We start from the raw sequence: 72,089 nt of genomic DNA, 5'->3' as shown, positions 1-72,089 counted from the left end.
CGTAAAATCGAACGAGGGAATTTATTTAGAAAAGAGAAATGATTTTCTTTTTAAATGTTTATGAATGTTACTTTTTTGCAGCATTTAGATATAAAATATAATTTATTATTAACTTTTGCAACATAAAAAAATAATAGATAAGTCGGATATATTATATTGTTATATTTTATGATATCCACGAAATATTTCTGATTAATTAATCAGTTGGTAAATGTCAGTTCACTCAACTCTAATAATATTAGAGTATTATTATCAGAATAGTTATCCCAATTGACTCAAAAGATTATTAAGGCTAGGAAACCTCAAATACCTTTAATATAATTCCTATCACATTTCATCATCTCCCCCTATCGTGGAGAGGTAAAGTATTATAGTATCATAGATAAAGTAACGACCACGCCATTTGATCGATAATGTGTGAAACAAGTGAAAAGTATAAAAATATTTCAATAATTATAGACGTCAGCCTTAACGCTAAGAAATTATATCGTAATAAAAAATCATTTTTAATATTTTGCTACTACAAAGTCCGGTTATAAATTTACAGTTTACAATTTATTACATGACCTACTTTAATATATAAACAACATTTGCAAATTATGTATTTCAAAGAGACACATATTTTGCATATGTCTCTAAAATAAAACAGATAAAATATGTTGTCATATAGTTTCAGTAGCAATATTAATTCATATTCAATGAGATATTGGAATATCATTTATCGAGATACTTTAATTAGCTTAAAGAATTGTTACAATCAGAGAATTTTAATCCTTTTATAATACTATTTCTATTATACATATTTGTTTATATATTACAAAAAGATCGTTGACTGTATTTAATTGATTTATTGCTAGATGACAACATAATTTAATTAGAAATTCTAAAAAAAAAAAGAGAAATACAAAGAAAGTTGAAATACTTTTCCGCTCGAGAAATTAATTAAATTAATAAAATTTATTATTAAAATTTGAATCATATATAATATATTATCTTTTTACATAATAAGAACACGTTGTAGGTATACCGTGTTTCCTGTTTATCGCGCACAAAGATATGATCATCCAAGCGTCATGTTCGTTTTTGTAAAGAGCGAGTCGTAAAAGGTTCGCGACGTTAACGATGGCTTACATACCTTATGAACATGTATATGCCCGTGGGCTCCAGTGCCCTGGAGACTGCTTTCCAGCTGGCGATAACCGTAAATTTTTGCCTGGCTGTGAGCGGAAGTCGCGGATCAGTGGCGGCCGGCGGCGGTGGCGAAGAGCCATCGTTTCCGGCCTGATTTCGCGATTTCGTGGTGGCCAGTTTGCTCAGTTCGCAACCCATGTTGTGGCTACAAGTTCCAAACGCGACTCCTTGTGTCGCGAGAGACACTACCTGACCCGGCCAATCCGTAACGTAGAGAACGATCACCACTTTGCGTCGCGAAACCCGTAGATTGCGCGACGGCACTTCGATTCCGCTTCCGCTTCCTGCCACTTTCGTCCAAGTTTACACTGCATCGGCGGATCCAGGAAATCGCACTGCACTACGTTGAGACCAATGATATGAAATATCATCGACGACGAAAAAACTGCTTTTGTCGAATCGGCAGTAAAAAGACGCTTTAGATAAAGAACGTGTTATAGTATTAATTTCTTAAGTCCTTTGCAATGTACGCGTAATCTTTACAATGCTCTCTATTCTTGAACACAATGCACGTGGTCAAATTTGAAGAATCCGCGTGTCTTTGCTAGAGTCTATAGTTTCTTTTTCTATTAAATTGTCGACTCTTACGACGCAACCTCTAAAAGCGAATGATCGAAGGAACTTGCCGCTTCACTTCGAACACTTCGTGGCCAATGAGGAAGATTCACATCCATGTATTATTTTAGTGTGTACACGATCTTGGCGAGGAGCACGTGCGCTTTTTAGAGCGAGCCGGCCGCTTCTAAACTGATCATCCGTGAACGATCGCTCGCCATCGCTGACAGCGCGAAGATAAGCAAAGTAAACTTCGTAAAAGCTTTCCCTCTTCGTACGGATCTTATTATGTACCCGGTATATTCTTGACAAGCGCGTACATTTATCCTTTTTTGTAATTAAAGACGTACGATTCCAAATACACATTAATCCACCGCCAACACTATTATTCATTTCTCATTCGAACATCTCCCATCTCGCGCTTATCTGTCACTTAAATCTCGTTGCTGCTTTTCCTCTTCACACCAAATTTTCCGTTCTGTGAGTTCATCTATCTAACCTCGCCTTTCCCCAATTCTCCTTCAGCATCAATTCTCACCACTCCACGTGCCAAATCTTCCTTTTTCTTCTTTTCACCAAGGTCTCTGCACTTTATCGTGCGTTTTTGGTCCTAAATCTTTCACTATCGATTTCTTCACTTTTATCAGAGCTTTATATATTAGTTCATGGTCTTATTTTCTCCGAGAATATACCTGTAATTGCTTTCCTCCAGCAATTTTATCCAATTTTCTTTATCCACGTCTTCTTTTTTCCTTTCTTTTGAACGTTTTGTTTTCAATATACAAACTCATTTTCTTGTTTCACTAAAATCTATATGTTTCCCAGTTATTAAATCTTTTTTATAATTTGTTTCGTATTTATCAGGCTTTTATCTCACATATTTTATTCATTATTTCGTTCTTTTTCCCTTTTTTCTTTTCTGCTTCTTCCTTTCATCCGTTTTTCTTTTAATAATCAGACCTATATATTCTTATTAAGTGTACAAATTACATTCTTTCATTGTTTTATAACAACAGATTCACTTTTCCTTCTCAAAATTTCATTAGACTTTTTATTAACTCTTTAGAAAGCTTCAATACGACGATCTTCACGTACTTGGCATTTATTTCCATCACTGATTGTCCCTTGATTTAGTCGAGATTTTCATCAATAAGTGTACAGTTCGCTTTATTTGCTTTACTGGTCCAGTTAGTGAGTATGCGAACAATCATAGTCTCCCTAAGCATCTTCATGTTCCTCGATTTCCGGAATATTAACTGGAAGCATATGCAGACGTGATAATATCTTTCATATTCACGGAACGGAAGGGTTGATCGATCTCATTTGCGACGAACACACTAACACGACAGCGAGTGGCAGATCGAGAGGAAATCGAAGACATGCCAGGTGATCTAGGATGTTGAAAGGATTGACATTTCATATGTAAAATGACAAATGAAGCTCTTGAGACGCTTTGTTGATACAAACGAATCTATTAATAATATATCTATTAATCTATTAATAATTGAAAAGCACAAGTAATGCATTGATATTATCGCTCTATTAATATTTCAAATCTGAAATATTTATTATTGAACATTGTCGCAAAATTTTTTGCAATTATAATAAAACTTTAGAAAATTAGTATAAACATAGAATGAGAAATATATAATATATAATAAATCTTATAGTTTGACTTTACTTATTCTTTTAATATATCATAGAATAGCTGTAATAATAGAGTTTTCTTTAAAAATTTTAGTAATAGTAAACAGCTAAATAACAATATATCATATTTTTTTAAAATGATTAATTAAATGCTAAACTTTCATATTTCTTTAAAATTTTTAATCGAGAAAAGTTGCATATTTAAACGTCTGCATTAAATTTTAATATTTTAATATTAAATATTTTAATATTTTATTTATAAAATAATATCTGATGCTGGCGTTTTATCTTCCTTGTACAAGAAATTAACGGTTTCTCATTATCCGACATCAGTCCAGTCCAGTCACAAAGGCCTCCGAAGTTTCGCTGCTAGTTCGACAACACAGAACGACGTGACGCTTCAATTAGCGTAATGGCGGTATCAGATTGGATCAGTTCGGAGCTAAGAGATGAGAAGGAGAAATCTTAGCCGACAAATCTTAGCCAAGTTGGACGTGAAATGCCGTCTTGCGGAAGAAACGAAAGAATCGGGAGCGTTGAGGCGGAATTCCGGCGACATTGATGGAGGAGTTTCGAGAGACGTAGAGGGTGGTAACCAAACTCATCTGTATGTCATTGCTCTCCGCTCGATTCTCGTTAGATTTGAAAAGCACGTCAAAGAAACGTGCCACACGCGGACGACTGTAGAGGGAAGCGTACAAGACGAGAGCTCGACGATAAGTAGATGAAAGCGTTATAAGGCAGCCGAGTGTAAAGGGAAGACTCTCTCCTGTATTCTGTTCCCTTGAGAAACAACTGTATATCGCTAACTTTATGTTCGAGTTGTCCGTCTCTGTAGGAAACGCTGGACGTATCTCAACGTTGATAAGCATCGCCGCTAAAAGTTGAGCGGAAGTACGTAAGAAGCGTACCGGGTGTAACGCGGATAACTTAGATGGCTTTTGAAGTTTCCGATGCAAAAAGTGTAAATGCATCTCGCTAAAGCGAAAGTCCGTCGCGGGAGTGAAGGGGGATGTTGTAACATTGAGCATTTAATATTTGACTTTTACAGCCGTATCTCATTTAAAAGCTATTGAGTACTTAATGCAGCGTAATACATTTGCATAGGAAAATTTTGATTATTTATGTGGCTGCTGCAGTATTAAGTATATATGTAAATATTCATGATCTAATTTTGTTGATCGGCGAAGAAAAATTCTCATCTTCTTATCTCTCTCTCTCATTGAGGATTTAGTAAATCTGTATTGTATTTGATTCCGAATTTTATTTGCCCTTTTTAATACCGTTTTTATCTTAAACCAATATAAAATATCAAGATTAAAAAACCAATAAATGCATTTTGCTTATTTAATTCTTATAAATATTTTTAAATATTTTTATATGCTATTCAAATATTTCTTTAAATTAATTATTATGTAAACTCGTATATTTTATCATTTAAAAAAATATTCGCGTTTATACATTTTCTACCAGAAACTCTTTATGACGTCAAATTTGATTCAATTTTGATAGAATGTACTAAAAATATGAATCTTCACATTTATCGTCGTGCTTAAAAAAATTGGAATAATTGAATTAAACTGAATAATATGCAATTTATCGATTAACAAACGTTATATCATCGTTGCTTTGAGAAAAGCGATAGAAAGCGATAAAGAGACTGACATGTTGGCGCGATAAACCGAACATTATCACTGAACTTTAGAACCGATGCATCATCGAGTTAGACCCGCGGAAATTATAACTTTCGTACAAATCAAACAGTTATAAATTCGAATTGACGCTCAATAATGCTTCGCCGCAAGTTAATTCAGCATTTTAAAATGTATTTTCAATCAGTTTTCTTCACACATTTTGAAAAATCTGCAAAACGTTCTTTAATATTTTATAAATTTATAAAATTTGGTTTATTTCAAAAATTATTAACCATGTGATCTAAAAAATATTTAGATCACATGTAAGTCAAACTATATATATATATATATATATATATATATATATATATATAACTATATATATGTAACTATATATATATATATATACTTTCTTAAATACTGTATTTTAAAGAGATTATATAAGTTTAAAGAGCACAGCATCACTTTTAAACATCTAGCGCCCTAGTTTCCTGATCTCTTTATCTGTGGATTCTTTGATAATTGGAATCGATTTCCTTTTGATTAATGGGAAACCGGTATTACTTTACTGAACATCATCTTTTTTGGGGGATTTTTTAATATTCAAGTTATTAAATGAAAGAGAAATTTTCACTTTTATTATCGTTATGTAAGTGGATCCTTGTATATCATTTTATGAAAGCTTTTTATGACTTGCAAATTAAAAATGTATTTAAAATTTTGACATGATGAAAATGTATTCCAAATTATAATCCATAGACAAAAACAATAAGTACATAAAAACTTTACGATACACTATATCTATTATATTTTGTTCTACTAGTACAAGATAGCACAAGATGAATATAATAGTAATTCCATGTGTGCTTTTACAATAAATTTAATGTAATATATAAATTAAATTTAATTTCAACATTCAATCTCTCTATCATGTATCCTGATTGGTATCAGTATTGAATATATATATTTGTCGAAAGTTAATTAATCGGAATAAATTCGGGAAAAATAAATCGTTGCTCCAATTTCGCAAATGATGCATGATCGCTTGCATTAGTTAACGTGAAAAATAACGGTTGATCTCGGTCTGGAAGGCATTTATGGGAACTCGAGAGAAGAACAAACAAACGCGCCAGTATCGAAAGATAAACAGCTTAGAGAGCGAAATCCACTTCGCCCGCGTGTTGCAAATTTCCGTCACGCATGTTTCCATAGAGATGCGACACACGTTGTCGGAATGTATATCACTGAACTCGCGTCTCTATCAATTTTCCCTCACCGTTGGGAAAATTATCTACATATGACATTCGAATTCCGTCCCGGCGAGCAAATCAGCCGAAGCAATTTGCGGGACAGCCGGGTGAAAAGAGAGAAAGAGAGGATTCGCTTTTAATCCCCAAATCGCCTAATCTAATCGCGAACTTATGACGATTCCTACATGAATCAGCGAGCATCTAAAATCGAGCGGCGGATCGAGTGAGTCGTTCGTTTCCTCGTCGCTTCCGCTCCACTCGCGTGTCACGACGGATCGATTCGCGCGTCTCATCCACGTTTTCTCGCGACGTTCACGCCGCTTTCGAGATCCTCGGATACTCTCGACGTGGAAGCGGAAAAGTCTTTCTTCCTTAGCGCCGCGCGTCCTCGATTCCCACGGTCGATCGTCCGCCTCGATACCGCCGCGTCACGCGACTCATCGCCGTCGCTCGCGCGAAAACGCGCGCGTACGGGATGTACGCGCTCCTCGACGCGTTCCTCGCGACGTGATCGTGCGACGCGCGTTTTCTATCTTTAGAATATCTCCCGGGGCTCCCCGGCCGGATACTTGACGCGGTGCTTCGGCGTCGGCCGTGTTGCCTACTGCCCAGGCGAGCCGAAACTGAGGCATCCATAACAAGCACTCGGCGAGGAGGCTGCGCATGCGCGCTCGCATCCCGCGCGCACCGCGCGACCGTACTCTCTTCCGTTCTCTTGTGTCCTCTTTTTACCCGCGGTTCCCGCTCGTCCCTCGTGCGAACAATTAATCGGCCACTTTTCATTTTTTTTTTCTTCTCACGCTTTACATACCTTGGAGGTGAGTAGAGACTTTTTAGAAATCTCGAGTTAATAAACTGCTCAAAACAATTACTTGGGGTCACTTTGTTAAAAATATTTATTTCGCTCACAGTGGGTAGTTTAAAAATGTGTTTAGCGTAACGTGTTGATTAGTAAACGTAATATTTTCACTTTTTCCATTGAGTCTAATCTGTAAAACTTTTTAAAGAAATATTTTCTTAATTGTAATTGATATAATCTTGAACGATTTTAGCCGAAACATAAGCGCGGTAGAGGAGTAAAAGAAATATGCTCGAAAATATTTTCTCGATATAACTTTAATTTTGAACAAAATTATTCTATAGACATATACCTTTAAAGTTTACTGACCTAAAGTTTAAATTTTATTAGCTTGCATATAGATCCACTTCTGTCACTGTAGGTCGTTCAAATATTATTGCAGAAATTAAGAATTGAAAATATCTGTAGTGCTTGACTTAAATTCATAAGCTTATTTGCAGACTCACGAAAGAATAAGCATAGAAATTATTGTTATATATTTGCAGCTTTCAACATTGAATTTGCTAAACCTAAATTTAAACCTTGCTATATAAATGTAACTGGAAGTTTTTTTACATATAATATGTAATCTTTTATTTAAAAGTACTCGCGCATAAGTTTCAGAAAAGAGTATGAATTTTATTTACTGCGTCAATTTAAAAAATGTAACACGGTATATTTCGACTGTAATATTTAGAGTGGTGAGTGAATTAATCTCTTTTTGAAACAAATGTACGGTGGGTGAGAGAGCTGGAGCATGAATAAATGTTGCCGCTTTTAAGCATTCTAAGTACCTATTCTCAGTTCAACAATTTTATTGTTGAATGTCTCTGATTCTCTCTAAGCTTACTATATATAATTTACTCGTATCTAATATTCGTGTATTTTCACGAAATCGCATAAGTTTAAACTCAACTCAGACTTTAGCGTTACACTGCGTGTATATTCATCTCTTCCTTTCTGCTCCTCTTTCTCTTTTTGCCTTTCATCTACATATGCAAATATTAATTAGTTGCGCGTCATATATGTACATTTCTATAGAAGTGTCAGAAAACAACTTGCATATATTAAACGCAAGCATTAACGTAACAATTACATTTTGATCAGGCTGGTTTAGGAATGTTCGAACTTTATAATCTTGCTTTATACATGTATGACAGGATTGTGTCATGGAAGTTGCCGCAAGTTTCTAATAGATATGTCATAATCGCAGACCGCTATCCTAGATCAACATGACGGATCAGTTGACGTAAACTAATATTCAGGATAACATGTTCTGTAACTGACAATTCATGTTCCATCCTTTACATTGTCTTGTTTAGAAATTAGAGTGATTTAACTTTAATTAATCTCGCATCCCTACTTGTCTTACAATATATTATCAGTCGAAATGTTTCTCTTTTTAAGAGAAAATAATATTTTTTTGTCTCAAGAATAAAAATTATTGTCATATAATATTTTTACTCTGATTTCAGAAATATCAGTTTTCAAATCGATACAAGACCTTAGAGGATTTTCTTGTCTCATCAAAAGGAAGCTTACAAAATCTGAGCAAAATTGCAACTTGGTTGCCTTAGTAATACAGTCAAGCTTGACCTTTTGAAAAGCGTTTGGGAATCACGAGAGCCGCACGAAGAGCAAATTTTCCTCTGACACGTTCTCGCTAGTAGCTCATCATCGGTAAGTACAAACTTTCGTCCGCCTGCAAATTACTTGCTAGAAAAAAAGAGTTACACTACCTGCCGGATACTGCAAATGAACCTCGAATTATAAACCGGCACACAAAGTTGTTCGAAATTTCAAGCCTGTCGAGATCATTTACAAGGTAACCTCATCGACCTGAATCCATCAGTTTGAATGAAACTTTGCTGGTATAGAAAGTGATTTCAGATATGAATAACATTTCGTTTTGCTTGTGACCTATTAGAAGGAAATTTACATACATATGAGTTAGACAAGTTATAATTTTTCATTACTAGGTGCCTCAAGCTATTAAAAAAACTATTTGTGTATTTGTTATTATTTGATAAAGAAAGAACCGTTATATTTACTTATCATTATGCCTAATCATTCATTAAACATATGATATATAATCTCAGTTCTAAAAAAGAATATTTTTAATTTTTTTCTTTGATATAATTTTCAAATGAATTATATCAAGGAGAAACTTATATTTAAATTGACTATTATAAATTATACTAACAATAAGAGATAAAAAAATAGATAATAATTTTAAAATAAGTAGAGAAAGAATTTCGTAATTTTATATTGATTTTTCATATTATTTTATATTATTTTTCATGCCTTTTATATTATATTTAGGCATATTCACATTCTAATTTCTATAAAATTTAATTAAATAAATCTGCATTTATGTACTTTTATGGGCAAATATTTTAAGTAAAGGAAGATGAATTATTAAATATATGTCGTATGGATATGTCGTATCTTTCAACGTTTAGCTTCTGTAACGTTACCGGGGATTACTGTTGAGCCCTTGAAGTTAATCTCAAGCCAGAAGGGTCAAACAAAGAAGGGAAGGAACTTATGCGTGAGGCAGACTTCCAATCAGGGACTCGCGTTAACCCATCCAAAAGCCGCAAGGTTCCGTTGCCCCCACACGCTTCCTCTTAAAGTCAGTTTGTCACGAAGTACGCGTTTGAATCGACGTGTCTCGATAGTCTTTTCGGCTTCATACACACAACAAAATATTTATAACGTCAATGAATTTATAACGAATATAAGAACGAAAATTAAATATTTATAACGTCAAAAATAAAAGAAAATAGTTTAGATACAACATCGACTATCTATGAATATGTTGTTATGCATATAGTAATTGGCATTATTATTTTTCATAATATTTTGCATAATTTCGTACAATTTGTTTTACATTACAAATATTTGTCCATTAATTTTCTTGGCGCGATAATACAAATTTTTTGCGTTGATTTAAAGTTTGTAACATACAAACGACTTGTGTGCAAAATATACGAGCTATATTTCCGTGAAGAGCGTGGGCAAGCTATATTTTGTGTTAGAATAATCGAATGTGAGAGTCCCTGAATGTTGTGTAGTAGTACACGTTGTGGAAAATTCCTCGAGTGTTGGTGAGTTTATTTTTCATAATAAATTTTTTTCTCTCGAAAAATAAAAAATAATCCTATTTTATTATAAGGAATAATAAAACGAGATAACATTAATTCAGCGTAATACATTTTTCATTACTTGTTTTTACGAAATTTGTTTTCACATGCCATTGGGTATAATTTATTCTAAAAAATTTTATTAAAAATTTTTATCGATACGTGTGTTATGTGCACTTTTACATTAATATGAATTCTATCTCTCCATTCTGTATATCATTTATTTTTACAGTTTGTCGTTACGATGTGTGAACAAATTTTTAATATTTTTATACTCTAATTGAATTCATAATTTTGACACTTGTCATGGAATACATTTTTCCGCTCGTATATCTGTAGTGTCAAAAATTGAAATTATAAAATAAAATGGTTTGAATTTAATATTTCATTTATAAGATACATTTTTATATTATTATATATTTCAATTTTAATGTAAACAATTTCATGACAAAGAATTATTTTTTATAGTTATTTTATAGTATTTTAAAGTACTAAAAAAATCATAGTATATATTAAGTAATACAGTAAATATATACATAAGAAAAATTAAATTAATTAGATAATTATTAATACAATTTTATATTTATATTAATTATTTTGGTTTTATAATATTTATTTCATAATTTTCTTACTTTCATGTCAATGATTTTCATTCCTCATTAATAATGAAATTATATTCGTTTGATATTTATACACCGTAAATATCGATCGAATACTGCAACAAGCAGTTTTGACGCAAATTTGAATGCACTCCGTTTCACCACGGAAACGGGGCGCATCCTGCAAGAAGATGAATATCTAGATAAATTATCTCTCGGAATATTTCCAGTTTTTCCTTTTTCCACTGCGAGCTTGCGCTATTCCGTATTTCTCTGTTCGATAAAAGAACGAAAAATAGCTGGTTTTCATAATTGACTGCGACACTTTGCTGAAGTATAACAGCGCATAAATTTTTTATTTTAGAAATTTACAACAAATGGGATCATAATACTTTTGCTTTTATAACGCAATTTTATTGGGATGTTGTAACGTTTAAACTAAATTTTTTAAACTAAAGTTTTAAAATGCAAATTGTTATATAGAAATTACCTTGAAATATTAAAACAAAGTTATAGTATTGAAACAAATTAATTTGAAAATATTAAATTAAATATTTCTGCATCTTTGTTGCAATGGATTGTAAGCGAAAGTTATTAATTAAAATAGTAATGTATGTATAGGAATTCTATTAAAAGATTGAAATAAGAGATTTTTAATTGAATAGAGATCAAATTAATTGATATCCATTTTTTCTTTGTAGTAAATGATATAATATAACATTTATTTATATTATATAGTTAAAAAAATAGATTGCATAGCATTTAAAAATTATTTCTTTTGAAATTATTCTTAAATTTAGAAAAACATTTATCGAGAGTACTACAGTATCTTTTACAGTATTACATAACATTAAAGTAGTCTGTTAACCCATTTTGTAATGATTACTGCAAAGAGATTCTAAGAACCAGAAAGATAGTTCTGTTTTTTGAGGACATTCGTTAAGAACATTAAGAAAATGCATGTTATAAAATTACACGATCTCTCTGTTTTACTTAATAATGGCTGAAAGTTTCTTTTTTATTGAACAATAGCACATAAAAAAAGCACATTTAAAACATTTATTGCCAGAACATCAAAACAATAAATGTAGCAATTTAAAACGTAGAAAATATTAAATATTAAATTCAAAATTTTTTCTTTAAAGATTATCTCCTCGTTATACAATGTTTTTTTCCTCGTGTAAAATAACATTTTATTTTTTTAAGAATTTTTGCATGGACACATATAATCAATTCTGTTTGGAATATTATTATTTTTCATTTTTATCTCTATGCTTGTTTATTTCAGTATATTTAAAGCAAAAATTATCTTGTTGCTCGGTATGTTGTTGCGATCAAAATTATTTTTGCACTTAATATCCTGTCTGAAGAATTTCATTCCACTGGAAATTTTTACGCATTCTAATTGCTGAAGCATCCATCAATGATTATACCATAATTAGTTGCTGCACGCAACGGCGTTTCTAATTTCTACTTATTGCATGCGAGCAACCAGGGTGGCGTTACGCATCGTTCAACGGTGAGAATTCACCGTTAATCAAAATATTCCCAACTATCGGATTTATATATAAGGTACACATAAGTATTGACGTCGATAATGGTAAAATTTAGTACGCGCATATGTCAATAGATTGGAGAATCAAGTGAAATTTCAAAACAGTCGCTGGACTAACCATTGTATTACAAACGTTTGAAATTCAAGAGAAACTGTGATATCTTTTTGATAATTCAATCGCTATATTTGATCCGGTGATCGCAATTTAATCCGCAATATCTGTCACGAACGTTTTCGTTCATAATCATGTTACATATTTCAGCTCTTCAATTTTTTTTTTAGTTTTGATCCATTTTTTGGGGAACATGTCATTAAGTGCTATAAGTTGCTCATATGTAGGTACTACTTTTTTTTATACATATATGGTATTGAACAGAATCTCTTTTATTAATTAATGTTTTGAAAATAACGTTAGATATAATGTGTTTATTTTAATACAGTTAGTTTTAATTCTGTGGCTTGCGTATTTTCTAGAATATATGGTGATGCACAAAAGTAATTAAATAACGTGGTTGCCTCTTACTTCTATTTAAAGTTGAGAAAATTAAATGTTAAAGTTATAATTTCAAATACATAGTATTGCCAACTAACAGACACAACTTATTGTGTTATTCAACAATAAAAAGAATTTATCTTTGTTCGCTGGTTTATTTTAATTAATATGAAATAGTTATTTATTTATTTTAAAACAAATAAATATTTTAGCTACGCGAGTTAAATGTTTACAAATGAAAGAAATTAAAAATTTCTAATTTATGCAAAACTAATGTTTTACTTTTTTTTTATAATTAGAATAAAAAGTAATAAAAAAGCGTCGAACATAAAAATAAAAATATATTTATAACTTTAACTTGTAATTTACTTATAATTTATTTATAATTTTATTCGTATTTTTTTAGTTATCAGAATAGGTGTGTTATGTGTATGCACATTCATAAGAAACTTCACAAATAAAATTTAACCATATTTAAATATGAATTCTACATAATAGTAACAGAGTTATAATTATATATATAATTAATTGTAATTAATTCGTAAAGCATTTTACTACGAGTTAGAAAGTTTAATTATTTGTAGAAATTGCTTTAATCTATTTTGCCAGCATCTATCACGAATGTGGCTCACGATGAAACGGGCATGTTTTGAATGTTTTTTTTGATCGAAAAATCGGCGCCAACGGTCAATATGCAATTTTTATTACGCAAACTCGATTAACAATTCAAACACGTATGTATGGGCGATGGTACCGCGAAGAACAAATATCCAATCCGGTGCTATTTGTCCTTGCTGTTTACCTCGAAGTAGTCAAAGTCATGATGCGCGAGGAGGAGCGATTTACAATTGTAACGGGTCGGTTACTTCCGACGAGTATCACGCTTCGCGGTGCGTGCCTCGCATTGACCATACCGAGATCCTTTAAGCTGTCGGGGAAAAAAAACAGTCTTACTCCGTAATGCATCGCACATATGCTATTGTACTACGGTTTAAAACGCATGGCTGGCTGCTGATGCATCAGTATATATTCACGGGCGTAACGCATACATGTATCTGTGAATATAATCGAGATCGTTAATTAAAATTAATGCAAAAGTATAGACAATCTCGATGTCACGCTATCAAGTTTCTTGATTGCCTAACAGTCATAAATTTTCGCAACATTTTCATGTAATATTTCTATAAATATAATATAATATAATTGTATCAAGATTGATTTGCATACAATATATTATGAATTAAAAAATAACAATTTTTGCATATCGTTTTGATAATAAAAAAACACTTATTAATATAAAAGTTTTATTGCACTGTCGTGAACGTTGTAAAAATAATTATAACGATTGTTATAAAAATAAGATGCATACGTATTTATTTTTTTATGCACAGTCTTGAAAATAAATGCAAAAGTAATTATTTTATTAGTTACTTTACGCATGCTTTGTCTTCTGACAGATTGTATAAAAATTTAAATATAATATATGTGACATTGTATCATTTACACAATAAAAAATTATTAATATAATACGTTGTATGTAAAAAACTTTGTTTTTTTTTAGAAAAATTATAAACATATATACTGTTTAATTCTAATAACGTAAAATTTTTTTAGATATCTTTTTTAGATTTCTTTGACAAAAAAGAATGAAAAATTAAATCGCAATTTAAGAAAAGACATCTTTAATAAATCAAATAATCACAAGAAGCTCGCATGACATAAGAAAGAAAGAATATTTTTTTACAAAGGTCTTTGCCCGACGTGAAAGCAATTTCTAGTAAATTCAAGTCTGTGCTTCCTTATCATAGATCGTATTGTACATCCTCGATTGACGGCAGTATGGAATGCCTGCGGGATTCTTCCAAGAATCTTCATTCCCAATAAAATTATAATTCTAGACACAAGCGCGGCCTCCAGAGGTCGAAACTCGAATGGCGACACTTCAGTGGCGACACTTTTATATTAATAAGAAAAAAAGAATTGTTAAATTAATTTTATTTTCAATACAGTACATTAGCTTCATGATTTAATTTCTGTTAAAAATTTGATTTTTGCAGTTTTCAGCCGAAAATCATAATAATTAAAAGAGATTAAACAATTACTAACGAGTATATTTTTGGAGAAATCTTTATAATTGATTTTTCTTATAATAAACATTTGTCATATATAAAAAATAAAATTTATATGCTTTAGTATGTTAATTTAATATATGTATAAACAAAAAGTGGTAGACTGATTAAATAATAAAATTAAATAAGCAAAACTTTTCGTTTTTAACTGGCAATAAATTGCAAATAATAAAATAAACAAGTATATTATAATAACAAAAAGAGCTTACAGAGCGTAAATATTAAAATTTCTTTTGATCAATCATCTATTACATACACATGATGAGTTAATTATGTTAATGTAAGCGTAAATATTGAACTTGTGCTTAGTACTTGTGCTCTTGTATCATAGTAACATTCGAAAGATGTGAGAATTGGCTGTTGCTCGACAAATAAATTAATTGAATGCGCATGCGACCGACAGGTGACACAGAGTTTCATTAACGTAGAAAATATTCGCGTCTGAGTAGTCGAGCTTTATCGTACGACCTGTGTAGCCTATTAAACTTTTGATATTCAAAGCAAGAGTAAACTCACACGATACAGAGATAGTCGCGATTCGAGTTTGAAATTAACCAGTTCTACTGCTCGCCCACAAACAACGTTGTATACTAATAACATGCAGGAAATCTGAAAGAGAAATGCTTCTCAAGTGTGAATTAGCCTCTCAAAATATATTATACTTAAATTATTACATTATACATCCAATAAATATTGTATATAAGCACTGAGAAAACATGCAAGTTTGCGTTTATTTTGCTTGTTAATAGTTTCATCCTGCCATTTGTTAAGATTTGCATAATTCGATCATCTTTATTGATTGACTATTAATGTTATCGACTATTAATTAATAATATACTATCTACTAATATTATCTTTATGGATTTAATTATGTTTATATATGTTATATTATTATCTATACTCATCTGAAAAATAAAAATATTTTCTTGCAAAGAGATATAGTAACTATCGAAGAATATTTTTTAATTTATAAAAATTTACGAAATTAAGTAACTAAAAAAATTGTAATTTTGTTTCAAAATTCTTTTGTTATTAAAAAAAAATAGAAAATGGAAATTCGGAAAAAGTTCGCCATAATTCATAACTATACTATCACTTTACAAGAAAATATTTTTATTTTTCAGATTAAACTAACCTACAGTGCTAAAACTAATGCAAACATTAGAACTATGCACTGATGCATACAATTTGCTACAAAAGTTCTAATTTTTTATAAAACTTAATTATTTTTTATATAAATACATTCAAATACATAATGAAGAAAATAAAAATTGATATTTACTTATTAATTATTGAGAAAAACACTGATGTTTACTATGTTAATTATTGAGAAAAACAACTCTCGAAAATAAATTATTTTTTCGCGCGTGAAATGAGTGCTCCCTTGAGTGCATTATAAATCTCACATATTATTGTCTTAATCGAAAAATAAAATTACAATTTTGTAATCAACAAAACAATATTATTTACAAAATTTTTAAATTTTAATTTACTTTTAGATTTTTTAATTTTGATATTTAATTTATATATTCATAAATTATGTAATTTTTTGAAATTTTGCAAGAATACGATCAGATGTTGAAATATAAAATATTGAAAATAATTAAGTTGTATTAGTTATGTTATCATTAATTATTATTATTATTTGATTACAATTATTATTAAATATTGCGTACAATTATGATAATATTTTTAATTCAAAACGCTTGACAATGTTTTCATCAGTCATCAAAGATGAAGATATTCTACGTACGATGAGTTTTTCATTTTTAAATTTTCGATCAAACAGCTTAAATTTGACGAGATCATTCGGGTAGGCCAATCGAAATTATTGAGGCGAGTTTTGGGAAAGAGCGGATATGTAGCACCAGATTTTTTTTCCACGAAAAAAAGCATCCTAACTGAGGCTGATGGAGGATATCCTGTCAGATACAGCGCACGATTCCACCAATTCGGGTGATTATCGGGTGTGTAGCAATATACATATGCATATATGCTGGATATACACGCACACATGTACATACGCTTATGCAAACGCATACTCATTATTGGAAACAGTAGTACTTCAGTTTTTTGTTGGAGTTATAAACAAGCGCATTCGTTCTCTTCGATTCTTTTATGAGCCAGTATTCGAGTTTTTTATTCGTTATATCACGTATTTTATGTCTGACAGAATTGGCTTTTGCTTGGCTTACGAGAGTCGAACAAACATACTCGATCCTCATTCAAAATCGGAGTCACCAATATATAAATGTTACGGTTTATCTCTTCCGCTTATATACATGTGACTTGTTTATATACATGTTTATATACAGATCGACTTAAAATATATCACACATTTTCCAGATCCAGGGTGATTCTAAATAAGTGCGAATAACCTTAGGAGACGATTCTGTGTCGAAAATTAAAGGGATATTTCATATAAACAAATACTTCTACATCTTTCCTTGAGAAGTTACATTCCTCTAAAAAAGGAAATAAAAATTAGGTTTTTATTTTTTATCTAAAATTTTGTACAAGTTAAAAAATTGAAATTTAGTAAACATATATATTCCACTAGTAGGACATTTATTAATTTTTTTTAAATCTTCTCACATTGTTACAAGAAGCTGAAAATTAGCAATCCTTATTTAATTTTTTATTAAAATTTTTTAACGGGTCGGAATATTAATGTCATTTGAAAATATGCGTTAGAGATTACCTTTTTTTTTTGTAAAGTTAATAATTTTTTAGTAAAAAAATACATTATCATGTACAACCCGGTGCTAAATGTAGGTTACGGGAAGATTAGAAAAATATTAAGTATCTTTGTTATTACTAGAAAATGTCCATTAAATTTAATTTTTTTAACTTATTTAAAATTTGAGGAAAAAATAAAAACCAAATTTTTATCTTTCCATTGGAAAAGTGTAATTCTTCAGGGGGAGAGATATAAGAGTAAATGAAGTAATAATAAATAGTAAATAAATATAAATTTTAGAGGACAATATAATCTATTTATATTATTATTATTATATAATATTTACCACACAAACTAAAATGAATGCATATAATTAACGTGTTACACTCTATTGATACAAGTATATATTATTTCGTCAATGATATTTAAATATGTATTGCCAATCTAGAGCTGTGATTAAATAGTTTAATTATAAACAAATAATACCGAATCCATTATATTCAGTCATTTATTAATCTCGGTACAACGCTTCGAATATTATTCAAATATCATTCAAATACGGGTCTTTTGCCGAAATGCTTTTGGAGCGCGCTACTGCAACTGCGCTGACAAAAGGGTTAATTACGTGAAAACGCTTTTGGGGGTCTCTTCAAACGAGGAACAGTCGACGCTCCCGCTCGTTGGCGCGCCCGCGTTTACGATGTCACGGCCGTCAGAGATTATGCGATTAACCCCAAGATTATACCGCGCGCGTATGTCGAGATTCTCTCTGGAGTCGCAGCCCGAACGCAACCATTGGTCCCGCGAAACTTGGGGTCCCTAAGTACGGTGGAACACGAAGTAGGAATTAGATTTTTTCTCGGACCCAGTTCTCGTAGCGCGAGCATATTTAGCAATAAAGCCGTAGATTTCAGGAGCAGAGGCTAGACATATAATTAGAGCAGAGTATCTTCGTGAGAAAATGCTGCGCCGCATAATGGCTGCGGGTCACGGAACCGAAGGGCACTCTTCTTCTCTCTGGAGTCTTGCCCGCAGGCCCTTGTTTACACGTTAGTCCGTGTCGGATGCGGATTCGATTCATAAAGGCATACTATACCGTGTGGCAGCCAGTCGCGATACTGTTTTGGTCATCACTGTAGAAACCAGAATCGTTTGTTGTTGCTGTTGTTGTTTGTGCGAGTTTTACGACGGCCTATATTTTTAGGATTCTCATTTTTATGGCTATGATCAATGGTATATATTTTATATTGATATTTTATACATGTACGCGCAGAAAAATTTTGACAATATCTAGCTGCAAGATACGTTAATCGATGCAGAACATTTCCTTTGTTTACTGTTTCAAATTTATGGTGTAAAGAGGCGTGTATTTTTGATTCATAAAAAAAGAAATTAAGAAAAATATTTTATAAACTATTTTAGATTTTAATTTAGGCAAATGTTATAAGAGATAATATTGATTAAGTTTCTCTTTTTATGAGATAAAAGAAACGCATAGATTTTAAATTAATCTAAGTAAATATTACAAATAAGAATTTTTAGAATTTTAATTATAATTGTTTGTCCTGTTTTTATAGAAAATGCAGACAAAGAACGTGAATCTACCAACGTGTGATTATGAGGTGAGTGCGTTTGATAATTATTATTGATAAACCAAGCAAATTGTATTATGATCATATTTATGTCAACTTCCGATAAAAACATTTTACGAACGTGTTAGTACAATTTATTTATACAATACTTTTTTAATTTTACGCCTTAATTATTATTATCTCTTATGAGATTTTATCGTTAAGTTCGCGCTAAACGTAATTATTCGACCATTGTAGAGTAATTGTAATTCAATGAATAAATTTTCATCCAGATTTTAATTTACGTGCGTTCTATGTATGTTGCAGAAACGTCAGCTTGACTACCCGACTGGAAGTAAGTACGTTTTTAGTCAGTAAACTATTCTCTTCCTAAGCGGAAAGAAAGGTAAATTTTTCTGTCGATTTTGCTCTTTGAAAGTTACATTTGCAAATGAAATGTAACTTGATTCATTCGCGCTGTGTGTGCAGTTACAAATAATAAAGAAAAATTCCGTTTTTTACTTTTATATGGTTTTATATTTTTTCAAATCTATAAAGAAATATTTTGCGAATACATTTTTTGATACATTTTAATTTTTTTTTCCATAATAATATTTATTTTAAAAATTAATATAAAGAGACGATTATTTTTATCTTATTAATCAATAAGTGAGCTCAAAAATAATTAATCGATTATTAATGAATCACCGGTAAGGTAGAAAATTTGTAGAAAAAATTGTATTCGCGATTCACAAAAAGATTATAAAAGTCATTAGACGCATCTGTAACTTGAATATGCAAATGTGAGAGATTTGTATTATAATTATATATTTTATATCACATTAAGGAAATTCCGTAAATTAACTGTAACAATATTCGATTCGTCTAATGATATCATTAGCATTTGAGTGTAATTAATTTACGCTCGTCATTTCTTGCTAGAGAGCGCATACGCTCAACATAATTTTTTATTAGAACTTTTGTTAGAGCGTGGCTTGGATAAACCTCGATATCATAATCGATAAGGCAGAGATCTCGGAGGCTTCCGCGCGTAAAGATCATCGAACTCAGTAGAGGCCCCTTCGTATCTGATGCATACAAGAATGAACCGAGATACCTCCTTATTCTCGCCATAAACCGTGGCGATAATTTTTAGCTGGAACTATAATTCTGATTGCAAACTGATTAATTATGGAAATGGTGTGAGCCGACTTCCTTACGCAATGACCGATTTAACTTGAAGAGAGCCTGCATAATCGGAATGAGTTTCTCCTAAAATAAAAAAAAAATGTTGTTCAAGCTTTCAATGGATAAAGTCAATTTATTTTTCGCAGATCATCGTGATTGCGATGTAATATAGACAGATTAATATCGGATTAATTGCAACGTCAGAATCCGTATTGACGTCATATCATTAGTGCTAATATCGAATGTGAGATATTCATATGCGACGTCTGCATTATTCTCGCGATAATGATTAATTACGACGAGCGACTTACGTGCAGCTAAATTAACAATCAACATCACGCAATCGCTCCTCGAAGTATTAGACCGTTCCGTGTTCCCGATTCTTTATTCGTTTCGCGGTCGAACCCACAGTTCTATTTTTTTATACATACTTTAATATATTCGGATAACTTACAGCTCGAGGGAATAACAATTGACAATAGGTGTTAGGTTAACAATTTATATGCTGATTTTCTCAGTAATTACATCTGCATACAAAGCAATAAAAGTTATTATATCTACGCTTCTATTAAAATCATCACAAGCTCCAAGATCTTGTAATTTAATTTGAATTTCTAATCATTTTATTCAATAAAAATTTATTGCTTCATTATTAGTTCCGGCGCAAATAATTTGAGATGAAATTTAGACAGAATAACTTTAATTAATGGCTCAACTTGAATAAACTTTTTTGATATTTTATTTATGTATTTTTATTAATTTTGCTTGAGTTAAAATAAATTTTGAATCTTATTTGACTTATTTCAAATATTATATAAGAAAACATATATAAATCATGCAAAATAAATTTAAATATTTTACAGTCTTACAATGGTACAGTCTACCTTAAATCAACAATACGTGATACGTCAAATTGATGAAACTAAAACGAAAGCTTCTCCTTTATTGTTATATTTATATAAACAATTTTTCCTAAAGAGCATCACTTTAAATAATATTTTTTATTTATGAATACCGGTTTTTCTTTATCACCGGTAAAGTAGGGAACTTTGACGGGGCCCGGGCCCCGTGAATATCGTCGGATCTAGCATAGAGGCGCCTCCGCCCTTCTCCAAGAGAGAGAACCCAACTTAACGCAGAGGAAAACGCTTGTATTCCACCTGGCTCTCCATAAACCTTGCTCGTGGCTTGCCGGGTGCGGTGGGGCCGGTCAAGACAAGGAGAGGAGAAGGCCCCGCTTCTCTCCCGACACCCACCTGGCGTCTCACCTGAGGCACCTTCGGGCCTCAAGTGCCGCGTCGGTCCGCGAGCGCGTAGCGTGTCCTCTCCTCGAGATTTCTCACGAGCGTCGTCTTGAGAAAACTTCGCGGCGAGATTTCGTCTCTTATCAGACTCGGTGGACTTCTGGTGTTGAAAGAACAAGCTATTTGCTTTTTAATTTTCGCGGATTCTCGGAAGGACTACTAGTATATATAATAATTTCGCTCGGTGCGAACGGTGAGCCGTCGTAAAACCGATTTCTTCGAGGTATCGGAATGGTGGCGATATACGCACGAAAAACAGAGAAAAGAGTGAAAGGTCGTTAGAGAACTCAACGTAAGGGTCGAAAGAATTTCCTCGCCCGGCGAAATATCGCGCGCGCGCAAATTCGCGTGAGTGACGCGAACGGTGCTAATAAAGGTGCTGCGCTCGTTAAGACAACAGGTATTCGCGCGTGTATCGAAGAGAGATACTCTTTGCCTCTCGGAAAGCCGGATTTTTACGTACGAAGCGTGCTCGTCTCTTAAGAAGGGACAGGAGAAGGAGAAGGCGCCTATTCGCCGGCTACTGGAAAATCCTGCTTGCCTATCTATACTTGCGTTCAAGGACGACCGAGAGGTAAGACGTAAAATTGCAGTCGCTCTGGAATTACCATTGCGAGTCAATGGCTTCTTTCCAGAAGCAAAAAAGTACGCTTTATCTTGCCATGCGAATTATAAATGCAGGAAATATTAAAATACTAGATTCCTTGACTTATATACAATACCTTCTAATTAATTTTAATAAGTAAATTCTTGGCGGAATTAAAGTTAAGTTTCATTGGAATGTATATTTCGAGAAGGATTATTATTTTTGTGCTAGTTTTTTTAATATTTAAAATTAGCTTAATTTTAATAAGTAAAGTTGATAGTAAATAAATCTTTAATTAAAAGGAAATCTGTGAAAATATAAAGTGTAACATTTTGTTCGCTAATTAAAATTATGAAATATAGTTTGCACAAAAGGATTTTAAACTTTAACTTTTTTCTGGCTTCTAAAACGACTACATCGACATTTTAGTTGAAGAAAATTTAACTCTGTGTTGGTCAAAAACCTTATTAAAATTGAAGTTCGGTTTGTCATGTCGTGCATATTTTAATGTAATTTAGTCTTATTATATAGTTGAACTTTCTATAAATGGAGAGATAAGAAAGAATTGATACCATGGAAAAACTATGATAAGATGAATTTTTTTACCATCAGATTTGCATGAAAAATTAGCCATGACCACACATAACTCCAAAAAATGTAAATCTGCAAACAATGATATTCAAACTTTCTTTTTAGTAAAAGTTTATTTTATTTTAATTCTCTCGCTCTAATTTAATTCTTCCTTATTCTATATAATTTATTACTTTAAACCGATGAAAGTATGAAATATACATAATATATTTTATTTAAAAAAGAAATGTGTGAATAATTATTAAAAAAAAACATACTTATGTGAGAGAAAAATGAATTAATAAATTTATTATTTTTAATTAAGTTAATAAGCATCATTTAGAGATGAATAAAATGTTATATTCATTGTGATATTTCTATTAATATTGCTATTATAGTGGAAAATAATTCAAAATAAATTAAATTTATATTACTATTTATATAACAGCTAAATGCAAAGAAAAATACTGCGAGTAAGAAAATATTATAAGAATATAAATATATAAAATTATTTCGAATAATTTAAGGATTATATATAAATTAAAATGTTTTCTTACAATACATTTGCTCTTGTGTACATGATGTAAACTATGAAGAAAAAATCCGTTAAATTTTTTAAACTATTAACGCGAAAGAAACGCAATACTAGGCTGGCCAAAACTTTCGCTATTATCCTTTTGCAAATTATGCATAACGAAAAAAAAAATTGGACAATATGCATAAATATATATCACGTCCGTCACGGCTGCTGGCAGAGTATTTTCGACTCTCCCGCGGCGATTATCCATAATCTACTGGCACGAATTCCGAATAGCGATCGAATGCCGGCCGCGATTCGATCGACCACTTATAAATCCCGTTCCAAAGACGTATTCGGATTTATGGATATATTAATATTTGCCCGCAGGAGAGAACCCGTTTCTCTCCGTCACCTGTGTCGATGACGTTATTTCGATCGGGGTTTCTGCCATCTGTAACGCGACAAGAAAATATGATTGCCGGTATAAAAACGTTTTCTGATCGTCGCAAATGTGCGAATAAAATCATTGACATTTGAAAAACTCTATAGGGTCTCATGGGTTTTAGATTAATATTCAATAAAAAAAGAGGCATTTAAATATATATATAAATATATGATAAAAGGAGAATGTGTCGTATATATGCATGATTGTATGATAATATAAATATATACCGATTTTATATTGATGCTAAATTTATTTAACAATTTTTAAATTATATAAAAATTATAAAATTTTTTATGTTAAATTTAAATTTTATAAATAATAAATAAAAAATTATAAATATTTTTATATTTTATATTAATTTATAAACAAATTTTTAAATTTTTGTATTATATTAAGCTTGAAGAAGTTCCATAAATCATAATGCACAGTGAATATTATTTATTGAATACTTAATGATATTATTGATACTATATGATATGCATTGTTGTTCTCTCTTCATATTCTATATTAATATAAAAAAGTATATTATCGGCTTTAATGGAATCCGATAGACATGCAATCTGGATATGTTGATTCATTATCATAAATCGGCTCCATGGTCTATGAGTTACTCGCGCTTCGGTATTTTCGATTTAACGTGAAGTAATTTTGCGCATCGAATTGCAACGACAAATTCTTTGTCGCAAAAAGTAGCTTCGCGGACTCGGCTTTGCGTTGACCCGACATGAAACATTGCGTTCAAGTGCACGTATGTACATACAAACTCACGCAGGTCGTGCACATAATTGTGCGTCAATAACCGAGTTTTCTCGCGCTCATTCACCTGTTCTCAGATCCTCTTTCCCCGTTCGTTCAGAATCTCGTGCACCTTATTCGTTGTTACACTTCGATGTTATATTTGCCTATCGTTCTCTTTCCTGACCTCCTTTCACACAGAAGGTTATCTTTACTTAATACTTAATCGATCCTTTTCTCTTCATACACACTTGAACATTTTCTTTTACTTTCTTTCTATAAATCCAATATTTACTATTGTAATAATAATTTTTAATGAAATACAATCTTTGTAAAGATATGAATTTTGAGTTTTTTAACATTATATTAAAGATAGGAATTTCTAGAAATTCTAGAAATAGCTATTTGTTTCAATTAAAAATAGTATATATTACTATTGTAATGACGAATACATTATTAATATTTACTAATATTACGTGTCATTAGCTCGAGGTGTTAAATTATAACGGCACGTCGAACACATTCTCCATCAGTTGCATGAAATTATAACAAGGCGCGAAGTAATTTACGAAGCTATCATAAATTTGTTGGTGCGCGACGAAATCATTGCTAACCGGATTAACGAGAAAAAGTTAGGATCCAGAAAAATTAATTTGCCTAATTCTAGTGGAAAATCGAAATTTATTTCTCGACAACAGTAATAGAGTATAGACGAAAAATTCATGAGGTATAGTACCATGATAAATGAGAGATGATAAATTGATTGATGTGATTTTTAATAACTAAAAAAAAACATTAGAAGTAAAAAGTAATAATGCACTAAAGTTTAGAACATTACGAAAATTATAAAAATACTTTTTAATTTGTATTAATACTCTTTTAATTTCTGAAATTTAATTTATTTTAAGAATTAATAGAAATAAAATTATCAAACTATAAATAAGCGCACATAAATAATTTAAATGTTTATAAATATATGTATATATATATATATATACATATATATACATATATATACATATATATACATATATAAATATATATATATATGTATATGTACACAGCAGAAACATAAAAATTTGATAGTTGTATGGTGAGAGCTTCAAGAAAGATCTATCCGATACTGAATGCACTCGCCACGTTAGTAAAAGCAAACTTTATGGCATTAAAACATAAAACTGTTTTTTATTGCCATGCTCTTGAAGCTGGGTTAATTAAGGTGCGCGTCAACTTCCACGTCGTCGCGAAAAACACGCATGCAAATGCGACAATTATACAATATAATTCGGATGAATGTAAAGAAAAGATACCTTGAATGCAGGAAAAATTTATAGATAATTTTTCATGCAATTTTTGTGATGCATAGATTTATAGCCATTTTGAAAAAAAAAATATTTTTTAATATAATTTATATAGCATCTTGTTACGATTTAAGAAGCAATATTGTTACAATGCTAAATGGTATCAGAATAAATATTTCGAGATAATGTAATCGTAAAAATTAATTAGAAAATATTAAAAGTAACATTTTGTTGTTGTTCTATATTTAAAGAATATTATTTCTTAATTGTAAATAAAGCTATAGGTTTTTGAAGAAATTAATATGAATGATTCATACAGAAAGAATAAGAAAACTGTGCATTAAAAAACTGTAAAGTTTTTAAAAATATTTTTTATATATTTATTAATACTTAATAAAATATTTTGATAAATATATCATTAATATTTCTCTGGATAAAGTATGTCAGAGTATGAAAGTGTCGCAAACGGTACTCGAATATGAATATATCGACTTGTTGTTCGATGGCACGAATCACGTTCCAGCGTCTTATTGTCCCGAGACGCATTCGATTGAATCGTATTGTGGGATAAACTCTAGTACAGTTAGTTCCTAGATAGTTCGATTTATCATCGAATCAACATTGTCCTCGTAAGCAAGGAACTGTGTCAGAAAAATCGCTGTCGATCGACGCGAATAAACGGTATTTTCGTATAAATCGCTGCGAAACTAGACCGATTCGCGTTTCTATTTACCTTTTTTATTCAAATTTTTCAAACTTTTCACCGCAATTGACTTTATGATCTGCGTATTATATATTATCGTGGTTTTGGTCGTGGTTTATATTGTGGTTATTCTTTATTGATTACACGAAATAGGAACAGAAAGGTCAAATTTTTCTCTATAGATTTTTAAGATTATTTTTAATATAAATTATTGGCATATTTTTAGAAAAAACTTTGATTATGCAATTTTGTAAAAAAAAAAAGTTTTCTAAATAAAATAATAATTAAATAATAAATTTTATAATATATGAAAGAATTAACTCTTCTTTGTGCATATAATATATGTTTAAAATATTTTATATATTAATTTGTAAATTAAAATGTTATTTTAAAAAATAAAAAAATATTTTTAAAACGAGAAACAATGAAAAATATAACTTTTTCTATAATTACATTACTTGGTTAATCATTAAAATAGAGAAAAGCTGATCTGTAATTTGTGCTTATAATTTACACATGAATAAATTTAGAAAGACTCTATCCGCACTTAAATTTATTAAATTAAGCGAGTGTCTAGTTTCATTCCAGAAATACTTGTATATTTGCATAATGTGGAAGTGGTGCATATCATCTGCAATCTTCACACTAGATTCTTACATCTTCTAGGATAATTTTTTCTTTTAACTCTAATATAAATTATATAAAAATTAAACCGTCTCTTAATTTAGTCATATATTTGTCGTCAAAGTTCACGATGAATTCTATTAAAGCTAATTAGACGCAGGAATGTTTTTTTTAATTACGGCGTCGCAAAGAGGGAAGGTGGCGAGGACGTTGTTCTTCGCACAAATACTATTCGGCTATTCTTGGTATACGTCGTTACTCGCAGTAGCTCTTTCCTGCTCGTAATTAATTAGATGGTCGTACAAAAAGAAGTAGAGGTTTCAGCTTTAGGATGCGACGGTGCATTTATTACTACGTACATTTTGTCGCGGCGAGCCGGGCATGTTCAGCACAACTTTATAAGCGACATACTTACTTAATTTAATATCGTCAGACCATAATTTAACCCTTGATTTTATACGAATTCAGGCCAGTTACAAAAAAAAGATACCTACACTTTTGTTTTAATTTATGCTTTTCTTATTTTTATTTTATTTTTATTCTTTCTCTTGTAAGTTTTTTATTACTTAAAGTTTGTTTTGAACAAAAGATTTCTTTTTTAATTATTACCCAATATTTTAATTTACAAAATATGATTATGATTTTAAAATAAATATTAAAAGAAATTTTTTTTCAACACAGATCTTTTTAAAACTGAATAAATGTGCCGACATACAAATAAAATATATTTTACGAATGTGATTTTCAGAATAAAATTTCGCCCGCGGTGAAATCAATTTCAAATCTCTTCGAAAATGGATTCGTGCCATCGCTGCTCACATCTCCTGATATCCCTCAACGTAAACGCATAAATATTTTGCTATCAACGTGGATCTCATATTCTTTCTTCCCTTTCCCTTTTTATTCCCAGATCAGCTCACATTTCTAAAGCTCGAGTTTTTACGATCGCCTATATCTGCACGTCTTATATACATACATATGTAATTCGCGATCTGCCAACGCCTATCATCACGTTGTGTCGCATTTTATATCATTTTCTCTTTGCCGTGCGATGAACGCATCATTCGAAGGTGAACTTCCTCGCGAGGACACTCAGGACCCGTTGACTCATCCCGCGCCTCTTCAACGGTATGAACATCTGTCTGTTTGTCTCCCATATATCGCGTTGTTCCGGCTAACTGTATAGTGTTATTGCGTGAGATGAGCTATGCGAGGATCTAATGATTTCGAGATTGCTTTTGGGCATAAGTTTTATATATATATATATAAAATTGAAAGATTTCTTAAAGTTCTTAATGAATGCTGAGAAACGGTCAGATCTCAAATTCCTCGTATAGTTAAATTATTTTTACTTAGAGTTTGCTTACTTTAAATATATGTGGATTATTACATTCAAAAATCAAATCAAATTTATCGATTGTTCGAATGACGAATTTTGATAGAATAAATCTCGTGAAATATGCGGTTTGACAACGATATTTGTGAATACTAAATTTATATTATATGCAAAACTTGATAAATATTAAAGTACAGAATTAATAACGATTGTGTTCTTTAAAGAATTATAATTATAATTAAACACACCATGACACTTATTAAATGCCGCTTGACTCGAATTTGATTCATACTATATCAGTGACGTTTTGTTAATGAAAAACACAAGAATGATAACAATTTTATCCTAATATTACATAACGCCAGTCGAGTTAATTATTAGTTAAAATGCGATAGACTGATAATATACATATATAATATGAATTTATTATTGGAAACATAGATTCTGTAGATTTTTAAGACATGTTAATTATAATAATTATAAAAAATGATAACGTTTTTCCTAACAGCGGTGGTAATTAGTTCGTTGCCATTACAAAATATTTCACACGAAATAAAAGTATACGAGGAACATTATTATGTTTCTTGAATTTTAAAATAATTGCTAATTACTTTTCGAGAATTTATGTGAGGAAAACCAGTTTTTTATAGTTTTAGGAAAAGATTGAGTCGCGAAGATTTTCAAGATATGTAGAAAAATTTTATTGAGATAATTCATATATATATATATATATATATATATATATATATATTGTGCACAGAATAATAAGAGGAATTAATTGGTATGAAGAAAACACATAGCTATCTTAAAGAAAAAACATGTAACTGCTCGTTAAAAACTGTTTTCTTTAGGACAACTATGTGTTTTTTTTACCACATCTACATCAATTAATTCTTCTCATTATTCTACATAAAAGTATTGAAGCAAGATAATAAAAAAGTAAATATCTTACGAGATATTTTTAAGTTTATGTAAAATTATGTCAAATTAAAGTATAAATATTTCGAAATATTTCATAAATAATTTTTGGCCATCATACCTTTATAATATTTTACACAGAGTTTATAATATTTTACCTATAACATTTTACGCAGAGTATTGTGAAAAATAGATTTATATAAAAAAATCAGGATTCTTTTATTTAAAGAAAAAATTAGATTAAGCTTAATGCTATTATCCATAAAAAAGTGATTTCCATTATACGACGTTCCCATCCGTATTAGATTTTTTTATATATCTTTTACTTTTGCAAATATTTACATCAATCACTTTATATAAATCACCTTATATGCGAAAATATGGATAACATTTTGTTTTTCTGCGCGTGGTCCTTGTCTCTTTCCCCTACTCGATCTCTTTTATGTAGTAGTAGGGCGTACCCCACTATGCCACGCTGACATATTGCCAGGTATGTAAACAAGGTCACGTCGCTATTTCTTACATTTAATATCACACGTTTCTGCGATTCGCGTATCATTGAGTATTTTGAATATAAAAATAATCAGCAAATTGTATCTAAATTAGCAAAAGGAAAGATGATCATTGTGTCGTTGATTAGAAAATATATGAGCTTTTATAAACACGGGCAATTCTGCACTACATACTTGGAATAAGTGAAAACTTCAAGCGTTTCCATTTCATGGGAAAGTAAGGTAAGACTGATATATTCAACGTAATCGTAACATGTTCAATTTATTCAATAATTGTAAATATTTGAGGAGTATATATAATTGATCAGATATTAATTAAATTGCAGTGTTTGCAGAGTGAGAAAGATATTGTATGATAAGATAAAGAGGAAAAATAATCAATCAACATATATTTCATAAAACTAGATATTTACACACACAGTCGGGAATTAAACTATAAATTAAATTAAAAATTATTTTTTGACATTTGTTTCTAAAATTTCTGACTTCCCAAATGTATATAAATATTATAAATACAAGTTTTATAAATCACGGAGAATAAACGTAAGTCGGAGACGATGATAATTAAAGGCCTGATGATTACAAGAGAGAGAAGCGTGCTGAAGGTAGGACTGAAAGAAAGTCATTAACACTTGCCGTCCTCATTTATATGTACCTCGCACATAGGTATAACGCGCGAATCGGTAGAAACCAGTGGAATGTAGTAATATGTAAACAAGATCGAGGAAGATGACAGTATGGGTTAGAGCAAACCCGGCGCCATCGGACTCACGTAGAACGTTAATTAACATATTTAACATCCGGTCTCGCGTACTTGTTTTATAAATTGCCAGCGCGACCTCGAAGATTCACGATCGAACCGAGATAAGCAACGCGTTCGTAAATTCTTGAGTTCATATAAATTTGGTATTCTATCATCTAGCGTGCGTGTAAGCTAATTTTTCCTGCCAGTTGTATAAATTATGTTCGTGCAACAGCGTAACAATGTAAATTATTTCGCGTACAGCGTAAATTATTATTCCGGATTATTCACGCAATATTGTGCAGCGAAGACACTTTAGGATTAGAAAACTCTCCGATGAAAAATCCTTCAGATGAGATGAAGCAATTGATCGAATTTAATATCGAATTAACATATTCGATGGTCAACAAAGATTTTTGTGCCTTGTTTTTAGTGGCGTTCTTTGAATATACTTGTTATAATAAATTAAATGATCTATCAATGAAATTATTAATCTTTAAATTATACCGATCGGTTTAGAGATTAGCTTAATTAAAATTCGAATTATTGCGTTATTAATTATCTCAATTAGTTAACATAAGAATTACGCTGATAACGTAGATATTTTTCAGATCGTTGACTACTCTTGAATCTTTTTCGTGTTTATTTTGACGGAAGAAATTATGCTTATGAATGGCACAAGTTTAAAAAAATAGAATGCAAATAACTTTAAATCTAATAAAATACTCTACAAGTCTTCGAGAAATTCTGAATTCTATCAATGAATAAATAAAATAAACTTGAATGAATGTGTTAATATTAGATGGATAAGTTGTTGTGAAATAAAAGTTGCTGTACTTTAAAGTTACTTTTATGCATAATATAGAAATTGTTTTCTAAATGATAAATTAACGCTGAAATTTATAAATTTATAGATTATCTAAATAGCATTATTAATATTATATTGACTTATTAAATGTCAATCGTTGCATATTAAATGCATTAATTGTGAATATCGTGTTCATTGATATTATCCTTGATATTTATTTTTTTCTTTAACATATATTTTTGCGATAAAATTATAGTATAAAATTAATCATTGTAGAAATCTTAAAGAAGTTAAATATCATAAAATATTTATGTTTGAGATTAATTCTATCATTAATATATCATGTAAAAGCGTATATATGTATATATATATATATATATATATATATATATATATATATATATATATTGAATTAATCAAACACCACAAACAATTTTACATGTATATAATAGATATTATTTTAAAATAGTTAAATTGTTGATTAATATATTCAATCATAATTAACATGAACGCAACCAGTTTATGCAATTTTCAAGATGGAATTTAAAAGATGGCCAGAAGCTCTGCGTCTCCAAATGCGAACTAATATTTCATAGCTGACACATAGAATACATATTTACGACATTAATTGCGTATATCGTTCTTTGAATGAGAAATGTTGCTTGTTAATTCATTCGCCTATGAAACATTTCATATACGATAATACGTTGCACATATAGTTTGAAATGAAGCAGCGAAATCGCTGCCGGCGTCGACGGCGTAAATCGATAAAGCGACACGTTAAATTTCACAAATCGTCAATTAATCTTATCAATTAGTTTCATTCGGCGACATTAATAAATTATTAATTTTATAATTTTATCAGTCAGGCGCTTACATGATTATCTTTCGCGAAATGTGAGGAAAAACTGACAATCTTTAAAGATTCTTATATACATATACATATACTATTAAATTCCTGATGTATATATACTTTTATGCTAAAAATTATTTATTTTATCTTTGTGACATATGTTTGTAGTATATATGTATGTATTATCTTTGAAAATAAATCTGTCTTATGTTGCAGACAAGATAAAGTTTTAACGATCAAACGGAAACTTTGCATTTCAACATAGTTATTAATCTTCTGGCAATTTTTATATTCGGATATATCAAAGCATTTCAAATACCACTCTTATCAGAAAGAAATGCACAGAGTGCAATGGCCGCGATTATTTAGCGGGAGATTTCGCGACGAATGAGCGAGGCGAGTCAACCGGAGTCGATTAAGAATCGTTAATTAACATACTTCTTTAACGGCCGGTCGATATTACTTTATAACTGAAGTTAATTTCCTCGTTTATACTGCTGCTGCTAGCTATGGCGCAACTTTTTAAGATAAAGTATTAAGTAGAAACGTGATTGAGAAAAGATTGCACCAGAAATATTTTTATAGTCCGCCGGATGAGATTGTTCTTTTTTTTGCATTGTCGTTTAATGGGTCGTGCGTCTCAAGGTAACCCCGTTTCACACATGCTTATTAAAGTCGGTTACTATTTATATTTAACGCGTACGTAAAAACTGCTATTAATTAATATTTTCTTGCTGTAATATTTTAATGTTATTATACATTTTCATCACACGTATTAAATAAATAAATAAATAAGGATTGTTCTTTTCTGTTTTCACAAAAGAGATATAAATATGATACACGTAATCAATAACATTAAATAATTATTAATAATAAATTAAATAATTTTTGCAAATTTTTATAGTCGTGACAATATATCAATCGATTGCTATTAAGGTATTTAATTAAAGATTGACATTTGTTTCTTTTAACACACGGATAATAACATTGGCAATTCCCATGCTCTTAAACATTTTTTGTTCCATTTTTCTGTATTAAGAAAATATAATATATATATATATATATATATATATATATATATATAAATAAATTAAAAGCTTGATTTTTCTCTTAAATAGATTTTGTAAAACTCGATATCAATTATCGGTTAAAAATAATTAATAATTAATAAATTCTGCGTGAATTGTGTGGACCGCGGTAGTTTTGGACAAATTCTGGAATGTCATTCATTTTCATTCGAATTTTATGGCGTTGAGAGAACGAACGAGATTAATTTTCACGGTGGCTCGATGCGCGAAGGATGAGGCGGCTGGCGCGGCGGATCGCGGATAGAATGGAGAATGAAAACTCTCTGGTAAAACTAGTTGTTCGACAAAAACTAGACGCTATTCAAAGGCCGTTTGTAGTATGCAGCAAGACTGATGAGAGAGCAGGAGGAACGGACGAGTTGCTCGCTCGCTCGTTCGTTCAGAAGTAGAATAGAAGCAAAATAAGGCAGAAGGAAAAAGAGAGAGATGTATGTGTGCATCCAGGTGACTCTCGGAAGGATAACCACAGTGAGGAAAGAACGAACCTGGCCAACCAGGACGAAATGATTTCGTTAAGGAAGACCGCACATGTCGTCGGACTTTTTTTTTATTAAACAAAGGGTTTCTAGACGAGAAGGATAAGGTTTATAATCATCTACGTCAGGCGTGTGAATGATTAAAACGGATGGGTATTCAAATTGAATATTACGTTTGAAAAATTAGATTAAACTCCCTTGAAAAATAATATTATATGTATAAACATCTATTTGTTTTACGTCAGTTAATTATATAATATATTTATATATGTACGTGTGTAAAAAATTTATTCTCGTGTGTGTCTTCAGAGAATTATACACATATATATATTACTGCAATTTTGAGGCAAATAAGCCCGCGTAAATATTTCCAAAATTTATTTTTTAAGATTTTTTTACTTTTTTATTAGTTTTTTATTCGCAGAGAATAATTAATTACATATCCATACATTAGTCGCGTATCTTAGTCAGATTACAATAAAGTTTTATTAATTAAATATATATATATATATATATATATATATATATATGTTTTAGAAAGAAGCAAGAAATTAAAGTTAACATTGCTAAAACCATCCATTAGTGACCTGCTTCTATCTTTATTGACCAGAAACTGCGCCAAAAGTCTTTGACCTATTTCTTACTTTAAATATAATGTTATTTTAAAAGCAGTTTTGTGCAAAATATGAGTAATCAAACACAAAAAATATATGTATATACAATAGGTATATATTTTTTTCTCTTGCGTACATGTATAGAATTTTATAAATAATATGTAGTATATATAATATATGTCATATAAAATAAGTAGTATACATTTACGTTATAAATATATGAATAATTCGATATATACATATATAAGAAAGATTTCAAAATTTTGCAGTTTTTTTCCTCCAACATCTTATTCTTTTTATTAGCAATCAAAAAAGATAATTATATGCTGTTCGCTCTGGACCTCAATGCAAAGAACTGGTATTTAAATTACAATATTATAATAAGCCCATAATAAAGAGTATACGTTGGCGGATAAAGTGGTATTAAATATGTCGTATTAATTCGTCGTAAACGAGACTTTAAAATGATCCATCGGAGACGTGCGCATGGATGCTACATGCGAGGGAATATGTATCAGTTGCTGTCGTCGCGATTTGAATATGCACGAGTTATTTAACCGGTTTGATAACGTAAACGGTGTAAAACACGATGAATCTACATCCGATTTGCGAAAAGTTATGCTTGATTATGACTTTCTATGCTGGATCATACCTTTTTTTTATCATAAGACAGATCCACCGCTGGACCTGTTGTCTTATCATCCATTCTCATCAGCTTTCCTATCCTGACGCGCGATCTTCTTGTGTCTAAGCGTACACGCATCTGAATTATTCTTCCGAAGATTTTTACAGAAGAATTTTTTTATTATAGAGTTACCCTCTACTTATTTTACAAAAGATAAAATTATTTATTTATCTAAAATATTTACTGATTTCTAAACATATAGATTGTTTAAATAAAAAAATCTGTATATGCAATATAAATATTAATTTTAAATATTCATTTTTCGGATTCTAATTTAAATATCGGATTTTAATTTAAATATCAAATTATACGTCAAGCGTTAAAGATACCGCTATCGAAAATCTTTCGCGATATTACGGGGTCGGGCTATAATTTAATTATCTTTGAGGGTGCTCTCTCTCTCGCATTGATAAAACGGTTATAATCGATACTTTTACAAATCGTTAGAGGCAAATTGTTACGGTCAGTTCACTCCCCTTCTGTACGCTTGTTGATAGTATCGACACAGTTTTGTTCCTGCGGCGAAGAAACACTCGATTAACGACTATATGAGTGTAGCATAGCATAGAGCGATTCGTTTCCTTGATCCAACCCTTGGCCATCCTCTTCTTCGACGCACACAAACTAATCATAAATCTCGTATTTTCCTTTTGAGCCGTTGTGTACTCATTTGGCGCATATTGCGCGATTGCAAGGCTACGATAAAGAAGGCATGCGACGTTACTGGAAAGGCAATAAATATTATAAAGAGAGGAAGAAAGAGATAGAAATAGAAAGAGAGAGAGAGAGAGAGAGAGAGAGAGAGAGAGAGAGAGAGAGAGAGAGAGAGAGAGAGAGAGAGAGAGAGAGAGAGAGAGAGAGAGAGAGAGAGAGAGAGAGGGAGGGAGGGAGCAAGAAAGGGAGTGAGGGAGAAAGGGAGGGAGAGAGGGAGGGATCAGTTTAATTTGAGACAAGTTCTAGATATATGTATATAATAGGATAGTGTATATAACGTCATAATAATAACAGTAATATGATATAAGATTCTTAGTAAAATGTAGCTGATACTTAAAGTTATTAGAGGGAAATGATACGGATATGAATCAGTGAATTGCTTATAATGACGCATATTTGAGCATGTGATGCAGTAAACTATATCATTATTATATGCGCTAATTAAAAAATTTGAACAACATAACATGCATAATAGCAATGCATAATAAATCGAGTAAAGATTGTACGCAGAGAGAGTATATAATTTATTATTATTTTATTATTTATTATTTATAATTGATTAATTATTAAACAATCTAATGGATACACATACGCATAAAGTAATTTTACTGTAAAAACGCATATGTATATGTATTGAAACAAAAATATTCAGCTAAATCTTTTATCAAGAATGTTTCAAAAATTTTGAATATTAAAAAAAGTTATCTCGTTTTATATATAAAAAGTTTTGTGTATTGTTTGAATAAAGTAGTTAGCATTAACCTTAAGGGGACAGGCAAGTTTTCTCGACTTTCAGAGTTTTCAGTTTAAAACTTTAATATATATATCAGATTGTTATACTACGAAAAATCTGAAACCATAAAGGTAAAAAATGACTTTCCAAAATGTATTGAGTAGAAAATTTTCATGAAACAATTTTAATATTTTTATAAATATTAATAAAATTATTATTTATATTAAATAATAAATATAACTATAAAGATATTTTACACACAATATTATTATAAAAATAAATTTCAAAATTGAGAGACACAAAACTACAATTTATAACAAGAAATTTTTTTTATTTATTATATTTATGAATACATCTAGTAATATATAATATGTATTTATAAATATATACTAATAACATTATTTTGTGTAAAAATAAAATAAAAATTAAAAAAAAATTAAAAATTAAATAATGAAGATTTTTTTATAATGGGTGATTATATAGCAATATGCTGCCTGTTTTAAACTGTCATTTTATATAATTATATAAATCCTAATTCTGACATAAAATATGTACTTTTTATTTTATCAGTATTTTATTGAATAAGTATTTAAATGCACTTAATAATATTGTCTTGTGTGATGAGTTGACAGCAAAATTGACAGTTGTCAATTATCAAATCTTAATTCTGATATCAGATTCTTACTCAGTAATTCCAAAAATCCTTATATAAAAATATTTTTATTTAAAGTTTAAAGCCAAAAAATTAGCTTTTTGTTCTCTAAAGGTTAAAGCAAAGATATACGCAAGACACTTAAAAAAAATTGTAGATCAGATGCTGTATATGTATATGTGTCTGTTGCGTCATTACTAGAAATAAAATTTTATGGAAGTTGTCGTCGGCACATCAGGGGTTAAAGACTGCAAATGATGGACGATGAACCTTGAACTATCCTGTATCCCTTTTTTCTATCCCCTATAACGAGCGGAGCAACGATTAGCGAGCGAGTGAAGAAAAGAGGGAAGAGGGGAAGGGGGGGACTGGATCTTTTCCTACTTTGCCGTCCACGTTCTTTTTTCTTTTCTACGCATGCAGGACTTGTTTCTCGAGCGTCTCTCAGCTCACCTGTGACGCTCGTGCGAGCCCGGGGAAGCACGCATGGTTGAGTCGTCTAAGTACATCCATATAGTGGAGTCTAGTTCCTCGGTCGACCCACCTACCCTACCATGTAAATTCTTCACCGTGACGCACACATCGGTAACCACCGTTTCTTCTTCTTCTTCTTCTTCTTCTTCTTCTTGGTCGACTTCTTCTTCCTCAACGTGTATTTTCTCACGAGCACCGTTGTGTGTCCACTGTCATTCTCGGTCAATGGAACCCGCCCCAAAAGTGGCAAACACTCGCCATTCACCACTATTCTATACTGTACCACCGTGGTGATAGCACTGCACCATTTCGGTTCTCATCGCGACGACGTGTGTGACCATTGTATTTTCCGCATTTCTCATTCGCATGTTAAAACCGTTAAAAAAGTAATTGATTTAATCAGCTGCTACTTTACGATTCCGTTATCATTTGTAATTATTGTTGAAGAAGAGTATAGTTATATATTACCTTGAAATAATAAGTACAATTATATGTGTATGCATTCGATTCACTCTGTTATTTTTTGACAATTTGTATTTGACGTTTCTTCTGAAGACTAGAAACAATTATAATTTTCGCGTTACGCTTACGTATGTACGTCGCCAACAGGATGAAAGCCCGCCACATCACAGCGAGAGACACAATTCCCCTGCCTACGCGAAATTCCCCGGGCGTTGCAGACGCCCACGCGACAATAACGATGAGAGTAAAAGTCCAACGACGGTAAAGGAATCTTATCGATTTTGCAACGCGACGATGACGAGATACTTGAAATGTGACATCAAATGCGACTGCGTCGCGTATGGCGTGGAACGAATTTGCCATTTCCCACGTACGCCTCGCATATCGCGGTAACGAGCGAGTGATAAAGGGTTAAGAGACTGCATAAAATCCAGTAGAAAGACGAGAGAAGGCGAACGAGCGGTGATCATTGAACGTTGAGGTGAATTAAAGATCTTCGTATAAGGATCTCTATATCTTTAATATACATTTTACGATTGGCCAGACCAATAAATATATAACGTAATAATTATAATATTAGTCATATGTATTTATACATGTCATTCTGTGACTAAATGATGTCTACAATATTTTGTTGCTACCATATTTAATCTAATGCTAGAAATTTAAAATGAAGATGGCAATACAATGATATCGATTGAATAAAATCAACGCGATTAACTTGCGTCCCGAATTTCAGAAAAAGCGAAATATTGCTTTTTACACAAAACGTACGAGATTTATTTCAACGATATCTCGATGAGAAACGATACTCGATGTGAAACTAACGGCAATATCGGCGGAAGGGAGGCTTGTAAAATCAAGTTGAAATCTAGATACCATTAATCGCATCTTTAATAATGCGTTAGCGAGTAGAGGATCGTGCGAAATTTATTGTTTTAGACTTAGACGATGCATTGCACCCGAGAGCGTATTCTCGTATCTATCTTTTATTTGAATTCTGTAATCAATCTTGAATTATTGCTTCCTTAATGTAGTTTTCATATAAATCGCTATCTTTTTAATCTTTGATTTTTATGTTCTTGTTATATACATATGTATGTATCCGCGCGCACATCTTTATAAATTATCTCTATCTAAATATATCTGTATTTTTAATTGCTTATATATAAATTCATCGATTGCTTAATTTTTGCTAATGGAAAATAGATTTCAAATTGATTTGGAGAATTTGAAGACCATTGACATTCTGATTAACAAAATCTTATCACACTGTTTATGTTTCAAGAAAAATTACAATATGAACGCTACAGTAACTTATTACTATTAATGATAACTTCTTCTATAATGAAGTACAAACAACGAAACTTGTGAAAAATGGAGAAATAATAGCTATGGAGACTATATAAGGAATGCATAATACAGTATTATTATTCATGAGAAACCAAACATTCCTGTCCTTTATAACGATTTAACGTTTTCCTAATTTATATTCACGAAATAAGGCAAAATCTTGTACAAACATATATTTATGCGAAAATTTTAACTGCGAATGTTAGTGATGATAATTAAAAATTAAATCGATAAAAGGAAGTTAATTTTAAACTTATTAAATAATTATATAAATGAAAGAAATACGACTTATATATTTTGATATATATAGAATGATCATATAATATCGCCATCATTATAAATTAATAAGTCTTATATAAAAAATAAGTTTTATATAACAATTATAAGTTAAAGAACAATAACATACACTTCTTAATAAAATCTCAAATAATTAGCATTATTTTTCAAATAAAAATATGTAATTTTTTAATAATATAGACAACATTAAAACAGATAATTATGCATAATACTATTTTGAATCGGTTTTTATATGTCTTCTACGTTATTACAAAATAAAATTATACCATTTTTAAATTAAAATAGAATACATAAAGTTTTAATAATATAGAGAGCACAAAACAAATAATAATGTATAATGTTATTTTAAATCGATTTTCATATCTTTTTCGTTATTACAAAATAAAATATCATATAAAAGTATAATAATATCATATCACATGGAAAGATAAAAGCAATTTTGAGATTTATTAGAAAATTAGTGTTCTTTAAATTTTTATTATTGAAATTTATTCTTTATTCAAAGAATATGGTCCGTTCAACTGAAACGTGGATTAAGGTTGCTGTTTTATAAAAATATCAATCTATGTAACATACCTAATAGATTATTTTTAAATTTATAATTCTTTTTGTCACAAACTATTGGAAGTGACTCAACAATTATGGTGACCATTACGACCATGTATGTATAATATGTTACATTATATTATATCGTAACTACTATCAGAGTTACTCTACGACTCTCTTTAAAAATAATATTCCTTACCTAGCACACATGTATAATTTCCAAGTGCGTTTCTGACGCGCCTTCGCGCGAATATAATCAGGCTCGATAGCAGAAATCGATAGTAGATGCGAGCCGGTCATCAAGCCGGCCGCGAAAAGTACGGCAGGTATATGCGGTTCGTTAAAAATTCCGGATCGACAAGCACGGATGTGGATATCGGTTCAGCCGCACTGAATCGCGCTCATCGAGAAACGAGTTCGCCGCGAGAAAAAAGAAGGAAACGAGAAAATAGGAAACGATTGAAACGCACGTACGCGCGTGATATCAACTCTTTGATACAATCGACGAGATCCTGCGCGCGAATCATTAATCGAATCCCACGCTGCAGCAGCAGTGGGATGCGTTTTGATCGCGGATGCGTTTTGTCGTCGATTTTACGATTCTCTTACTGTGTCCCGTATTTGGAAATACTTGCTGCTGGTAGATTAAATTTACGTTGAAAAAAAAAAATCAACGTACGTAATTATAGCTGGCGGATCGAGAAAAATTAATGTCGAAGGAAATTTCAAAGAAACTTTGTTTAAAAATTTTAACGGCAAAATCGATAGGTGGATGTAAAATTAGCGTTCTGCCAATAACGGCGAATTCCTATCTGTTGATTGATCTCGAGAGTGCTAAGGAAGATAGTAATCTCACTGTCTCGCGTTGAGACGATGATCAATCACGACGTCGATGGATAGATTAACGAGTGGGTGAATCTACGCCGCAATAACTTTTACCTCTTTGGTTCTAGAAGCAAATAAAAAAACGTAACTGTGTTACACTTTCATAAATTCTAAGTAAGAAATTAAATTACAAAAGTTAAATTATTCCATAATTATTATAGATTTTATGTTGACTACGCTGATAATCAAGTGCAAGAATGATCAATCTCAATCAATTTCACAAGTATTTTCTTACGAATACTGATTGATGGATAGCGCTTATTTAGGATTGACAGAAGCTGGCTAGCGTTGGCAAAGCTACTAATTAAAACTGGCTATCTCTAATTGAAAGCCATGACTCGTGACCGTGAGATCTACAATATTTAATCCCGAATTGTATTAGAAAAATGTATCAAGCGTGTGATGGGAATTTGTTCTAGGCTGTCTCACACGGCAAAAACGACGATCAACGAACTCGGATATTCGAGATTTGTGTAACCTGAATGAGATAGAAATTAAAAGCGAGTAGATCGAGCTCGTCGTACGTCTCATCTTCGTTTGAATTAGCTTTCCCTCGGTCATCGTGAAAAGCCGTTTCGATTTTCTCGTATCGTTGCCGTATCCCCGATAATAATTCTACGCAATCGACGGCCACTAATCTGCGTTTCAATCGCGTCTTTTTTTCTTTGCTTCCCAATGCGCGCCGCAAGCGTGTTATTACCTGCGGTGAAAATCTCTCCGAACCATGAAACGAGTTGTTGGCGCGTACGTGGACTTTTCCTCCTTCCCTCGTGAAATTGCGAACCATAATTTGTCCCGTGATGCTGGATACAAAATGCTCGTCGACCAAATTGTCGCTCGTGATTGCGCTGCGAGTTTCGTTGAATCAAGGACGTGAGAACAGAAGACAGAATATGTCAATCACGCGAATGACGAATAAATCTGTGTGGCGTGCAAACTTGATCTTATTATAAGATTTGTCTTGTCAACAAATGTTATTTCAATTTTTAAAATATTTCTAAACGATTAATTTAACCTTTTTATATTTTAAACGGTTTATATATACGTGAGATGTAAAAATAATTGGATTGAAATAAATTATTTATATTATATGTCTATTTGTCTCTCTAAATAATTCTACTAGCAAGTAAAATATTGCAAATTTTTAATTTTAACATTTGTTGCATGTTGAATTCAATATAATTAAAAATATTTAAACTAAAATTATTCAATTATTTCGATTTTTAATCAAATTAAGAAAATTACAAGTTAAATTGTTGACAAATTGGGCGATTAATTTTTTTCAAAAGGTAAACTAACAGTTGTGTTCTCTGTTTTACGAATTAGATAAGCTATTTTACTGAATTAAATCGAAAAGTAATTAAACTTTACCAACTTCTTAACTAGTTATTAAGTATACAAAAGGGATTATAAGAGAATTTCTCATAACTCTTATTAATCCTTAAACCATAGCGAGGCACATATCCGATTAAGAAACTTTAAATCCGATCTTCGTACGCAGCTATAATTACAAGAGGTTCAGTAACGTATCATTCATTTCGCATTAAAACACGCGCACTTCAATTATATCACCAAAATTATGTGCATCGAGCTAAGCGTATATCTCAATGAATTGTATAAAATATAATTTATATATTTTTTTTCTTTATCTGTTTACACACATACATAAAAAAATAATATTTATTCACTCGAGAAGTACAATCTGCGATCACGGAGGTTCGAATACACGAACGATAAATACAAGAGAGGAACGAAAATTCGTCGTGGAGACGTGAGTTCATGCGTTCTCTCCGGATCTAACGATCGGTGATCGAGAGAGATCCCAGCACCGACGAAGAGCAGCTTGATATTCGTCGGATGCGCGTCGCCGAGCCCGGCCGTGTATGAACGCGGAATAAATTATCCCCGTGTGTCGGGAGGTCTGTTTCTTCTGCTTCTCTCTCTCTTTCCTCTCAACATCGTTCACTCTCTCTCTCTCTCTCTCTCTTTCCTTCTTTCAAGCAATCCAACTATCTCACTCGATTGCTCTGGCAATTGCTCTTCGCAGTCGTTCGTTCATCCCTCTCCGCTCGTCGTCTTGCTCTCTCTCTCTCTCTCCCCGTCAAGGCGTCTATAATGACTCCTCGTGGTGGGACGATACCGGAAGTGAAGTCAGCACGGCGGAACCAGACGTTCACTCAATGGAAAGTTTGAGCTCCACCGGCAAGCGTGGCAGCTCTCTAAAAGAGGTGGCTATACACGCTCGCACGCGGCGCTCGTTCCAGCGCGAAGGAAGGAAAATCCGTTTCCTTCGACCGGCGCGTTTGGCATTCGCGTGAACGCGAGTCACGCGCGAACAGCTTGCGCGAGAAAATCTGTGCACGTCTTCGTCGAGAAGGATCCGAGGTCGAAAGTGTAACATTTCGAAGAAAGTTGATTGAGCGTCCGATGAAAGCTTCGGGTGTTAGTCCACCTTCGGTTGGATATCCGATGCACGAAAGGAAGATTAGGAGGAGGACAAAGGATCCGAGAAAAGTAATCCGAGGATTCAAGAGCAATAACGTAAACTAATTAAGGATTGAATTAGAAGAGATAGATGGGCATTGATTTAATTTGATGTGTCGCGGTAACTGGTAGACTTTTATTGAGATCGATAAATAAGAGATTAAGAAATTAAACGTCCGTGGATTTAACGAAAAAGTAAGTGAAGTTAATCGACAATTTGGATTGCGGAAATTCAAATTGATTTAATAGAATGATAGACTTAAAAATGGATGACAGCTAAGTTAATGAATAATAAAAAAAATGTACGAGAAATATTTATTCGGGGTTGCATTAACGTCGCAAATAAAGTACGTTTTATTGTGAAGTACCGGAAGTCACGGGGAGCAGCAAATAACATCGTCGAGTAATCAAGGCAGCAGTTGAATAAATTGGATCGTACTGGATATTACAAGAATCATTGAGAAAGAAAGAGAGAGAGAGAGAGAGAGAGAGAACAGAAAAAGAACATTCGAGGAAGCTTGCCATTAAGCTATGACAAAGAAAAAGTTTTCTCCCCGCGAAGAAGAAAGAAGACGATAAATTTGCGGGAGACATTGTATATTAACTTCCATTTCAGAAACAGTGCGTAGAAATTTAAAAAGCGCCAACGTATTTATGATAAATTATTTGGAGTTTTATCTGGAAAATCGAAGAGAAAATTGGATTTGTTTCGGACTGTTGATTGGAATATTGTTTCGAAATATTTCTGCCAAAGTACATACGTTGAAAATTTAGACTTGTGTGTGTGAACTTTCTCGCGAAATAAAACTCGAAGAAAGTTATTCTGTATAGTCGACTTTAAATGCGTTTTCTTTTTGTGCGCAACTACATGAAAAATAGGCGAGTTTTCACTACGCCGAACAATAAGCATTTTCGCGTGAAAGTGACAAGATGATGACAGTCTTTGGGAAAATAAGACCTGTGTAATTTTCGTGGGTGAGACAAAGGGTTGTCTGTGAAACGGAAGTCCATCGCAAAGAATGCTAATTAACCCAATTCCTCTCGAGGAATTGCGTTACAAAACAGCATACGTTTTAATTTATTGCATTATCGGTCTATGTTTCCTTAATTAAAATGATATATCGTCTCATGTGTATATTAGGTATAAAAAAAATTAATGAAACCAAAAACTAAAATTAATGTACATACTTTAATGAAAAATAGTGTCCAGTCTTCTTCCTTGCAAGAAATTGACCAAACTATTTTGAAATGTGCGGTACAAATTAACGAGCTTTGTAATTTTACAAAGTGCTCATCGTGTCCAATGCAGCAGTTGTAGTCTGTCATCATCGAATCTCTTCCTCGTGTGAAACGAGAAATTTCCTGATGTGCGATGAAGGGACATTTAATTCGAATCTCATCTTGGGTGGTCCTCACTTAAGGTTCAGTCATCTGTATATGTTTCTCGTGATCGATATATTATATTTTTCAACGATTTAGGACCTATTTTAGACCCTAGATTCGTAGACTGACGATTATAGTAATCGACTATGGGCGCGAGAAATAGGTGCGTATTATCTGAAGAAACACGCATCGAATTGAAGAGATCCGAAATTTGTCACTATCGTTAACTTCTTTTGAGGGACTTCTATTCAGGGTGAAAACAAGGGACTTGAAGTGCATTTGTGAAAGTATTCGTCAGAGATGGTCAGCCAACACGCGATGGCCACCACCGTCCGCAAAGTTAAGCAGGAGAATCGTCTCAGGCGGCAGAATCAGAGTCAAGGTATATAAATACTTAATCGGTGGTTAATGGACAACAGGCGTTCGTGAAACACGGTTCGTGAAACGGTTAAACATAATATAACTTATACCCAATAATAAACACATTTAAAATGCAGACTATTCAAATAATTATGAGAGTAATAGTTTACTTAAATAAAATATTTAAGCTTTTATAGTTTTCGTAAAAATATGACAGAATGCTATAAATATTATATAGAAAATATTAAAATTATAATAACCAAAATTATCTATTAAAATAATAAATTTAAAAAAATATGAGAGATAGAGAGAGAAAGAGAGAAAAGAATAAGAAAAATTTTAATATTAAATTTAATTTAAATATTAATTTGTATATATATATTAAATAATATTTGAAACTGTTAAACTTTTGTATTAATTATTTTAAATATTATTTCCCTTCTATTATATATATATATATATATATATATATATATATATATATATATATTTATTTATTTGTTTGTTTGTTTGTTTCAAATCTTATTTAAAATGTTACGTATAATGATTAAAAAAAAGTAATAATTAGAAAATGATAAAATAAAAATATTTATTTTAGCACTTATTTATTAATCGCAATTTAAACGAAATCAAGTAAATATAAATAATTTAACTTCATTTCAAATATTATTTAATAAAATATGTGTGAAAGCAGATTTAAAAGACATGTAAGCTATAAGAGAGAAAGAAATAAAATCACATACGAATAAATAAAATACAAAATAAAAGAATAATATTTTTTCATATATTTTATTGCTCATACAATGTAAGAAAAATAATTATTTTGATTAATTATATAAACCTCTAATAAGAAATTTAGAAATTTTCAAATATTTATTTTTGACTCATATATTAAATTTCAAATATCTCAAAATAAAATGTAGTTACCATGTAAATATAAATGTAAATTATTATTTAATTATTTATATAAATATAATTTATTATTTTAGTGAATATAATCATTTATAATCCAGTAAGATAATAGTATGCGAACTATTTTTATTTTTTATTTCAAACATGTTGTCTACTATTTTTTAGAGCTCCTTGGCGATATAAAGCCTTAGTCACGATCTAGTTACGTAGAAACGTGTATATCACATGGTGCATCTTCTGCAAAATTAACGTAATTAGGGTATTGTAGCAATATAATATGACGTTAATGTAACGTAATGTAAATATATACGCGTGTAACCAACTTATTATGATCTTACTATAATTGCGTCAAAAATATAATATGCATGACTCTTTAGTGCATAAAACAAAGGAAAAAATTGAAAAAGCAAGCATATCTAAGCAAAGATTCTATTGTAATTAACATGCAGTAATTGTACGCTGTATAGTGAAGTTTTAGCAATTTGATCTTTTATCAACTAAATAGCCAGTTTACGTAAATATTATCGCGTAATTTTTCATCATTTTTAATAGAAGATACCTTGTGTTTCCTATCTACGGATATAAAATATTCTTGACGTAGTTTGCAGTGTACCTATGTATAATACATAACAATTTCCTAAATATATGCCTTTCCTTTGAATAAATTATTTAACACATTCACGTCAGGCATAGGGATATTCTACGCTGCATCGCTGTGATGCTGAATATATTAGAATTTATTTCACTACTTTACTGATTTTATTTATGTGTTCAAAATGCAGGAAAGCAATGCATAATATACACTTTTAAAAAAGTAAAATATAATTATATCAATCTATGTGAAACATTTTATTAAAAAGTTAAATATATAAATTCTTTTTAACAAAGAATTAATAAATATTCTTAAATCGTATCTTTTTTCCTGTTACAGATGAAGAGGGACCTTACAAGCCAGTGCCACCACCGAAGCCGGTGTCGAACAATCAGAAGAATCATCAGGACAGTCAGCAGGACGAGCAACGGGAACAGACGGTAGTCGACCGTTCGTCGTTGCGAACAACTTCCGGTCCGGAAAGGGCCAGCGTCGCGGAGAACGGGCAAGTTCGAAGCGCGGCCGGGCAGCCCTTCGCACCGGAATACAGAATGCCACCTTTGTATGGGGAGGAGCAGAGTTCGGGTCAGGCTCAACAGGCGGCTAGTTTGCAGACTCATAGCAGCAAGTTTCCGGTAAGTGTGATAATAAACAGTGAAATTACATGAATTTAATCAATTATTTCCTCTCGTTAGGATTGGTTTCCGCAAAATTTCGACTGTAAAAAGTTATCAGATTTTCTCAATTATAATATTAATTTTCTTTTGATAATGATGATGAATTAAAGTAGAATGTATTCGATAGAATGTATTGTTATATTATATATTTTATTCTGTTTTTCATATAAATCCGAAGATGATAGCTATAATTTTTTCCTGATACTTTTGACTGAAAATTTTCACAATTAAAATTCACAAAATTGATTTAAACATAAACTTTAATTTTTTTCTTTACAATTAACAAAATAAATTAAACTTCTGATAATAAAAACATGAAGAGATAGTGTCTTCTCGTAAATAATTCCTTACAATTTTTTACTATCTTTTCCGTATAGCTGTTAGAATTACTCTATACATAACAAAGATATAGAAGTTCTATACATACAGAATTACTCTGTACATAACAAAGATATAGGAGCATTTTACAACATACTTAATATGATATAAAAATAAAAGATGATATAAAAATAATTACATTTTCGACATAAATAAAATATAACTGAAAGTATATAAAACATTTAATCAAGATTGTTATAGGCATTAAAGATGATGTCATTTATTGACATTATTATTAGCTTTCTTTACTCCAATAAATTTATGATGTAATAATAAAGAGCGCTAGTTATGTTATATATGTCATTTTTTTCCTTTTTATGAGCTAATCCTGTGATTTACGAATGATGGGGTTGCAAAAATAATACATAAGAGCTAATAGAGTTCTTAATAAGGATATTTGATATCAGAAGGTACTGATTGAAGCTGTGATAATTTGATCAGTTTAATTTTGCGAATTATGAATACAGTTTATATTGATATTGTTGCGTCAATATTTTTTTTTTGAGTAATTATGAAGAACTTGTATACCTATTACAGACTTTTTATATAGGCAACTTTTTTATAAAACAATTTAGTTATTAAACGACGATCTTTATAGATTGACGTTTCATAAAAAGTCTTCTTGTAAGAAGGTTAAATTTACGAATGCTATATATGTAGTATCGAGATTTATACTGAAATCACACTAATTAGAATCCCTAATTCGTCCGTAGAAAGTTCGTTGCTCAATTTTCCGAACAGGAACTTACTCGTACCTTTACTGAACGAACAGGTCAGTAATTATCTACGAGAACGTACAACACCTTGTTCGTTTCATGTCGTTCCGTATGTACCAGGAACAATGAGACTAAAAAAAATAATGACGTGCCGTGGCGTATAATGCAGCCAGCGATGGCTCTAAATCTCTCCTCTCTAAATCTATCACATCCTGTAAATTTCTATTTTCGATAAATGCTAATAATCTTCTTAAGTTTCATGTCATCTTTATATTTTAATAATCTTTTTTTTTAGTTCACAATCTTTTTAAATCTTGCTGCATTTTTGTTAAAAAAGATTGATAAAATTATGTCATTACATAAATATATGCTTAATTAAGCGTTGAAAAAAATAAAACGCTTCTTCAATATTGTATAAAAAAATTTTTATAAATTCGGAATAATATTTTAGATATGCAATATTCTTCTATAATAATAATAACAATAAAAACAATTAAAAATTAATAATATGTGTTGCTTTTGGGACGATGTTTTAAACCGTTCACTTGTGAAGCTTTATGTTGGTTCGTACACGCTTATAAACGAGCTAATTAACAAGTCACCGAACGCATTAATTCCACGGTAGACGTGTACGTGGTGGCTGTATAAAAATGTTAAACATAAAAGGTTTAAAAATCCAAGCACATTCTCTGGCTGATTTAGAATTAATTTCTTCTCTTTCATGTAATAAAAATATTAATTATAAAATTATTAGAAATAATGACAATAATTATAAAGTGTTAAATAATCATAGTAAAATAGTTAAGTTAGTTTTGACTCAAATATTATATTTGCTTTAAATGGAAATTTTACTTTCTTAAAATTTAAATTTTAAAAAATTTGTATATTTTTTAAAAATTGTATAGTACACATAATACAGAATATATATGTATATATTAATATTTTATATATTAATATTGAAAGATTACAGGTAATCCATCAAATTTTTCTTTAAGAAAAGAATTTTGTAAAAAATTCTTTAAAATGTTATTATAAAAATTGCAGATTCTAGGACACCTAATATGCTCCTGCGACAGCAAAAAATAGATTTTTTTTTTCAATGTGATTTATAGTTGCATACATTCTTGATCGGACATCATTAATTATAAAAGCTCTTGTAGAGAAAGGGGAGAGAGAAAAGGAAGGGAAGGAGAAAGAGAGAAAAAGTCGAAATTGTCCGTTGACTATTTCGTGTAATTATCGAAACTTGTTTTAACGAATCGAACCTGACAAATGTGGCTCTTTAAAAAAGGAAAGTCCACATTTGTGTTTTGATGTGTCTTTTTAGAAAAAACGAGACAAGAATTTATAGCATGATATTATAAATTTATTCGCTATAAATGGTAGCATTTTCTAAAATGAAGTTTCTTGGATACAGTCGAATCAATTATAACGTCGCTACGAGAAAACCGCGGAAAATGCTGATATATCGCTATAAAGTTTTGCTGACATAAATCGTTAAAAATTGAAATAGATTTTCTGTGACAAACGGAAATTCATATCTAGACAAATATTCATGCTTTTTTTAATCGCTTTAATCGCTTTGGAGATTATATTCCCTTATAAATAATGAATATTAATTGATAGCGTTTAAAATTCAGCAATAATAAATTATTGCAACTTAATTACATTATTTAATTATAATTTTTTATTCAATTTATTATATAGTTAAACTAAATTATTTTATTAAAAATAAATTATTTGTATTAATTAAAAATAAATTGTAGCTGTCAATAAAAATAACACGGTGATAATGAGTGACCGAAATGAACGTAAAGCTAATTGTTCAGAGTCTTCTAGATTATGTACCGAGATTAGTATTATTACCAATCTTGACACATTTTAGCAATAAGCTCTGCATTCATTTCGTTCATTAGAATTACCACCGTGCTATTCCCTTTAATTTAACGCTTTAATTTATTTTTAATTTCTGGTTTTCCCCATTGTTTGTATATCGAGACAATTGTAGATTGACTCGTAGTGTTTTATCTCTTGATTTTCGTCCTCTGACATTAGCCAATTGTACTTAATTAGTAGAGCTTAATCATGACATAATCGCAGAGATAAGCGAATGGCGCCCGTTGATCTTCCGCGTTCGACGTTAGGAATTAGTCCTCGGAGAAATCTTCGGTAACAGTTCGTTGTACGCTTGTTACGCTCTTGGGAAGATTCTCAGAGGTTCTTCACCAAGACAAAGGGAGCATCATACGCGCGTACCGTTGGCCGGAAGTCGGAAAGAGGGGCTTCGTTCGCGATAGTCGTTTAGATACACACCGCATTTCTCCGCACGGATCGGCACGACCGCAGGTGAGAATAAATCGGGACACAATCAACGTCTTACCTTTCGGTCCTTGTCACGTCGGCCAATGCCTTTTATCGCCAATTTTCCACGTGGCCGTTGCTCGCGTGACGTCACACGTACGCACGTAGTTGTGTGATGTGTGCTCGCTCTCGATCGAAGAGTAAAATTATTAAAGCGACGAGACCCATCACGTTGATTGCTGAGAAACGAATATCCGACCGCGAATCAACGTTAATTAACCCTTTTCTCTTGAACGTTGTCATGCGCGATCGATCGTCCTATAGCGTTTTAATTATCACGTGGCACGAAAGGATGGACTCTCCGCAGATTAATTCTCTTTTAACAGAGAAAGAGTGATTACATTCCCTCATTTTACATTTGGATCATTGCTTTTGCTTTTTATCGAGAATTCAATTGAAACGCGAATTGAATACTACTATTTAATGAATACTACTGTTTAATGAATTGATACAATAAAATAATTGTGTGCGTATTTGTATCTGACAATGAAATATAAATTAGCTTAGATAAAATTTCGATGTAAAATGTATTATTGAAAAAAAAAGATAAAATTACTCTGATTAAAGAAAGAAACTTTTGTCATTCATATATAATATAATATTAAGAAAAATTTCTTCATGTTTCATAATTTGAAGAACCATTAAAAAAATAGATACTTTAATTCTAAAAATATCAATTTTATTTTAAATAAAAAAGAAGAATATTCAATTTAAGAATAATGCGTGTCGTAATATATTATTTCCTGGATTCGAAATTATTGCTATTAAAGGAATCACTCTCGCACTTAAGAAACTATTTTCTATCAATGTCTCTTAAGTACGAGACATAACAGCTGTAGGAGAGAGTCTAATATCAGTGATGCACGGACGGTCTGTTCAGAGGGTGTTTCTATCGCATCCTTATTATTCCCGGAAGGGGATGAATCGATCGGTATTTTTATTCGCAAGCTTACGCCCCGACGCACACGCGTTCTCGTGACGCCATTCCTTTATTATAGCACGCTTTATTTCTTCCGCAAAACATCGCCACTCTTTCTCTCTCTCTTTCTCTCTTTCTCTTTGTCTCGTTGAACTTTTTTATACTCCAGTTTTATGACGCAATATACCACACATACATGCGTGCGTTTGTGCACGTCAATGTATGACATCACATTTTGTTCGCGCCCAGCCACTTCACGGAAACTACCGATGTAATTATCAGGTTTTTTTTTTTTTTTTTTAAGAAATGCACAATAATTTGATTACTTTCAGGAAAGAAGCAAGCAAAGAAAGCAATGTACGGTTATGATGTGAAGAAAATTACGCTCTGCTGTACATTTCCAAGTTTTCCAGGAAAAACTCTCCTTTTCCTTCTTCGATCTATATTTTCACTAAACATTTAACATTCATTATTTTCACTTTATTATCCTTTATATTACATAAACAAAAGAATCAAATTTAACGGTAAATATTATACGTTATTAATTTTTCATTATATGTAAATTTCATTATTTACATATACATCTAAGTCGCTTGCGGTGTGTTGCTTTTGCTGCCAAGTGAGTTGCAACTAAAGTACTTTTGCTATTGAACACGTGATGGTTAAGATTCAATAAAAAATAAAATCTGTTATATTATATGTGAATATTATATGTATATGAATAATAGAAAATTCATAACTTTTGATGCCCAAAAAATACATTTTATTAAAGATAAATTCACTAAAGAATTGTACATTTGTACAGATACTGATAGTGCCTTTTGTGAAAAGCGAATGAATACTATTTATAATTAATATTCGTGGAATATTGTGTGATTATAGTTACGTTTCTTAATTTTTCTGATTTTTTACATATCTGACCTAAGGTCCAAAAATTTTGGAAATCACAAGAGTCGCGCCGAAATATTATGAATGCATTTATTTGTGGTACACGCAAGATTGAGCGTCGATAAAAAAAAGAAATTTTTCACGCATCAAGATGCGGATGCGATTGGTGCGGAATCGAGTCTCGAGGAAGTTATCTTGGTACGAACTCCATATACGCGAGTATAGTTTATATCCGCAAACGCGATTATGTTACACGGAGCTTGTGTGCTTGCCCGCTTACCTACGTGCGTTCATTTTCCACGGCAGTAGCTCGTTTCATCACGCTTGCTTTCTTCTTGCGAGCGTGATGCTTAGGAGTTACCGCGATGTTGCAGCAAGTTTAGTTCAGTGACACCTACTCCATGCGCGGCGCGTTATTACGCGCACGCAACGAACGCAACGCATGTCGCTCGGCTTATGTTGCCGAGCCCGGTTCCGTGCACGCACTTTGCGTATCATCGTGCCGTGCGTGCGAACTCGCATCGACACGGACACGTCGCATCGCTTCGCCTGGCTTGGACGCGTAGCCGGGAAAAGCCTCACGGAAAATCTCTCGGCGATGACCGTCTGCGGGCTACTATACATACATGTACATCGTCCGTTTGTTTTTGCTCTGTTTACCTATAGGTGCATACAACGCCTTTCAGCGAGCACGCTCTGTTGCGCGCGCAAGCAAGAAAGGAAGTTTATTAGTAGATTAATTTGCTTTATAATGCGCCGACTGTTTCTCTAAAGATGATTTTCAGAAATTACAGAATAGAAAATTAGAAATTGAAGATAAAAATTGCGCATAAATAATAATATATTAGATAATAATGATAAAAAATATAGCGTATTAATTAATAAAGAAATAATTTTATTTAAAACCATAGATTGAAGCATTTAAATAATTGATGAATTAGAAATTAAAATGTTAAAATTTGTAATACGAAAAGCTCGCGAAAGAATTAATATATAATATATAATAAATTACAATAATTTATGTTGTTTTACAAAACTGTTAATTATTTCATGAATTATTTTAATGAATTATTTGATGTTCATCACTAAATAAATAAATATTTATATAAAATGTTTCAGGTGATTCTTAAATAATATAATTGAGAAAGAAGATTATTTTAGGCAAATAATAACAATCATTTTCTCTTTCTAATCGTAGATAGAACGCGAGTTGGTCCTGTCATCAGGAGATAAGAATTCCAAGATTCCTATTCTTCACGAATACAAACAGAGAACCGCTGGAAGAGTCGCCATCGCGCCGGATGCACCGATTAAGCAACAAGCCTGGGTTCAAGAGGTGAGTTTCTATGTCTAATCTTCCCTAATAATTCAGAAGAAAAGAGGGAGAAGTGAATAAATTATATTGATTTCTTCCCATCTTTTTTCTGTACAATGTCTGTTATTGCAAAGAAAATTGCGAGTCATTTTTCTCTTGTATTTTTTATATATATTTGTACTTTGTTATTTAAAATGTATAAGCAATATGTATATTTTTGACAATAAAATAGGCAAGAGAGTTCAAACAGTTCAAAGGTTTAATGTCATTCCATTAAAGAATTGGTGCATTTTATCAATGTCGAATCTTATATCATCTATTCCTTGTTACATTTCCGTTGGTAGCCAGAATGACGAATTTTCCATTCCTCTTTGACAATAGCTCTATTGTCATCAGACAATTGTTACGAAATCCCGCAATTAATCAAGCGTTACATGTATGTTGCGTTATTTACACATGCCACCCACGTATATCACTATCAATAGGCGTTGGTAGCACATTCTTTTTTTCCGGGTTCCATATTGATACCTCAGAAGATGAGACGACGGAAATTGATGCCCGATCAAAAAGTGATACATATACTCTTTTATTTATTTTCTTTTTATAAATGATTGATATAACTGACCACACTCAAAACCATATCTTTTTCCAATTTTCCTTCTTCGGGTCACTTTTTAATATCATAATTTCTTAATTCCTTCAGCTTTTAATATTTTGATATTTTTGTAATTTATTATATTACTTTCTTTTTATTATTAGTACTAGTATCAGAGAAATATATTGTACATATGATAGAAAGTTAATTCATTTAATTAAGAAAAAAGCCATATTTTTAATTTAATATTTTCAAATTAAAAACTGTTATTAATTAGAAATAAATTGTCTATTGACTATGTTGCTAGGTATTACATCTTGCACTCTCCAAATTAAAATTGCTTTAATGTATATATTACGAGAAACGCGGGAGGTTGTGTGCGTGCAATTGCTATGTAATATATTGACGCATTTGCATGTGTCATAAAAGCAAGATCTTAACTGTTACGCCTGTAATATACCACTACGAATCACCCTATATCGCATTTACGAAATTGCGCGTAGGGTGAAACGTGCAGTTACCTGTCCTTGGATATCCCATTGGCCACTCCATTGATTCTAGGATCAATGCAACCGTTTAGAGAATGCTCCAGGCGATCAGTTATGAAACTGTAATGTTGCTCGCACATATTGCATGTATATGCAATAAATATACTTGCTCGATATTGCTTGCATTCACTACGTGATAGACTAGTTGACTTTGTTACAAAACTCTCCCTGAGATTTCCTCAGTGTGAAGAAAGCTCTTATTTTCTACTTGTTGTTGCTGAAGTTTTACACCCCTATATATATATGTGTATGTGTGTGTATGTGTATAACAGCAAATTTTACGTTATAGCGATTTCACTTTTTTACGTCTTTTCTTTCACAAGAGGTATTTTAGAGATTTTTTTATTAAGATAACTTATATACACACATATATATACAGGGTGATTCGGAACAACCTTTTATCCTTGAAATGTGGTATTCCTAACTCAATTCTATACCTTGTATATATATATATATATATATATATTGATATGCTATAAAAATAATAAATTATAATTGGTATATATTTTAATATTTTACAAATTAAAATCTTTGAAAAAATAAAAATTTTTAATTTGGACGAGTGACGATAAAAGAGTGACGATAACATAAATACTTAAAACTAAATTCTCTTGATGTTCATGATAAAAATAAACTCTTTATTATATTAGAAGAGATCTTAAATAAAAAGAGATTATTCAAACATTTTGTGTAATACTGTGAAATAATATATGTGGCACATTTTTTAAAAATATAATTCTTGAAAAATAAAATGTACTATCATATAAATAAAGAATGTTACTTAAACACATAATTCGCGCACAGTGCAGTGCAAGAGAAAAATCCAATTCTGCATACGCGAAAATATTGTTATAAAATTTCCATAAAAGAACTTTTGAATTTTTCCGTACAATTTTGCACGCAATTTTGTTCATTTTTACATTGTTATAATAAAAAAAAAAACGTTTTACAATAGTTACCAGTGTTTCTGAAATCTTTGTTTTTACAATGTTGCTAAGTTATACAACTTGTATATGAAAATATCAATATTTTCCTGTCAAGGAATGTCTATAATCTATCGTAAATAGATCGTAGTCGTATTTTTTCATTCATAACATATTATTATGGCGAATATTGCTGTCATACTTGTTAAAGGAGAGGAAAGTTTCCGATTAAATTACGATACAAATATCGCGCGAACGCATAAAGTATCTTTTCGCTATTTCATATACGAGTTCGATACGCTTCGGTGTGCAGAATAACCAACTTTCGTTGCCTTTCGAATTACTTAAAGCTACTTTACATAATACGTATCATCGTGCGAGACGACACTTAATCAGCACCATACGTGATTATAACGCTGATAAGAGATGGTTTTATGTAGTTCGTAAACGTATTTCCAACATTTTCGAGCCTCTAGATGCGTCGCTAACTTCGAGCACTTCATAAGTAAATTTTTTCCTACTTTCGTGAAAGCCAATGCTGTAGCTTTCAACCTTGTTTTCTCTTTTTAACATCACATATGGCTGTCTGCCTTGGAGCTACAGTTTTGCCGTGGAAGTTTCTCCAACATATGAAAATGCGACGAATTGAAGAGTTCGCTACGAAAAAGGACGCGTGTGAAAGATAAAACATTATATAGCTTTAGTTTTTATTTTCTATCTTCTATCTCTACTTTCAAAAAATAACTCTTTCGAGTTATATTTCTATGAACGCGTCTTATATAATGTTTTGAAAGAGAGAGTTTTAAGTTTCTAAAGATACTATCTTTTGTAGTAAATATAGAGGACGGAGATGGGGAGAGATAATAGACACATATTTTCCAGTTTTAAGTACACAAAAGCGTTGTCGTTCTCGTATAATATCTACAAACACTTGATTTTGCATTCTAGTCTTTTTTTATTTTTCCAGTTTGAATATAGATGCGCTTTTTCCCTCGTAGATATAAAGGGCGCACGAACGCGCGTCATACCATGATTTTTCCAAGCGTAGCGCCCCAGGTACGAAACTCACAATCAGTTTTTATTTCTCGTACAACTCGTCCCGGCACCAGCGTGGTATCAACGTGGCCATAAGTCAGAGAGGCTTTCCTGTATGCGAGATGCGTGTCCGCGGGGCTCTATACGCGAGCCGTTGTTATTCCAGGCGCATCTCTTCCCGAGAACTGTAGGATCCAGTGCGTTAACTTTGAAATTCCCCGTGTGGCCGAAGCTCCGGTTGTTAATCGTCCGGATGGCAATTCCCTTCTTTGCAGGGAGGCGCGTTTGAGCCTGTTAACTCGGTAACATATTATATTTTACGAGCGTCGCCAAATTATACGGCCGAATAGAATTATTTCCCGCGTAATCACGTCATAAAGTCTCCACAATTTCGCACGAATGGATATCATGTTAATTCAATGATGTTATTTTAAAAAACATTTATATATAATAAAAGGTTGACGATAATTGATTCAGATTAATTTCTTCTTTTATCATAAATCTTTCTGCTTTCTCTTATATAATTAATATCATGATGCTGGAAAAATTTAAACTGAATGTATGATATTTTAATTTTACATTTATTTCAGTTTCTCTATATGTATTGTGTTAAAATTCTTTTTTATTGCAATGAAGATTGCATTATTTTTCTTTATAATTTTTAATTCTATTTTTTATTTATTAAAATACTTATTAAAATATACTTATGAAAATACTTACAAAATATTTATTAAAATAGCTATTATTCGATTTTTCCTTTTTTTATAAAATAGATTAAATAAATTTTGTGAATAAAATTTAATAAATTAAATATAATAATTTCAAGCAATAATAATTAAATAAAAATATTAATAATAATTTACAATATTCTACTTCCACTTATCTTTCAATCAATGGTACATTTTCCGAGAGTCCTCTTTAATTCTCTTCTCACTGCAAAAGCATGCGGTTTACCGAAACATTATTCGTTCGACGTTCTCTTTGAGAAAGATGGATTTTGTAAATCGCCCCAACGACGATTCTGTTTGAACTACAAATCTCTTCTATGTGCACAATGTAGCGGTTAAATTCTTGTTTGTCCGTGAAATTACGTATCTGCGGAGGTTTGACTTCGTATAATTTCTCGACAGTTGAGCCAGAACTATGAACATTAAAATCGCGAGGGCTTATTTCACTGAAATCTCTCCGGTTTTATTAAACGATTCTCGGCACGAGAGAGAGAAAGTACGTTTTGGAAACAAACTTTAGATGAGTTCCGCTCGTTGAAAGTTAGACGACTTTGAGATACTACTTGTGTCATAAGTGCACGTCATTTTGAAGCCATGAATTGGTTGTCGAAGCATCTTTGAAGAATCGTGCACGAAATTATTAGAGAGCCTTTTAATCGTAGTTAAAAATTCCTATAAAGTAAAAGTTTAATTATTGCTGACTCGTTTGCTTTTAATGGAATAAAATACTTTTAATATTATTATATTTAAACGGCATCTCTTTTGGATACCATAAAACGGTTTATAGTCGCGTAATAATTTGTCTATCGTAAAAATTTTACATGCTATTTTCTGACACGTAAACAACCTTTCTCCAACACTAATACGTGTAGAACAAAGTTCATAATTATATGAAGGTACGCGTGCAAATTAACGTGCGTTCACGGGTGGCGAATAATTTAATTAATATATCAGCTCGTTAACAACAGACGGGCAAGTTATTTAACTTTAATTGGATTTCATCTCCTTGCTCTTTAGATCGTTTCTAATCGGAAGAGAAGTTTTCTCGATAAGCATGGTAAGCGCTACTTCGCGAAACATTGCTCTATTATATTCTTGTTGCTGTCGATGCATAATTATGTATTCCTCGTTTAGACGAATTAATTAGACGCGTCTAATGAAACCGCCGTTACAAAGTTAACGGCTTTATATAGACATTACGCACGCTTCATGATTTACACGAGCATACAGGATATATTTTATTAACGACGTGTGCCGATCATTAACGTGCTCACTTGACAAAGTGCGTTTTTTTTTACAGGGAACTCAAATGCAGGAAGTGAGACAGGACAGTCAAACGAGGAACTATCAATCACAGGACACCTACTCGTAATTATCCCATTCATTTCACGCTCGTATAAATTATTTAAATTTTCCTCTGAATAAATTTGTATCTCAGGTATCTCCATGTTCTATCGATTACGTCTATCTGCTGATATAACCGTTGCTAAATAAAATAAAATAAATCATTTTCCGAGTGCAATCTAAGCGAATGATCAGTATTATCTATACTGCGTATCGCGTAATGCCCCCGAGAAATTAAACTTCCGATTGTTACCCCTATCAGATCGACATCCGGAGCGGTACCGAGAACTACGAAGATTGACGAGGAGAAGACAAAATCGCTATCCAGGACTTATCACACTATTAAGGACATGATCTCGAGCCGTTTCGGACCGAGTCGTAAGGACATCGAGCCGGAACCGGAAGCAAGTTTGAACAACGTTACGGAGGAGCTGCGAAAGTCGAGCAGGAGCATCGACGATGATGAGGCTAGGAAGAAGGAGGGAATCTACGGGAAGCCTCGTGCGCAGGAACCGTCGGTTAACGTGCAGCAATATTCTAAAAATACTTACGGTAAGTCGAACGCGGTTAAGTAAGATGCCGCGGGTTAGATAATTAGATGCGTTAAGGAGCGATGCTTACCGCAAGGTGCTCGTTAATTAAAGCTCATTAATGTTGATGAATTAATCGGAGGAAAGAGGCTTGTTGAGCGGAAAGTTAAATGACGGAATCGCGAGGTTTCTAAATGCAAAGCGTGAGCAAGTGCATAGCGTGTGTGCATAATAACGGTTCTTTCTGCAGCTCTTTGAAGCGTACAAACTTTTTAATTATAAAAAAGTAATTAGGAATTTATGTATGTCATATGTGGCAGTTCTAGTGAGAAACATATTATTTATTAATTGCTTTCTTTATATTAAGTGGCATTAATTAACTTACTACATGTTATATAAAAGCTTAATAAACTCTTAGAATATACTGGATGTATATATATATATATATATATATATATATATATATATATATACTTTTATAAATACTATTATTTCTAATAATTTACATAAATTATAAATAACTTGCAAATTTTAATCATAATTTTCAAATTGTCTTTAAACAATGATATTTAACGTAATGTGTTTACTTGTCACAGCTGATGTATATGTATAATGATGTAATTTCAATACAATATTTTATACATTATACATCAGCTGTGACAAGTAATGTTACGTTAAATATCATGATTTTTATTTAATAAGTAAACTTATTTTACACCGCTCGTAACTCATAGCTTGTCATTCACAGCTTATTGAAATGTGCACGCGACTTAAAACTTTCTCTGTTTTTATTTGTTCGTTGTGCAAACTTCTAAAGTAACAACATATGAGAACGAAAATTTCGTACGTGCAATGTCGTCATTCTTATTTTTACTATAACTTTAATATGCAAGTAATATGTCTCTAATCGATTTGCTCGATTTGAGATTAATGATCGAAGTGAATGTTGAACTCTTACGTTTTGTAATGTAAAATTAATGTTTTACCAATCTCTAGCTATCAAATACAAGAATTATTTAAGAGACATTAGAGAGAGAGAGAGAGAGAGAGAGAGCACAAACGTATTGATAAGAAATAAAATTATATTTGTAGAATCAAATAGAACGAATATTTAATGAATAATATGTTTTGAAAACATTGTTGAAAGCCATATAATTTTATCTAATTTGTTTAATTATTTCCGGCTTTGATTGTTTTTATAAGAAGTTTGTTCTCTTAATATCTCGAATTTCGTTGAAATTACGTACTTGTACTTTTTATCATTTGAGCTTATATGTAAGCTGTCTCAATTTCTATGATCATAATAATAAGTGTTCATGAAATGTGCGTTTCAAATGTGTAGTTGACTGGGAATGGAGGAGAAACTTTCCTTTTAATTAACTTTAGTAGCATATTGCATATTCATACATTTTAGCATTCCCGATGGTGTTCAGAACGAGCACGCTTTCTGATGTAACATGTTAGCTTTACTTCAATTTCACGGATAATAGAAATACCTACTTAAATACATATACATAGCGTGTACTACGCATTTTTAACACATAAATTTAATAATAAATAACTCACTTATCTCACTTCAATATATAAACTACAACAAGTTTCTGAACGACACATATTTAAAAGAGAAAAATCATATTTTTTGTAGATATATTCCATACATACAGCTGGTGTTAGAATTAATATTTTTTCTCGCAATAATATAATGGATAGGAATAATATTGGAACTTTCTCTCGATTACTTAGGTCAGTACGGTCACGCGTACGTCTATCAAAGCAATCAGCAAAACATACCTTTGCCAGGCCAACTACAACCGACTACGACCATTCAACCAAATTTACCTGGTCAGAGCGCTCAGCTACACGTAACTCACCACACTCCACCAGGAGGAGTTCAAACGGTTCATCAAACCCAAGTTTCTGCTTTCGGTCAAACCGCGACAGGTGCGCAGCAGGTGCAGAATGTTACGAGAGAATACGTGGTTCAGGCACCGGGCGGTATGACCGGCCAACAAATGCATCAGGGAGTTCATCAGAGTCCCGCGCAAGGACAGGTACAATTCGTAAGATTGAAATAAGAAATATTTATGGCATCTAACTTCGATAAAAGTCACAAGTGAAAATTTGATATTAAAGATTCTCGAGACAAGAGAGAGTTGAATACTTTATGCTTCTTCTTGAAAAAAGATCTGTATGTGGTATAAAAGAATTCCTTGATATTATGATAAATGAAAAAGTAATTCTTTCAAAGATTAAAATTACAGGTTTTCTTTAGTGGATAAAAGTCACATTTCAAAATGCCAGAATAAATTTGCGTAAAATATTATTTGTTAATTGCTATCTTATACGATTAATTGAATACCATATTATTTTTCAAAAATTGACTTTTTTTAAATTTCTTAAATATCTCTTTCAAAGTAATGTTTTTTTAAACATTTTTTTTACATGCGAGGTTATTCAAGATATTCTTTTCGTGCTGTTATATAAAAAATTATCTTTTTTTCTTCTCTGTTCTTTCAAAATTTAATTTATAATAAAATATTTTTTTTTTTAATAAAAAATGTGTAAAAAAAAATCTATTGAAATTGCTTTATGATAAAGATTTGTTCAAATAAGATATATATCGCACAGTGTTTCAATATGTAAAATATTATCGCATTTTTTTATGGATGCGAATATTCCTCGCGTGCAGGGTATAAAGACTGCTCAGCGGATAGAAAAATATCTCACAACTTGTCACATGTTTTCTCTCATGGTGACATTTCCTTCATATATTTGAGTGACGTAATACTAGACATCAATTATTTTTAACAAGAGCGATTGCACGTGGAACGTTAGATTAAGCTATATATGTGATATTCGAAATTTGATAATATATATTTATTAATATAGCGTAACAAGTCTCGCAAAAACATTTTGTCCGCCATGTATCATGATTGATTCTTTTCTAATTGCGTGTCAAGATTTTAATTTGTTAAATAATGGTCATTATAATGAGATATATGTAATAAACGCTATGTAATACTATGCTAAATTAACGAGAAATAATGCGGTATATATATAGTATTTATAATGATGTTTCTTTAATATTTTCCGCTGCTCGTACAGTGGAAAAGTTTTGAAAATTCATTGCACTTCCTCTACGGAAACGTTTTTGAAAGATGAATTAAATTCTAGTTAAGCTGTACAGCTCTAATACATTACCATATATACAAGAGTTAAACAGGCATTCACTACTTAACGGTAATTCATTATTAATGATTCGGTTGGTTGCTTCAGGGGCAAGGCACGCAAAAACCACACGGTCTATCCGTACAACAGCATCAAGTAGGAAACGCGATGCCACCGACTAACCAAAGCTTCCAAAGTCCTCAGCAGCTGCTCCATCAAAACCAAAATCATCATCAGAGTCCGCGGTTCGCGCAGCAGCACGCTCAAAACTTGCATCAGCGTCAGCTGATCCAGCAGTTGCATCAGCAACAAATGGCTGGACAGCCGAATTCGCAAGCAGCGGGCGCGCGAAATGTGCAGCAGTCATACTTTGCTAATAGCGTCTCTTATCAACAATACCAGCAGGCCAGGCAGGCCATGTCGAGATCGCAAATCGATCTTCCCAGCACATCCAGACAAGCGCAAGAACTTCGTGTGTCGGGTCAGGAAGTGTACTACCATTACGCTCAGGGTAGGCCTCGATACGGCGTTCCTCAGGTCTACATGAAGACCGAGAGCACGCAGGAGACAGAATTCCAGAGGCGAAACTCTGCCAAGGGTATCGAGAAGGCGGCTTCGCAACCACAGCTCTGCTATGAGGACGAGCGAAACGCTGAAACCGCGAAGAATCCCACGGAGAATATGAAGAATCTCATAGTAGACCCGTTAGACAAGGAGAGGTAAGGCTTGAAGATAGAGAAAGTAAATTTTTTTAACGTAATGACTGTAACTGGAATTTTTTTTCAATACATGAAAGAGTAAATATAAAATAAGTTTTCTAAAATATGAATCTATGAAATATATTTTAGGTATGAGATTACAGTGGAGGATCGAAATCAGAGTGAAACGTCTGGAAGAAATGGATTACAAAGAAACGAAGAGTATCGTCCGGAGACTAGCTTTGGTATACGACGAGATGAGACCCGGGCTTCGAAAAAAGAACAAGAGCAAGGATCGTCGGGTCAAGAGGGAGGTCAAAATACAGTGGATGGCAATTCTGTGCAAAAGAGGATCGAGGAGTTGCAAAAGAGAGTGGAGCAAGAGAGTCATTTTAATTCTAAACCTGCTAATGACGTAGATGGCTTGAGGATCGGCCTAGCCACAAAAATGATCGGCGAAGCGTCAAAGAGGCTCGAGGGCGGGCAATACTCTGGAAAAGAGACCGTAGTGAAATCAGATACTAGGAAAGATGACCTGGAGCAAGGTATTGGCCGGTTGAAGATTCAGAATCAAGGTTCGGGCTCGGATTACGATAAAGCCGGTCAGAGTTCCTCGAATGTCGATTCCGGAAGAGGTTCCGCAATTTATTCAAGTGGAAGACGCCCGCCGCCCGACGATCAGACTCTAGCACAAGGTAAAGATTGACTTTCTGATTTGAATTTTAAACTTTTTGATTATAAATTTTTCTGATTTATATATTTTATATTTTTAATCATCTTTTGTATATATACATATATATATTACAAATTAATTGTTATATATTAAATCTAAATAATTACCTTGATATAATATACAACAAATATAATATTGAGCTATTGAAAAAACATTTTTCTATATTTTTGTTATTATATATATGTGATAAGAGACGCTTTATATATATTATTTGAAATTATTAACATTTGCTTATTAGATTATCTTAGCGTCTGAAAAACTTTTAATTATTGTATAATAAAAGTAATTATATTTTGCACAAAAAATAGTTAGAAAAATTTTTTATTACTTAATTACAAAAATATACAAAAATCTAAAAGTGGTGAGTTATTATATATTTTAAAAGAACTTTTCTAATAGATTACTTTGTGTGTATATATACAATATATTACACAAAAATAATTATGACAAATTATTATCTTAATTTTTATATTTGTAGTTTTCTATATTTTCAATTATTCAGTCACTTACATTTGTCTTTTGTAAAGTTTTGAAGTATCGATCGCTCGTCATTCTATCGAAACTCCGTGGTTTCTATCGCCTCGTTCCTCTTTCATAGTACAAGACTCCGAATGGGTCGACATAGTGGAGTCTGAGTTGAGGAGTATTTTGGAGCCCAGGGACGTTCCAGCGATGGCGCATTCTACCTTGTCCGAAAGTGTATCTTCAGTGACACCACCTCTACCGCCGTTGTCACCTCATGACAGCCCACGTACGCCGAGAAATCGATACTCAACGAGGTAACCTGACTTCAAACAAGGTCTCTCTTCTTCGCACGAACCGGTGTTACTTCCGGTCACCGCCTCGAACCACTTCCGATTTTGTTACCTTCCCGGCATATCGAAATTCCAATATCGATGTCTGGCCGAAAAGTGGCCTCTACGATGTTAAAAATAAACGCTTCCCCGTTGCAGCTTTTAAATTCTTAGTCTTGTGTAAAATATTCATTCAGCGTAACATGAAATCTTTAATTATTTAATTATCCTCTTAAAAAAATAATCATATATATGAATATTTTTAATACCTCTCTATTAATTATTGCTTTAATATATACATATATATATATAATATACGAGCGTGTTAAATATAAGTTATAATATTATTTTGACTATACTTGTTAAAGGATAAATAATAATATATATTTTACTACTTTTTTTTTTAATTTATTATTTTCTTAATTTTCTTAATATTCTTAATATTTTTTTCTTATTTTCAATGAATTAATTTTATGAAACAGTTTTTTATTGTTTACATAACATAAAATAATCTAGCTCGCTTTGCCTTTTATTTCTTGATCTCATACTTAACATTTTAATACTGTTTTATGCGCAAAGACTTAATGCTTGTTAGTATTAATAAAAGCGTCTTGTGGAAATTTTAGTTTACCGTATGGATCGAAACCAAATTACAGTGATTATAGCAAAGCTATGGAGAAGAGAGGTTTTTCGAGCAGCACAAAACATCGTGGCGCCTCGACATCCAAGAAGGAAGCTGCGAAAAAGTTTTCTCATCGTAAGTAGTTAATAGCTTAAAAGAGATAAATATTTTCTTAAAATATACTTTTTTTTTATAAACGTAATATTTTTTAATTTTTAACACTGAATATTTCTCTTGTAAATATATAATTAATAATTATGGAATTTTTCATTTCTATACACAAATAGTAATAATAATAAAATAAAAATTAATCATACATTTTTATCATCATAATAATTTTCTATACTTGCCCAATTAATCATATTTAATTCCAATGCTTAATAAGTGTTTTTACCGAATTCTGATTTTTCAAATTACTAATCGTATGTCTGTACAAATGTTCGTTCTTTCAGTTTTTGGAGTAGAAGCCGCTGATTTGACATCCACCACAACGGGACTTGATTTGGATTCCATGTTGGACAGAAGTGATTCTGATCTCAGTACCACCGATGCAAGAACGATTAGAAAGCAATTAGAAGGATTAGAAAATATGTACAGCGAAGTGAGTTTAATATCATTTTTAATACAATCGTTTTTGAATTTTATTCTGTTTTTATGACAAAAAATCTGTTATATATAATTAAAATAAAATGCGTTACTTTCTACATATCGCTTTTAAAAATAAAAATATGTTTTATTATATTATTATATATCTAAATATAAAATGAGTTAAGAATCACTTTTCTCTTTTTCTTGTTCTGTCTCTGTTCTTTTTCTTTATTTCGTTATTAAATTATTAACGATATAAGTATAATATAATTATTACATTTCTCTGAAAAATCAATATAATAAATAATATATCGAAACAAGATGCAAAATAATTGACATCCATTGCGTATTGCAAATTTTAGCGTAAAAATATTAGACATGCTACTTTTTCTACGGTCGCGGTAAAATGAGACTACGTGCTAAAATTAACGGGGACATGGTACGCTGAAAGTGCTCATGGCACCAACGTAATTGAATTTATCTCAATTTGCATGCGAAAAAACTGTCGTAGGTACTTAAATTACTCGGCGGAAGCGTGAAAAAGAGACGAAAAGCGAGAGGCCTTACTAGTTATGGTTCCGTTTCATCGTTGCCAACATCGTCCGTATCATCCCGACCTGTCACGAGGCATCACGACAAACGTAGATCCCACGTGATAGATGATAGGATGAAGAAAGCCAAAGACATCAAGGTCAGCGAAGTTAATGGATACCTTTTTTGTTTTCTCTTTTTACTCATACATAAAAGATTCTTTTTTCCAAGTCTTTGACAAATATAAAAGTTAGAAAGTATTATATTATTAAACATGTATAATTTAGAAATTATTATCCCGTTTCACTTAAAATAACTCTATTATTATAAAATCTCTGTAAAATAACTTTGATTGCGTAGAGCATCAACAAGCGTTTCCAGCGATTGGAATCGCATGTGGTGACATTGGCAAGATCTGTGGCACATTTAAGTTCAGAGATGAGGACTCAGCATTTGATGATACAGGTGAGAGAATTGTTAGTAAAAGTTACAGTGCGAAACAAGCTAGAATTTCCAAGACTCTACTACTACCAGGTTTTCGCAGGAAATGGAGAGCATAAAGTGCGAGATTGCGACTCTCAGAACGCAAACGAGCATGGCGATGGTCAGGTCACAATCGCAACCCCTGATCAAGGATTCGGAACTACCAGCGCTTTCCAATCCGTCGAGAGTGAAGAAGCTGACCAAGTTCTTCGGGGCGGAGCCTCCTCTTATCAGATTGTTTCTGAGGGAACTTGGGTATGAGGTAAGAATGTCATTATTTATATCGGATTTATTTTGGAGAAAAAAAGTAAATGGCACGTGAAAAATTTTTATAGACAGATGTGTCATTAATACGTTCATTTTTTCTTAACTATAGATGCATGTTTTTAAATAATGATTTAAAATAATTTAAAATAAAAAGCTCTTACATTATTCTTTGATTATGAAGGAATAATGTAATTAAATAAAAAAATAATTACTATATCTTTACTATATCTTTTGTATATATTTGAAGAAATACGCGACTGCTTTCGAGAAAGAAAGAGTCGGAATGGTGGAGCTACCTTATCTGAGCGAAGAGAGATTACAGAAGATGGGAGTTCCGCTGGGTCCAAGGTTGAGGATCCTTCAAGAAGCGAGAATTTCGGTGTGCAAAGATCCGATTTACGTAGTATGAATCTTTCTAGAGGCGTAAACGGCGCGAGGAAAAACTTGAAGAAGAAGGAAACTTGAAGAAAAGAGATCTGAATCTGAAAAAAAGGAGAAATGAAGAATGCAGATCTAGTAGAATTCGTTTGCCGCTATTGATTGAGGAACGACACAAAGCGCTCTTTAAAAGATAACCTCGAGTTCGAAAAGCCGTAAGATCCGTTTAAACGACAACTCTCTTTCTCGTTTGTAAAATCTACGCTCGCTGAAATGCACAATTATTTTACAATGTTTTTGACAGATAGATTCGTTCTGTCGTCATTGTAAATTAATCCTAGAACGAGGACATAATTCGCATGTTTAGACAGTTTGTAAAATAGTAATTCGATCAATAAAAAAGCGCTTTTCTTTGACGTACATTAAAATTGAATATATTGAATACACAATTCTTTTACATAAAAAATATTGATCTAAAAAGATATTGCAACTACGAAAAAAATTAAAATATTTAAAAAATATTTTCAAAACAACACATTATTTATTGATTCTAAAAAGCAATTAAACCTTTTACAATATTAATAATCATTTACACAGTTTCTTTCGAAAAAAAAATATTTAAAAAATAATATGCACTGAATATGCACTGAATATGCACTTGATTACTTTGGCTAATTTTTAATGATTTATCTTATGTGACTTATAGATTATCGTTCCTGAAATATTATATTTTGCACTTTATTATCGTAAACTGATAATGCATTTTTTCGAATATTTGCAATTTACTTAGAAATAAAATAAAAGTTTAGGATGGAAAGAGAAAAAATTTATATTATGCGTTAAAAATTTTTCAGTTACATCGAAAAAAAAAATTATGAATGAATGTGAAGATAAGAACAGTAATAGAAGGCTCAAGGAGCGTAACTTTAGATAAGGGACTCCGATTTAGTGGTTTAAAGGCCACTAAACATGTAAATGCTTCTATTATCGATACGACCTTCTTGATAGTTCTAAGAGAGATCTATTGTTAGACTGTATTTATCCTGTGGAGAAGCGAATAGAGAAATATAAAGATGACTCGGCTCGCGAGAACCTTAACTGTTCCGCCTTCCCAGGTCATTCATTACAGATGATAAGATTACTATGTAAATTTAGATTATGCGTACAAACTGAACGCTGATGATGCGATTCTACTGTGGACGATAATTCGTGGCGCTGATAAAATTCTCGGCGATTAGGCTCGAGAAAAGTCATGCACACTGGGAACAATAAATCACAAAGGTATGTTTGCCAAAGAGAGACATGGGTGTCGAGGTGAGATATACGGCCGAGATTTTCCGTTACATAAATTTTTATAATATTTATATTTTGTACCGATATAATGCCGGATGTTTTTCTAAACATCAATATTTTTGTTCGATATCGCGCTAGCAAAAATTAAATTTCAATTTTGTCAGAAATAACACTATGTGTTGTTTTCTGGCCAAATTTGTGGAGCACTGTACAAAAACTTAAAAAATAAAATAAGTTACTGTAACAACGAGACAATCGAGATTTTATCACGGGATCCTGAGTTTGCTGTTACGTTGTTGAAAACGTTCATATCTATCGATTAGTGTAACGTTTCATTCACAATTCATATTATTTCAATATACTCGCTTTTCTTGGAATATAGACTATTTATATAGAACAATCAGACATGTCTAATGACAAGTGAAATAGCAATGCTTTTTTGATATATTCCATATGCTAGCTTTTAATTACAAATTTATTATTCTAAATTTCGGTCGCATGGCAGCATGCGCCGTGTAATGTCGATACCAAAGAATCGATACCTGTTCCCTTGTCGCGACGACAACGACAATGATAATCGCTGCTTGTGATTGTGAATCACATGGAGTCAAGAGAAGACACGCCACATTTTGATACTCGAGCAATAGCGCTTCGTATTCTTATTCGAGAATACATAAACTGTAGATTTATTAATCGGTAATATGTATTGAGAATGCATTGTTCATAAATTTAATTATATGCATTGTACTTTGAGCGATTAAATTTTATAAATATTTTAAGAATAATACATAAGTCTTTAAGTTTGTAGTTGATGCTATATATTTCGAGTTCCATTTTGTTCTCTGTCAACTTATTAACTATTGTACAGTTAATTAATTCTATAAAAGTGTTTCTATTCTATTATTATTATTATTATTATTATTATTATATTAATATTATTATTAATATTATTTTTATTTTTAATATTTGTATTATTATTATCATGTTGTTAAATCTTGTATTTAATAAACCATTCCAGATCAAACTTTTTAGTATTTTTTATAAAATATGTCGAATTGCAGATAAAGTTCTTTATAAAACATACAGATAAAATTCTTCACAACTTATAAAACATGCTGATATAAATTTTTATTGAAAATATGATGCATAATATTAAACCGCTTACAAAGCTGTTTCAACAACATAATAACTAGAGATTTCCCAGAATAAATGGAAAGTTTGGCATTATTCCTTCATTTTGATATTTAGAATCGATATTTATCAACGATGATGTGAAAAGCCATTAATATTTTCACAACGTATTGAAAACAAAAATATTTATTACTTAAAGTATTAGTCTTCTTTTTGGTTTTTGATTTTTAAATTACTAAAATTGATTCTAATACAACTTTTATTTAAAATTTATCTAGAATTTATTCGACATTAAAATTGAAAAAAATATGAATAACAATATCTTTACAAAAAAATTAAATTATATTACATTTATATTTTAAAAGAAAATATAAACATTTACAATTCGCATTTTTAGAACGCATTTAATTTATATATCTGTCAGAAATCATATTTATATAATATATCGCAACTGTCAGAATTCATCATCGTCACAATAAATTTTTCGAGGCGAAGCCGCTCTCTCCTTTTCGTCGACGGAAATTCATGGGCTTCTCGCGGCGTTTTCTGAACTTTCTGCCGCGGCCAGTTCCTTCGTGAATCAACTGCCTTGTTCAATTGAGTAATTGCGCGTTAACTGTTACAACGTATAGCGAACGGGTCGACCAAAGTGATCTGTTATTATGGCCTCTGACCTCGGGTCGCGTCGGGACACAACTCGTGCCGGTAATGAACAATAATTATTTTGCTTACAGTTATCCTCAACCAATCTCGTAATGAGAATTGGAAGTGCATCGCACTAGGTTTTTAATTATTGAGAAATTGCGTGCGCGATTGCCGACGATGATTATTACTAATTGTCGCGCTAAGTATCGCGTCATTACTGCTTAATGTTTGCCTCCGCAGTATGACAGAAATGCGAAAGTGAATGATGATGCGTTTTGATGAAACTTCAAGATATCTTTTGTTTTACTGTAAGTAAATATTCTCATATTAATGATTAAAATATTTTTTGAGCATTACGTGAGCGAATATAAATCAACGAATCTCTTAAATATTTTTTTATCTCGAATATTAACTTTAATGAATATAAAGATAAATAAGTTTCACGGAATTCCAAAAATAAATTATAAATGGCTAATATTAAAATATATTGGTTTATAATTAATAAACAATAAGGGAAGTAAAAATGTTAATTTTATGTCTTGGTGCCACTAATCTAATATTTCGGTCGATCGCCCAGCCACTTGTATAATTTAGTCTACGTGCAAAACATGAATATAATTATCACAGGCACCGCATTATTAATGTAATAATAAAGATA

At 31.6% G+C, this 72,089-nt stretch overlaps 2 protein-coding genes across 7 annotated transcripts in view; one reads left to right on the top strand and one right to left on the bottom strand.

Moving 5' to 3' along the window:
- The window catches only part of LOC140674015 (neuroglobin), a 37,627-nt gene extending 30,718 nt beyond the window's left edge, over positions 1 to 6,909 (bottom strand). Inside the window, exons 1-2 of the mRNA XM_072907328.1 lie at positions 6,463 to 6,909; positions 1,136 to 3,002 (exon numbers count right to left, since the gene is read on the bottom strand). Of these exons, the coding sequence (XP_072763429.1) occupies positions 1,136 to 1,329 (194 nt within the window). The 5' untranslated portion in view covers positions 1,330 to 3,002; positions 6,463 to 6,909. The remainder of the gene's footprint in view (positions 1 to 1,135; positions 3,003 to 6,462) is intronic.
- A 12,385-nt stretch (positions 6,910 to 19,294) lies between these two features.
- Positions 19,295 to 70,656, top strand: LOC140673991 (uncharacterized). 6 transcript variants are annotated; one of them, XM_072907284.1, is made up of 16 exons: positions 19,295 to 19,339; positions 19,616 to 19,643; positions 47,483 to 47,778; positions 54,281 to 54,418; positions 59,527 to 59,594; positions 59,833 to 60,122; positions 61,844 to 62,151; positions 63,377 to 63,987; positions 64,117 to 64,661; positions 65,298 to 65,478; positions 66,120 to 66,250; positions 66,568 to 66,716; positions 67,215 to 67,394; positions 67,595 to 67,699; positions 67,779 to 67,979; positions 68,232 to 70,654. In XM_072907284.1, exons 1-16 carry the CDS (start codon positions 19,298 to 19,300, stop codon positions 68,391 to 68,393), a joined length of 3,435 nt encoding a protein of 1,144 aa, XP_072763385.1. In that variant the 5' UTR covers positions 19,295 to 19,297; the 3' UTR covers positions 68,394 to 70,654. The 6 variants fall into 6 exon arrangements, with proteins under 6 accessions (XP_072763385.1, XP_072763418.1, XP_072763408.1 ...); XM_072907317.1 differs by lacking the exons at positions 19,295 to 19,339; positions 19,616 to 19,643 and adding an exon at positions 30,001 to 30,247 and having other exon boundaries at positions 68,232 to 70,653; XM_072907307.1 differs by lacking the exons at positions 19,295 to 19,339; positions 19,616 to 19,643 and adding an exon at positions 30,001 to 30,252 and having other exon boundaries at positions 68,232 to 70,653.
- The last annotated feature ends 1,433 nt before the right edge of the window (positions 70,657 to 72,089 follow it).

Source organism: Anoplolepis gracilipes, chromosome 2 (genome assembly GCF_047496725.1).
Source record: "Anoplolepis gracilipes chromosome 2, ASM4749672v1, whole genome shotgun sequence".
Lineage (NCBI taxonomy): Eukaryota > Metazoa > Arthropoda > Insecta > Hymenoptera > Formicidae > Anoplolepis > Anoplolepis gracilipes.
This window is presented reverse-complemented; position numbering and strand designations above follow the sequence as displayed.

Bases quoted from the DNA above. Each gene is read 5' to 3' on its own strand.
- LOC140673991 (XM_072907274.1), top strand. From the start codon at position 45,580: ATGGTCAGCCAACACGCGATGGCCACCACCGTCCGCAAAGTTAAGCAG. The intron at 45,662-47,482 runs GTATATAAATAC...TTCCTGTTACAG, and splicing joins GCGGCAGAATCAGAGTCAAG to ATGAAGAGGGACCTTACAAG. The intron at 60,123-61,843 runs GTAAGTCGAACG...TCGATTACTTAG, and splicing joins ATATTCTAAAAATACTTACG to GTCAGTACGGTCACGCGTAC.